Genomic DNA, 72,089 nt, shown 5'->3' with positions numbered 1-72,089 from the left:
GTGTGTGTGTGTGTTGGGGGGGCACTAGTGACCTTCCCTTCTCTTGCAATAACTTTTCCAGGCACTTTCCAGCCCTTCTCTTTTCTGAAACCGGGTTAGGAACCGTCCCTTGCGGAGTTCTGGTGCAGCCGTGCATAGGGCCAATGATTTCATCAGTTCTCCTCTCAGAGGTTCTCCATGGGCAGGAATGAAACGTGCGACCGTGCAGTGCGAAGTGCTGCCGACCGAGGCCTGAGCAGCACCGGCTGGGTCTCCTCTTCCCCGCGGCACGGCAGGGGCTTTCACTGCGCTCTCTCGCTGACCTTGGGCTGCAGTTTCAGACACTTCCCTGCTTCTTGGCCTGTTTGCCTAGACAGATTTCATTGGCATAGCTAATTTCAAAATACATAATGCATGATTTTGAAACCAATTTGTTATTGTAATAAAATAATTTTTTTTTTTTTTTTTTTAGGAATGCATGAAAGTGCTGCAGAGGAGAATGCTGAATTATACATTCATTCTGGCCAAGTGAATTCAATCGGCTTAGTCTGCAGGTGAATCTCCCTGTGACCTTGGTACTCACAGGGCAGGATAGAATGACAATCAAAGCCCGGATTGGAAATCCAACCATTTCCAAATATTAGCAGCTTCCTTCAAAACCAATGCTTATTTCAGCATTTATGTCAATAGATGCATCAATATCTCTTTCAGAAGCCAATGCCTTAATTAAATTAAAAGGTATGCTGTTTATTTTGAAAATGCTCCTTTGTTTTCTGCATTCTGGGCCCTGTGCTGGAAACACAGCTGCCCATTCAGTGTAAGCTGCCCATTCAGTGTAATTCTAGGAATGAATTGTGTATTTCTCCTCTTCTCCTGATAATCAATGTGAGAAGGTGAATCCAGTGGCTCTCTCTGTCCTTGAAAACCAGGGAGCCCAACTTTCAAACCCATCCGTGATACAACATTTACTCGCATAAGTGGACACATGGAAATTTATCCTAATATTTTATAAACAGTGAGGCGGGAGCTGTACAGTACACACAATACCATGTAGTTCTGCAGTGAATGTACACGCAAATATTTCCAGTGCAAGAAAGCGCATACGTTCTCTACATATGTTATAAACACATGCGCGGATACCTTAGGCGCAAAAAAAAAAAATTAAATGTACACCTCCTAAGTCAGATTTATACGTGAAGGCAGGTATTTTATAAAATATGCACATATACCCTCTTGAAAATACTCGCTCCTGAATTTGAAATCACCAGTTCGCTGATACCTTCTCCAGTTCTCCTAGACCCTCTAGCACTTCACGCTAAACCCTCCAGCAGATCTCCCAGGCCTCAGACAAGTCTGATTTCCCTTGTGCTAGAAAGTAGGTGTAAAATTGTACAAATAAGTTTGCTAATTTATTCACATATATCTCTTAAAATACAGAAACTTCCCCTAGACCGAGTCATGAAGGTTGGATGGAAGTTTGCACCAGTAAAATGTGAACACGAAACCGAAAATATATTTTTGATGTTTATAAAATAATATATGGGTGAATTCATGCTACTTGAGTGCATATTTTGAGGGGGCTTTCACTGAGATGTGCTGGGACCAGCATTGGATCAGATGAACTGATGGGGATGGGGAAGTCTGTTTTGCTCGGGGCAGGATCCTACTCCGGGAATCCGTTTTGCTTTCATGTTTCCCTTCTCCTGCTCAGGTGTCCCGAGCAGACCAGAACAGAGACAGTACTTTACCGTCATTTGCTTTCTGATAGATTTGGAAAATAACTCTTTTGGGGGGAAGGAAATTCTGTGCTGCTTGTTAGCGTCTCTGAGCCGTCTCCCTGAGCTCTCCATGTTCCAAACCTGCACCCTACTAGCAGAGAGGTAGATACTGCTGGAATAAAGGGGGACATTATTTTAATTTCCTCCTAAAAAGTGGAATTTCTTAAAAAATACACAAGTAATACTTGGCAGAGGGAAGTTCTGCAAAGGTCCCCTCGATAGTTCCTAAAATATAATATCACTGGCATGGCCAATGAATGGCTGTCAGCTTTAAGAGAGCTCAGTAAAAGAGCACAATTCCAGGCTGCTGTGGCAGTGAACCAGGTAACGCTTGGCTAGATGGGAGGCCGGGCGGCAGGAGTGCTGGAAGCTGCCAGACTTGTTAACTGATGCTGCAAGTTTTCAATGCTTGCAGTGAGCTGCACAAGGGGGCTGATGCAATATAGTGCGCTCAGCTGAGGGATAAATAGGCGCTAATCCGCCCCCTAATGCAATAGTGGGATTAGCGCCTATTTGACGCATGTCCGACGCAGAGTGAATGAGATAGCTCTCATCACATGCAAATGCATGTGAATGAGCCTATTAGTCATTCACTCCACATGCAAAAAGATAAATATGTGTCTCAGACGCACATTTATCGCTTAGATTTTAACGCCTGCCTGGAGCAGGCGTTAATAGCTGAGCACATTGAAAAGAAGTACAGAAAAGCAGAAAAAAACTGCTTTTCTGTATTTCTTTTTTAAAGTAAAAAAAAATAAAATAACTCGACAGACTGCCGAGTTATGAAGACCGACGCCGGTAAACTCAGTCTCGGTTTTCATAACCTGCCTGTCTGCCAGTAATGAAAACGGCTGCTGAGTTTATCGGCGGCCATTTTCATTACTGGCAGACGGCCGGTTATGAAAACCGAGACCGAGTTTACCGGCGTCGGTCTTCATAACTGGCAGCCACGGCGGGTCACGTTAGCAAGGAGGCGCTAAGGTCACGCGACCCCCTAATTTACATATTGCACGGCGCCCCCCCCCCCCTTGCGTGCATTAAGAAAGCAGGTGCTGAAAAGTCAGCGCCCGCTTTCCACGAACATTATTGCATCGGCCCCAAGGTAAGTAAAAGCTGAAAACATGCAGGCATTGAGCCAGGGTCCTGAGATTTAAGGAGAGACATGAGTCTGTTAAGTGGGGACAGCTGGGAGGAAGCTGTCTGTGCCTGCCATATTCAACATCGCTGTAGCACCTTTCCAAACTTGGGGCACACCTACATTAAAAAAAAAAAATTGTGATGCACACCAGCCTCCACGAAGCAGCCGGCACTGTGGACCATGGAGAGGACTCATGGCCAAAAGGAGAGCTAGGGAAGCACTGGAAGCCCCACCGGTCTCTCCTCCAAATTTTAAAACAAAGGAAGATACACATGACCCCGTCCTGACGGCCAAACTCCGGGGCGGGAGAAAGGAGAAGTTGGTGCGGTGTGCGTACAGTTACCTTGGCTGCTGCACCTGAATGCCGGAGCTCCTCCACTGCTGCTGCTCCCAACACGCGGAGCAGGTGCCTTCCAGTCCTCGATGCACACAGACTGGTGAGGACCGAAAGGAGGAGGCCCTGCGTGTGCTGCACCGAGCATGACCTGCGCTCTGGGGCTCATGCTGAGGGCAATATTCAAAGCCATTTAGATGGATAACTCACAAGTTAGCCACTTAAATTAATGTTTAGTTTTGAATATTGAACTCCATGTAACTAGTAAAGCAGCCCCTCCCTGCTTAAGAGCCACCGCTGGTGTCTCTTGTTGCTGCAAGATGCTGAGAGCAGAGCCCAGATTCTGGTCTGGATCGAGGGGAGGGGGCCAGATCCAGCAACGGCAGTGGTGGTTTAATCTTTGGTGGCACACCCGAGCAGGTCTGAAGCCCCACTGTCTCGGTAGGCTCCCTCTGTTTCTGAACAGATTATTTTTTTAAGCTTTTGCAGGGATCCTGGTTAAGATCCCTGCCTCTTGTCTGGAGGAGTGCCTTATTTCAGCTTGGTAGGTTGACTCTTTAGACTCATCTTGGTTTTTCTCACAGCTATAAGATCTCTTTCTTCAGCTAAGCTTGGAATTTGCTGCAGTGTCGGCAGGCAGTCCCTGGAGGTGGCTCCGGCTGTTGCTTCCTTTCCCCTGGCACTTTGGTGTTTCAGAGCTTTGGGAAGAGAAAGCTGAAGGGGGGGGGGGGGAAGACTGTGTTCATCCTTACAACTTTAAAGCATTAATTCTAAACCTGTTTCGCTAATTCAGTTGGCAGTTAAAGAGAATCAATGAGGTTTCCTCATTCCTGTGGAGATATCTCCTCCCTCACAGTGCAGGGGGAGCCATGGAAGCGTAACGCAGGAACTCGGGGGGGGGGTATGACCGGGCTGGAGCTGTTCTCAGTTCCCTCAAAGAGGCAGGAGCAGAAGCAGGAACGTGATATTCTGGAGAGTGCCTGGAATTGGTGCCGTAGAGGGGGCGCCGGGGGCTCCTGTGGGAAAAGGAGGGCTGGTTGACATTGAACATAACTTTACATGGCTAGGGGGGGCTGTGGGCTCAGATGTCAATACGTTCTGGGATTCTACTCACCAGAAAGGTTGAAGTGACTGATCAGTTTGGCTGTTCGGCAGATAAATTCCAGACACATGGAAGCTGCCTTTAGTGAGTCTGAATTTGTGAAAGGACTCTGCTCTGTTCTTTCATTCACATGCTTGCACCTTGCTGCAGTTTCCTGAGTGATAGCAGGGGATGGGGGTGGAGGGCTGTACACTTTTGGAGGGCCACTGGCTGAGAAGGCCAGTCGCACATTTTCAGAGGGCCGCTAGCTGGAGGGGTGGGGAGGGGTGGCCACACACTTTATGAGAACCACTGGCTGGGAAGGGGGATGCGCATTTTCCAAGAGCCGCTAGCAGGAAAACAGGGGGACTGTGCAGATTTTGAGGCCTGCTTGCTGAGGAGCAGGGCCACGCGCTTTCCGAGGATGGCTAGCTGGGGATGTGGGATGCGCGCTTTCCAAGGGCCGCGAGCTGGGCAGGATAGCTGTACATTTTTTTGAAGGCCGCTGGCTGGGGAAGAGGGCCGCACACACTTTCCGAGGGCCACTAGCTTGTCTTTGTGGGAAGGCTTTAGTAGTGCAGCAGCTTTGCTGGAGATGGAGATTCCTGATTGCCAGTTTGAGATTTCTTATGCCCTTAGTAAAATGTAGACCGTACTTCTCAGGATTCCCTTCCAAAATGTGAATGGAAGTAAGTGCATTTGACTAAAGTATTTCTCTCAATATTGTGAGACATCAGGAATCCATCAGTGGATTATCCAAATGTCTGAGGATACACGTCACTTAACTAACATACTTTCTCTACTTCAGCAAGTCGCATCTGGTTTATCCAAACAGTTTTCAAGTCACATAGTAGTGTTCATCCTTTAAGCGTCCTCTTTTTTCCCCACTGCAGATTTGAAAGGTCAGCCATACCTTCTCCAGCCTCATGAATTATGTGTCTGCTTTTGGGTATCTTGCATAGCCTTTATGTGTCTGTTTTGTCTATTCTGTGTAATTTGTGTGCATGTCTGGTCTCCGTGAGTAAGATTCTGCGTTCTTCTCTCTGGCAGTCTGTTTTTGAAGGGTAAGGCTGCCGTACCATACCACACCACAGCATGCAGGTCTGAGGTCTGCTGTCTGCCGCTGACCGCCTCTAGTATCCGAGAGATTCGAAAGAGGCAAACAGTGAGCGGCACAGAGCTCCTGAATCCCCCTCCCCAGTCCCTCACTCGCTCCTTGCATTCACAGAGGAGGAGCTGTTATCAAAGAGCGGTGCTGGAGGGAATTTTACAAACTTGCATTTCTTTAACCAATATGAGTAAATAGCGCTGTGGACCCTCTTGTACTGGGGGGGGGGGGGGGGAGGGAGGGGCTTTTTAAAAAACTTCTTTCAAGCTGTTTCAGGCTGTCACAGGTGCACGCTCAGTTACAAGCAACCCCCAGAATGGCTGAATTGTGCACTGCCTTTCCTTGTGAAAATAAACATCAAAGTAAATTTACAGGTCTCCAATTAACAGAGACTGGCAAATTGCCCTGTTACATTTTAGCTTGCTGTGGTTGTCTATCATACAACTTATGAAAATACTGAAAGTTGTGTTATGGGGCAATAACCATTCCCTTGTGCTTGCAAAAGGAAATCAGGCCACAAGAGTGATAAGCTCAACATTTTCTTGTAGTGGGGTGATTTAATTGAATTGGATTTTGGATTTCTGTTCTGCCTTTCGTGACTGGACAGGCACTTCTAAACGGATTACCTTCAGGTTAGAGACTGTCTGCAGTGGATTACAATAGATTTATAGTTGAGGATTGTATGTATAGATGCTAAAGGCTGAAACTTTGTGCATGATGTTGGAGTAGGAACAATGGGAATCAATACGTGTCCTGAGTGTATGTCGCATATGGCAGATGGCCAATGTTGGTTATCTGCTTGGGAGGTGTGGAAAGTCTGTGGCCTTGCTGGCTGAAGAGCCACATTTTGCCACCTAGACATTGGCAGGCTGCAAATGTAGGGGAGAGAGAGTTCAAGAGGTCAGGTGCCCCTCCACTGAAGTGGAGCCTATATCTGGTTTACTTTAATCAGAGGGTCTTGAGAAGTAGCTGACAGATGTTGCTTTTGACTTGATCGAAGGCTTCAAGAGGGATGATAATCACTCACTTTGTCAAATAGGTGGAGCCGATGCCCCCCATCACCTTGACTGTAATTTGATGTGCAGAGAGATTGGGATTTCAGTGTAGTGAGTTTGGAGGTCCACTCCCACTTTCTGTGGCCGGTGATGATTCAAGCAGCTTGGTTTTGGAGTGTTTTGATGATCACCTTCTGAGGTAGCCTCATGTAGACGACATTGCAGTACTCCAGGTCAGTAAGTACTACTGATTGCATAATGTTTGAAGCCAGTTGGTTGCAGAAAGGGGTGCACTTGATTCACAAAGGGGCAATGCCAAAAGACTTCTTATTTGTACTGCTGCTACTTGGCTTTTCGGGGTCAGGACAGAGCAGAGTACGACTCCTAGACTTTTGACCTTGCATTCAGGTTGTGTCGTGATGTCATTCAGAATAAGTGGGGGCAGGGGAGGATTGTCTGGTCATGGACAGTGACTCTGCTTTAACTTTGTTAGCTGAACTCCATTGTGGATCATCCAATTTGGTATTGCTATGAGGCAGACATTAAGGAGCACTGTTGTACTGTCTTAGGTGCCTGAGAGGGGGAGAAGGATTTGATTATTAGTAAACTTTGAGAGCAAAGCTTCTTAGGATGGCAGGGAGGGGTTGGAGGTAGACAGTGAAAAGGGAAAGTGGGGATCCTTGGGAAAGAGGGGGGCTGGGTATTGGAGAGTGCTTTCTTGCATGTTATTGTCTGGCATTTGCTAGACAGGAAGGAATTAAACCAGTTTTGTTTGTTGCCTCCATTACCCCAGTATGAAGAATTTGGTGATCGAGAAACGTCAGTGGAAAGCTGCCTTTTTTGAGTTCTCTTGGTTCATGCAGCTTCTAATAAGACAGAAACCCCAGTGTGTTGATTTTCTGGAGCCTTAACATGCAGTTCTGCTGCTAGCACCTTGTTGTGGGCTCCGAGTTGACAAGTTTGTAGATGCTGTGACTTGTTCTTTAATCAGAACCAGATGTGCTATTAAATTATGGTGCAGCTCTCTCCCTGACTGTCTGCACATCTGTTCCCAGAGCCAGGACACGCTAATGCTTCTGTCCCCCTTCCCTGTTCCGGTGGTCCCTCTCTGATTTGGAGACTGTGCCATGGCTCTAGTGTGGACACGGACGATTAATTCACCAGTCAGGCTAAGAGTCCTGCTTCCTTCATTTTGATCATCAGTTGGCTCTCGGAGAAGGGGCAGTATGTCACCTATGTTCTGAACATTACACAAAGCAGTCAGGTGATCGCTCATAACATTGAGCGATCACATCCAAGCTGCACAGTTCAAATCACCTACCAATTACGCCTTTCACTCCATTGGTGGACGAATCAAGCTGCCTTAAAAGCAGGTCTCCCTTTCCAGCAATCAATTCCACAAGTCATCTTAATGACAGATGCCTCCAATTTGGGATGGGGCGCACACATCAACAATCTTCAAATGAAAGGTTCGTGGACTATGCTCGAAATGAAGTGTCAGATAAACTTCTTAAAACTTCGAGCAATGCGTTATGCCTTTATGCCTCACCTCGACCAAAGACCGATCCTTCTCAACAGCAGGCCCAGCTATCTGGAACAACATCCCTTCAGACCTTAGGCTGGAACCCTGCCTCTTAACATTTAGGAAAAAACTTAAGACCTGGCTTTTCCGCCAAGCCTTCTCATATCCCCCTGATACACACTAGACGACCGAACATCCTTCATGAACAATGGATCTCTGTACTACCTTCAAGTACATAAGAGCCACCCCTGATTCATCAATTGTTTACACTCCTTGTTTACTGTGTTCTTAGGCCTCTCTTTCCAGCTGTCTATGCCTCCAAGTTTACCATCCTTGTTGAATGTAACTTTGTTCTTCCTGTTCAATCTATTGTTTTTGTTACAGTTCCCCAATTCGATGTAAACCGATCTGATATGGTCATTTAACCATGAAGGTCGGTATAGAAAATTGTTAAATAAATAAATAAATAAATAAATCTTTCTGGGGTTCAGACTCAGCACACCACAGGGTTTGCTTCACTATCAGCTGTAATATCAATTCAGTATTTTGCTTTTATTTCAAAGTTTGGAAAGGCAGCACGTGGGCTGTTTTGCAGTATATGACAGTACAAGAGAGTTTTGCTTGTGGGTTTGATGTTGTCATTTGACCTGCTGCTCTGTGGTTGTAAAGGACTGGTTGCATCTCTATAGTGCCGTTTCTAGCCTAATCTTGCATTTCTGGGATCCCCTCCCTATAAATAAGGCTTGACAGGAAATGTGTTCTCCATCTCATTGCCAAGTAACGGGCAGAGAAAGGACCCCAGATCTAGGCATGTCAGCGTGGAAACTCTCATTCCGTGTAAAAATTTTTAACAGATCAGACTTGGTCTGCTTTATTTCCTTCCCTCTCTGGAAGCGATAGAGCAGATCTGCAGTCAAAGCTGGAGGAATACATGAAAGGGCCTATAGGAAGTGCCCAGTATGTCCACAGCACTTAGTTTCCCCCCTCTCTTGCATTGTGCCTGGGTTTGGCATGCACCATCCCTGTCTTGCTCTTCCCTCATTTCTGTGCAGGTTTCCTATGCACACATCTTGCATACTTCCCCTCAGAGCAGGACATATCCCAGGGACCACTTTCTATTCCTTCTCTTGCTGCACATCTTTAAGGACATTTACATGATTGATCTCAAACATAAACACAAAGTAGATGACAGCAGAAAAAAAGATCAAATGATCTGTTCAGATAGTCCAGGTCTTCCTGTCAGCTAGAGTCTGACTGCTTGTAGGATCTCACTCCTTATCCAAGACGGTTTTTAATCATCTTCCTCAACCTTCCTGGGTAGCTAAGGGTCATGATCCCCAATCAGAAGCCCTCCCCTCACCTGTTCAACAACAAGGCTCCACACTAATCCAACAGCCACCAACACCCAAGCATGCAGCCGCCGCCCACATCCTCCTGGATGGAACCCTGCCACACGAGGAGCTTGTAGCCTGCCAGTCAGACCATGAGCGCCTGCAGTTCCACTAAGACTTTGACTTATCACTGTACATGCAACCTGCTGCTTGTTTCTTCTTCCTCTAGTTTCATGTTTTTGTAACTAAGGATCCCCTTTGCTGATCGCAGGCTTTCTGTTACTGGTTTAAGCCTCCACTTCCTGCTCTGGGAGGGCATTCTATGCATCCACAATCCTTTCCATGAACCAATATTTTCTGCTGTTACTCCAGAACCCTTGGAGCCTCAGTTAAAGAAAGATAAAGCAGAGGTCCGGTGCTGCAGGCCCTCCAGACAATCCTCCCCTTCCCCCACTTATTCTGAATGACATCGCACTGCAACCTGAATGTAAGGTCAAAAGTCTAGGAGTCATTCTCTGCTCCGTCCTGACCCTGGAGAGCCAAGTAGCAGCAGCCTAGTTCTAGAATGTGCTTTACTCTGAATTTTTTTTTTTTTTACTTGTGTGCTGTTTATACTTTTCAGGAATGTGAAGGTCTCTGGTCAGATCTCCCTTGTCTCATATCTCCCGTAAGGCAGACAGATCATCTCACGGGACTTCTGGAGCAGACCCTGCACCATTTTGGTAACTTTTCTCTGAACCACCTCCACTCTGTCTGCCCTGTTTCAGAGGACCCTGGGATACTCCACGGAAGGTCTTAGCAGTGACCCGTAAAACAGCATAACTGCCTCCTCTTTTCCATTAGTTATGCCTCTGCATATGCAGCATAGTCTTCCTCCGGCTCTGTACACTGCCCTGAAATCATCAGCTATAATATTTATGTATTATTTGGATCCATTGGTAGCACAAATTCAGGTACAGAAGCACTTACAATCTAAGGTCTATATTTACTAAAGGTTTTCCCTCCCCCCACTCTGTGTCTATGGGAAAAATACTCAGTAAATGAGGCTCTAAGTTTGTACTTGAGGCAATGGAGGGTGAAGTAACTTGCCCAAGGTCACAAGGGGCAGCAGCGGGATTTGAACCCTGAGCTTCCACTGCTCTAACCACTAGGCAATGCCTGACACTTTTGTACCTATTCATACTTTCCCCACAGATAACAGAGGACTGTATCCCTGGCATTTAATCAGCAGAGAATATGGGCGGATTCCTGTTTAGCTAGGAGAAAGGGCCCAATTGACAGCTGTGCACGGGCTGGGAACGGATTTGAACAGATTTGTACATATCAGTGGGAATCCTCGATGGCAGCTCACTTGGCATTACAGAGAGCCCTTAGGTCTGCACTCCTTTGCTCTTCCTTGGGTTGACAGGGCAGGTTTTGCATAGTGTTTTCGTTCTCATTCCTCCTCCTGGTAGCACTATAGGGAATTATGAAGAACAGCAGCAGTAATAATCAGGTGGCAGGCTAAGGACTCTGCCTGCCGCTGGTAAGATGAGGGTGGTCCTGGACCTCTTTGGTGTTCTTTATTATCCCTGGGGGAATTTTTCAAAGCAAGCCCTATCTTCCCTTTTGCCCGGGATCCTGGGAGCACATTTAAATTCTAGCCGGGAGGGTATCGTGAGATAAACTTCCTGCGGAATCTGTACGTTGTTTGGAATCCAGCGCTCCTCGCTCTGATTGGCTGGGCTGGCACGTGGATCCCACCCTGCTAGGAACTTGGGGATATAAATAAAGGACACCTCCATTACCCCCCCCCCCCCCCTCACCTATTTTATATTTCTCACTTGGTTTTCTCCTTTACCCTCCCTCCCGACCAGTTGGTTCCATGTCAGCTCCGACTGGAAGATTTTCCTTGCCTTGCTTTGTCACAGCCTGGCGGGGAACCCGAGCCCGGGTTGACTCTGGCGGGATTCTCCGGATATTGTTATGCGAGTAAATATTCTGGCAAAGGGGGAGGGCGTTTTAAAAGCCCAGAGTTGACATGGTGGCAGGCTCGCTGGCCATGTCGGAGTTTGCTGGGTCCTGGCTGGGAGGGTCTGAGGACCACCGGTGGGGGGAGCTGGAAAAGAGCTGGGCCACTTTGCAAACCGCTGGTCAGTGGCAGATCACCCCAAAGCTTGACCTGGTGAGTGGGGTGGGTTATTATAATTAAAGTTGCATTAATGTTGTGATAAGTTGTGAAATGGGCTCGGGCTTACGTGCCAAAAAAATTAACTGCGGCCATATTTAAGCCCAATCTGCTGTTATCTGTCTCATTTTGTAATGGGTGAGAGGTTTGGGGGATGGCCAGGGATTCTAACTTACCCATGTTCTTCTTCTGGTTTATTTCCCTTTAATGCAGTCATACTGGTTTCCTACATGACCAGCACATCTGCTGCCATCTACCAGCACCGTATGCAAGTAGCTGGAGAGTTCTCCTTGGCTCCATGTTGACCTCCTGTGCTCTCATTCAGCCTGCAACGTGACAGAAGAGGTCAGAGGAAATTCGGAAGCTCATCCTCCCCCGCTCAAATAATCTGAATGAAATCCTACTGGCTAAACGTCTTCCCCCAGTCGCTGCAAACATGGCTGGGCTTTTCTCAGGAGAACAATAGGGCAGAGGGAGGGAAGGATGAGGTCAAGGTGACAGTCTGTACAGTTTTCTTTTGAACCAAACAGATGGTGAAGGTTAAGTGACAGATCTGCAACTGCCTCTCTTGCAGTAATTGGAGATAATTTGTATTGTGAATCAGAACTTGCCCACTGTCAGAAGAGAGGAAGGTTAATAAGGAAACGATTTCACATCAGCCCCCTTCTTTCTTGTTTCTTTTCCCTTCAAATCCTTGTTCCTTTAATCCTTGCTCCAGGCTATTGGTGAGATTCATTTTAGGCTGCAGTTGTTATGAAAGCCAACAACAGCTTATTAAAGCCGGTGATAATCTCAGCTACTGATGCATTCTTGCTTTCCTGAGCTCCAATTAGGGTCGTGTGTTTGAGGGAGGCTCCTGGAAGCTGGGCCTTTTACTTAGAGCAGTTTGGAAACAAACAGAATTGTGGTTTCAGATGGAATGTAAATTGACTCTCTCTTGTTAGCTATTTGATATGTTAACACAGCTCTTCCCCCTTTTAAATTTGAAACAGGCATTTGGTGAGCGGGTTCAGAAACGCGGCATAAAACGCAGACGGTATCAGAAGTTGTTCTTAGGCAAAGAGGACAATGGTGACGGTGACGCGTTTGCCTGCCAAGACTGAAGTCGCTGACAAAGAGCAATGGGGGCCGTCCGCTTGCGCTGCCCCTGTGGGTAGTCCGAGGCCTGCCACCTCGTCGCCCGGTGGGTCTCCGCCATGTACTGAGTCCAGGGTCCAAGCCCAGCTCCACGAGGGGCAGTCTGGCTTCAGGTTCCGATGCAGAAAAAGGACCTGCGGAACGGGGCTCTGCCCGGGAGCGTGCTATTCCACTCATTTCTTTTGTTCGCTTTCTTTTTTTTTCGATGCATTTCGTTTTGTTTGTTTCGTTATTTTCGCATGTAAAGTCAGGCATAAAATTGATTCACACATATAAATTAACGAGAGGAAATAAAACGAATACATATCCCTACCCTACCCCTAGGTGAAAATATGGGGAGAGGTCCCCGTGTCTGCACTTTCGGAGAGCTTTGCATTTCTGTGCGTCCTTTCCCTGTCAAAATTAGTGCCAAATGCACAGGTAAAAGCACCGATTTTAAACTCCCCTCCCAAAATGTGCAGAGCAGCAGCGTTTCAGGGCTCAGCTGCTGCTACCTCTCTGGTTTTATAACAGGACAACATCAGCTAACAATTAAACGTATTTGAATCTGTAATTTGCAGGGCACAGACGTGCTGTTTGATTCCATATCCTGGATTAGGAAGCACAGTTTTTCACTAACTTGTGAAGAGGGAAAAGAGACTGCCTTTGTTATTTCTGTCGTTTCCCTTAGCAGACAGAGTACGAAATGCTTCCAAAACCTTTAGAAGCTTTGAAGTACCTCAGTGACTTTCATTAGATGCTCTCTCTCTCTCTACAAGGAAAAGCGAAACCTCCCTCATCTTTTTTATTTTTACTTGGCTTTAATCTTATTTGATGATGTCTCAACAGGCTGGGACATGCATCTTGGACGGCAATTTCAGCACGCCATATGTGTCTCTCGCAAGATAGCCGAGCGAAATGAGTCCTGGCAGGAAGCAAACTAAACACATCGACAAAGCAACAGAAAAATGATTTAGTTAACCCCCTGTTGCCTGCATACATTTTTTATCCTTAACACTGAGCCTGGCGCGGTGCCGAGGAGGGGAGCTTATTGCAAACAACTCTGCTGTGCCTTAGGCATTGCGGCACTTGGGTCATCCTCCCCCGACAGGGCCTTCATTCTAGAAACCTTTTCTCGAGCATTTCAGAGCAGAGAGGAGGAGGAAAGGATGCGAAAATTCGGTTGACATTTTTATGCCAGTGCAGACCCGAGAGCGTTGCCAAAATGGGTTTTTAATTTATTTGCACAAAAGCTACTTTGTTTACCAACCTCCATTCTGTGCTTTTGTAAAGGTGCTTTTCACCAAAGGCCAGCCTTGGGTCTCTCTCGCTCTGTTCTACCGGGCATCCACCATGCCAAGCAAATTCTGTTGATGGATGAACAAACATTTCTACCGAAGCTGATTTATTTTTCCAAGCTACACTGTTGAGAAAGTGTTATGATGGACATGGGTGGTTCTAGGAAGCAATCTCTCTCTCAATCCTGCTCATGTGCCTTCAGGCCAAGGTGAGCCGGTCTGCAGGCCAGAGTACACTTAGCACAGAGGGGAAGAGGGAGGAAAACTGAGGGAGCTTATCCTAGGGCCAAAACTCTGCCCACTTCTTGCTTTGCTCTACAAATATTCTCCTTGCTGGCTTTTCCCAGAATGACTTCAGAATTATTTGTGAGAGCTCTAGTGCTAGTACAATTATCTGTCAGGAGAGAAAGTAGATCCACATTTCACCTTGAGAGTCCTGCTGAATAAGTGTGCAAGTGTACAGGTTCTCATGGCTTTCAATTTAATAAACATTTTTATATCACTAAAAATATTTAATTAAATAAGAGAAAAATATCCAAAAGTGAGGCTGTTGGATATTAAATTCTAGTAAGAAAATGCATACTTTCTCTATTAATTTTATAAACATACATGCCTATATTTGTTGTGTGAAATAATTGTGACACTGCATGAATAAACACCCAGAATTAAACGTGGAAGCAGGTATTTTATAAAGCAGGCTCATATACCATTTTAAAAATACTTACGTGTGCATGTACTTGGAGTCACCAGTTTGCCAACACCACCACCAGTTCACCCAGTCCTTCTTCAGATCACCCAGACCCTCTACGTACCACTTCATCCTGAATTCTCAGCAGTTCACCCAGACCTTCCACCCAAAATTGGAGACAACAGACAATTTCACTTGTACCAGTCAATGAGCAGTTGTAAAAGGGTACAAATAAATTCAGTAATATAATTAGTTTATTTAACCTGATTAATTGCATGTCTTTTGTGAAAATCAGAGCAAGGTACAATACAAACATATTCAAATAAAAAGCAATACAGAAGAATGGGAATCTTTTAGGTCAAAAGTGACTTCATTATTTATTCACATGCATGATGGTGATGATGGCTGATATTGCAGAGCGGAGTTAATGTCTAAAAATGCCTAGGGACTATATTAGTTACCAATGTGATACTCTGTATTGTACTATGCAACACACATATGTTTAAACTGAGAACTGTTACGTTGGAGTCTTACTTGTTTTAAACTTGTAATTCATCTCATTTCATTTGAAACGTTATGATTTCATTATTTCATCTAAAACATGCTGTATTTGTAGTGAGAATACTTAGCAAGCATTTTAATACATTTTTGATAATCACACAGTTTTGTATATTTTGCAATATTGTTCGTTTGTTTTTTCTATATAAAATATAAATTGAATGCAAAATAAACATTTTCTTATAGTTTTTCATTAGTGTTCTTTGTTAGCACGTATTTGATATGTGTGTGTGTGTGCACGCACGTGTGTGTGTGTATGTTGAGAAATGGCCTGTTTGGACCTAATTCAGTCCAGGTTGTATTTCCTGAACCTCCATGATAGATCTGTTCTACCAATTCCACACACTGTTTACTAGCCTAATTATTGTGCTTTTCCTTTTACATAGAATTGAACTATTTTTTTGTTTGCTGACTTATTGTACTTACATACCATATCAATAAAGTATTCTTAAATTTACAAAAAATACAATAAGATAAAATAATAATAATACAAATAAAAAAACCTAAAATGACTAAAACTAGCTGTATACTTTCGTTTATTTAAATGAACAAAAGTAGACAGATCAAATCAATTCAAAACCGTTTATATAAAAACTAAAAGAAGTAAAATCCTCTTATGTATAAAATGCTTGCAAAACAGTAAAGTCTGAATTTATTAACAGCCCTCTCCAGGCATGAAGGGAAGGGCTAGGAGCCAGATAGGAGAATACCATTTCCCGAGATCTTTCAAACCTAATTTCCTTAAACGAGGGAACTTTTAATAACTTGTGCTGAGTAGATCGGAGAATATAGCCAGGAAGATATGGATTTAAGAGATTCAATGGGGCCCACCCCAGGGAAGCGCTTTGAAAATGAGGCATCCGACTTTTAACTGGATATGTAGAGAAACTGGTAGCCAGTGAAGCTGCCATAATAAAGGGGTAACGTGGTCAAATTTCTTCTTACTGAAAATGAGTTTAGCAGCAGTATTTTGCACTGATTAAATGTGAAGAAAGGCCTTGATAAAGAGCATCACAGAAATCCAAATGGTTTAACATGAGTGAATGAGTCAACAATTTCAAGTCACTAATATCTAAAAATAGTCTCAGTCACCGAATAGCGCGCAGGATATGAGCACTGAACAAGATTGGAAACCTGGGGAGCAAATTTAAATAAGGAATCAAGCTTAAATCCTAGTTGAATATGAAAGCCAGACATCAGTGCAGATGGAAGATTCATAACACCAGCATTCTATGTACACCACTTGGCTTTAGATTTATCCAGGTTCACTTTTCATTTAAATTCATAGAGCCAATTTGCAGCCTCAGTAAGACTGTGGTTAAAGTTTGCCAGGAGATCTTGAGATTTTAGTTCCAAACTGGCCACAATCTGGATGTCATTGGCATAGAAAATAGCAACCAAAGCCAAGGCTCTGGATTAAGGTAGCCGAGGAAAAAGGTGAAGGTTCAAAAGTGTGGGTGGCAGGATGGATCCCTGTGGGACTCCACAAGTGAGGTGTAGGAGCTGGTATAATGTTTAATTCCAATCCATGCTGTAAAATCTATTAGTAAGGAAAGATTTAAACCTGTTGAGTGGCAGATCACGTAACCCGACATCAGTTAGACATTTGACCATGAGATGATGATCTATAGTAATGAAAGCTGCATTCATGTCCAAAATGTCGAGGAGGATGGCTTTTCTATTATCTAACTGTAGACTAATATCATTTAGCAAGGCAGTTAGGGCTGTTCCCATACCAAAATCTTTATGGAACCCCAACTATTTTGGATGAAAACTAAAGGCTTGTCCAAGAAGGCCAAGATTTATAGTGAAACAAGATTTTCTATTATTGATAAAACAGGAAGGCTTCAAATAGGTCTATAGTTTTCATAAAGAACTGGGTCAGTTTTGTCTGTTTAATACAGGATGAATACTTGTAGTTAGTTTTGAGTACACCAGATAGAGAGCCCTGTTCAAGATTTCAATTGGCAATAGCAACTAGATATGGAAGTAGAACTGGACTGGGATGGGATCCAGGTGAGGAATAACCAGACCAGGCCCAGGTCTCCAGGAGGAAGGCAGCTCCTGTAATATAACACTGTCCAAACACTGAGCTGAGATGAAGCAATACAAACTGTGAGTAGAGAGAGAGTACACTGTCTGAAGATAAAGGCAGTCTATTGTAGAGATGTGAATCGTGTCCTCGATCGTCTTAACGATCGATTTCGGCTGGGAGGGGGAGGGAATCGTATTGTTGCCGTTTGGGTGTTTAAAATATCGTGAAAATCGTTAAAATCGTGAGCCGGCACACTAAAACCCCCTAAAACCCACCCCGACCCTTTAAATTAAATCCCCCACCCCAAATGCCTTAATACTTCATCAACTTTGGGAGGGAAGTACTTACTTGCCCTAAACCAATGGCAGGAAAACCGGCACACTAAAACCCCCTAAAACCCACCCCCGACCCTTTAAATTAAATCCCCCACCCTCCCGAACCCCCCCCCCAAATGCCTTAAATTACCTGGGGGTCCAGCGGCGGTCCGGAACGGGCTCCTGCAATTGAATTGTGTTGTCTTCAGCCGGCGCCATTTTGCAAAATGGCGGCCGAAAAATGGCGGCGGCCATAGACCAACACGATTCGACTGCAGGAGGTTGTTCCGGACCCCCGCTGGACTTTTGGCAAGTCTTGTGGGGGTCAGGAGGCCCCCCCAAGCTGGCCAAAAGTCCCCGGGGGTCCAGCGGGGGTCCGGGAGCGATCTCCTGCCACGAATCGTTTTCCGTACGAAAAATGGCGCCGGCAGGAGATCGACTGCAGGAGGTCGTTCAGCGGGGGGATTTAATTTAAAGGGTCGGGGGTGGGTTTTAGGGGGTTTTAGTGTGCCGGTTTTCCTGCCATTGGTTTAGGGCAAGTAAGTAAGTTCCTGCCCTCCCCCTTCCCCCGATTTACGATTTTTTAACGATAAATCGGGGGAATTGGTATTGTATCGTGGCCCTAACAATTTTTGACGATTTAAAATATATCGGATGATATTTTAAATCGTCAAAAAACGATTCACATCCCTAGTCTATTGTTGTGTATAAGTCTGAAGATGTGAATAAAGATTCACCGCTGGTTCCCACATGGGGTCATGTGAGAGGAAGATGAGGACTTCATTTGCTTCAAGATTAGCTGTAAGATGGTGATAGAAATCTTATTAAAAGCAGATAATTTGCCAGTAACAACTTTGGCATCATTAATCGGTGGAGATAGTTCTAGAATAGACCCTGAGTTGGAGAAGGATTTGCCAGACTGAAAAAAAACAAACCTGGTTATGGCTAGTTTTGGTCTCAAAGTCTAATGCAAAGCCATCAGCAGTGAGGCAAGGTGGTAAGGAGAATGTGTCTGATGACATATGAGAAAAACAAGACTAGATTGAAAAGGAGTTGTGGTCTGTTTTCTGCCTTCCTGAGTGCTTTCCCTCTTAACCCGCTTAACCTCGGGGAAAATAATGCTTTAGTTCTTAAATAAATAAATAAAAATATATTTAAAGTAGCGAGCCATTCTCTGCAGCTCTGCTCTTACATCATTTCTTTTCCAATTGCAGACTCAGTTGGTTTAAGGTTCTCAAGCCTGAATGGTACCATGCAAAATCACTGGTAGACCTGTGAGAGCAAAAAGTAAGGGGCACCACCTGCTGATAGGCTTCTTATAAAATAGTGACCACCGTGCATAATCCTGAATCCTGCCCTGGAATGCCTCTAGCCTGCCTCTCTTTTGGATCCAGTAAAATGTGCACAAATATGCCCCTCCTTGGGAGGTTAATAATAATATAGCATCTATGTGCATGTATACTACTTCCATGCTTTTATGCTACCTTTATGTGTGGAACCTCTTTCAAAATTTACTCCATGTTGCATTAGTATTTTTTACACCTTCATAAACAAGGTGAAATTCAAGGTGAACCTGCTGTTTGTTTGGCCTTGGGGTGCACAGTACATGTCGGTACCTTCTAGTAAAGCTTTCCTCTCTCCAGAGGAGGAAGAGCAGTTGTTACTTGCTGGTGCCCTCGGGCCTTTTCTGTCAGACGTGCAGCTCCAACCATGGGACATGAGGAAAGTGCACACACCTATCTCGTGTGAGAAAGCGTACAGTGATAAGGAGGAGAAGTGTGCACCAGTGGGCACGCTGCTGGCTTGAAACCCACAGTAGGGGGAAGAGAGAAGGGGATCCTGAAATATTTTGAAAAGTAGGGTGGCTGCTGACACACTTCCAGGCATCCACTTGATAAAAGCTGTTCCGAGCATAAACTATGTGGGCCTCCTGGTTGCATTTGTTATGGGGAGTGTATACTATGGAGACTTCTTTTATGATGATCCAAAAGAATGGGAACCTTTTAGGTCAAAAGTGACTTCATTATTTACTCACATGCATGTTGGTGGTGTTATAGTCTAAAAATGCCTAGGGACGATAGATATATAGATAGATAGATAGATAGATATAGATATCTATATATCTCTCTATGTAACAAGAAATGGCATATTTGGGCCTCAAAACATATTTGTACTTACCTGTATTATTCCTAATTCAATCCAGGTTTCATCTCTTTAAGTTCCATGATAGATCTGTTTTAACAGTTCCACACATATTTTTCTAGTCTAATTACTGTGTTTTAGCTTTTACATAGAATTGTCAGAGCCGTTTTATCCATTGGGCAAATGGGGCACTTGCCCAGGGCTCAAAGTCTTAGAGGGGCTCAGCTTGATCCCAAAACAAAATTAAAGAAAGAATGGTGAAAAAATCTGAAGAGAAGGTAAAATAAAGAAAGCTAGCTGACATAAGAACATAAAGATATGCCATACTGGGTCAGACCAAGGGTCCATCAAGCCCAGTATCTTGTTTCCAACAGTGGCTATTCCAAGCCACATGTACCTGGCAAGTGCCCAAACATTAGATGGATCACAAGCTACTATTGTTTATTAATTACCGTCATAGCAGTTTATGGATTTATTCTCTAGGAACTTCTCCAAACCTTTTTTAAACCCAGTTACACTAACTGCTGTAACCACATTCTCTGGCAATGAATTCCAGAGCTTAACTATGTGCTGAGTGAAAAATAATTTTCTTTGATTTGTTTTAAATGAGCTACTTGCTAATTTCATGGATTGCCCCCTGGTCCTATTATCTGAGAGATTATCTTTTCTAGGTCTTAATAAGGATCAGCTGAGTCCATGGTTCGTAAATTGCGCAAAACTTTTATATGGTGAGGAGTGGGGAGGGGCCCATTCTAGTGAGGTTTGCCCAGGGCCTCAGAGGCTGAAAATGGCTCTGAGAACTGCACTACTCTATGTTTCCTAACTTATTGTCCTTATATAGCATATCAATAAAGTATTGTTAAATTTGTAAAAAAAAAAAAAAAAAAAAAGAACTGCAAGGCACACAAGAGTCAGGCCTGACTTTTACCTCCATGGTAACTCAAACATATATTCAATTTCATATATTTGTGTTTCAATTTTACTGAAAAGTACAACATAAAAATCTTTGTCTTCAGCTGTCTATTACCACAAGGAGCCTCACCAATCCAGATACATCTTGAAGCAAGTAAACATCTTGTGGGGATGGATAGATGTACTGAATACCACTCACAACTTTAACACATAATTAAAAAGTCAAACTCAAACCCATTGTGATTGGGTCACCACGGATGGCTGTCCCAGCTCCCTGGAGCTTACCTGAAGCAAAGTTGCTGGCTAACCATGAACTTTTTCTGAGAGCTGGGGTGGTTTAAGAGCTGTGCAGGGGGTGCCACAGATGGACTGGTATCTGCTGTTTTCTTCCTTTGCTGGGAGCTGAGGATCAGAGAATGCTATTTCAGATAATCCCCGGCACCACAATGTGCTGATCGCATCTGTATACAGCACAGAGGCAGCTGCAGGAGCTGACTTTGCAAAGACCGCTGAGAAATTCCAGGAGTCAGGCTGTTGCCTGCAGTTTGTTGAGGAGAGAGCCAGCAGTGTGCTGGAGGCACCTGGCCAGCTTCTTTTTGAACAACTGAGGAGAAGAAATGACTGCTCTGTTTCCCCCTCCTCCATCCTCCAGCAGGCTCACTCCAATGCTCTGGCTCCCCATCCTCTCCCCTCTCTCTCTAGTCTCTACCCCGTGCTGCTAGCTGTTGGCTCTCTTTGGGGGCAGGCTCACCACCTCCATCAAGGTAAGACAGCCTGGGTGTCTTTTCTGGGGTAGTGGAGGTGGGGCGCGTGCAGCTGAAGGAATCACATTCACTTCTAGTTTTTGTTTTGGAGCACACTATAATACACTTTTCCCCATACTGATTCTCTCTATTGCTCGTAAAAGACAGGGTTCAATTACCTATCTGCCCTGTTTTTGTTTTTTTTCTACAGTTTTTCTGTGTGTGTGTGTGTGTGTGTGTGAGTGTAGTGAGTTTCCCCTAGCCAGTTGAATAAATATTTTATTTTCTCTCCCTTCCCTTACCCATTGACGGGTTGACTTCTGCTGATAGGTTAGATGTATCTGCCTTGTTAGAGAACTCTCAAGAGGATATTGTAACTCGAGAAATCTTGATTGTTAATTTTGCCTTGGAATTAGATAGACACTTATTATTGAAACTTTTTTTTTAGGAATAGGTCTTTCTTCTTTTTAGGAGAGAAGGTTGTTTTTCCTGATCTTGCTAAAAACACGCAAATGCAAAGGAAATATTTCTTCAGCTAAAATCCCAAGATTTGTGCTTGGGTGCATCTTTTTTCATAAATTTCCTTACAAGTATGTAGTGATATATCAAGGAAGTAAATTTATATTTTTTTATTCAAAGCAGTTACAAATATTTTTTGATGATAAGCCTACAGTGTAGATTTTAAGAGTGGGTCCATGTTTATATGGTGAAGTTGTTGACCAAAGATAGTTTAAATTTATGACTTGCTAATTGATATCATCTGTCTCTTCATTTATGGACTTTTGGTTTCTCATGAAATATAAATTTAATGCTTGATTTATTATTTGTTAAACTTTCCCTGCATGAGGAAGCTTTTCTATAACTAAAAAGTGAAAAAACAATAATATCAATCTTTACATACAGTTAAAACACTATTAAAATGACAATAAAAAATTAATCATCTAAACAAAACAAATTAAAAAACATGAACAGTTCAGCTATAAATCACAAACATCAATACAGCAACTATTCTATTCTAAAGGCAACAAGAAAGGCAAGCAAAATGGAGCAGACGTTGCCACTTTCCCACTTGTCAGCAAGGTCCTGAAGGATTGTGGATATTCAGTAAATGAGACACTATCTACACCCACCGCTCAATTTGCCACAAGACCAGGTTCACAACCCATCCACATACAATGGATTCCAACTCCCACAGTTCAAGCGGAACTTCAAACCCCTTCCACATTTGGACAAAATCAACTAATTACTCAACCTGGACCCAGCAGTCAACTAGCACAGAATCTGGCCACCATTCAACCGCAGTTACCACCTTCAGCAGATAAAAGGACTCAATATACCTTAGTGCCTGTAGGTATCCCTCAGGCACAAAGAAGATCAGCCAGAATAGCCCCATTATGGTTGTTCTCATGCCACCTTGAGAAGCACAAGCGAGGCAGGACTATCTAATGGTCACCCCGGGAGGAATCCATCAATCCAACAAACCCTGAGCAGCTCCGCACCAGCAGGGTGCATTGATATGGGAGGGATACATATAGGACAGGGAGGGATCCTCACCCTACCTAGCCTAAGCCAAAAGGGAACCCCACTTTCAACCTTGCGTTGCCCTGGGAGGGAACATGTTCTTGTCAGGCACTACTCTGCAGGGAACACAACCTGGCACCATGGAGGATGGGGCACAATCAGGGGTGGCTTTTATCACAGAGCATTTAGAAAGACATGGTTTAATAGAACACAGTCAGCATGGCTTTACCCAAGGGAAGTCTTGCCTCACAAATCTGCTTCATTTTTTTGAAGGATTAATAAACATGTGGATAAAGATGTAGTGTATTTGGATTTTCAGAAGGCTTTTGACAAAGTTCCTTATGAGAGGCTTCTAAGAAAACTAAAAAGTCAGGGGATAGGAGGCAATATCCTTTTGTGGATTACAAACTGGTTAAAAGACAGGAAACAGAGAGAAGGATGAAATGGTCAATTTTCTCAGTGGAAAAAGGGTATACAGTGGAGTGCCTCAGGGATCTGTACTTGGACCAGTGATTTTCAAAATATATATAAATGATCTGGAAAGGAATATGATGAGTAGGTAATCAAATTTGCAGATGTAGTGTATTTGGATTTTCAGAAGGCGTTTGACAAATAAAATTAAGGCTTCTAAGAAAATTAAAAAGTCAGGGGATAGGAAGCAATGTCCTTTTGTGGATTACAAATTGGTTAAAAGACAGGAAACAGAGAGAAGGATTAAATGGTCAATTTTCTCATGGAAAAAGGGTATACAGTGGCAGCGCTGACCATGCTGTTGATTTAGGCGAGGCTGTGCTGCTGAGGAGGAAGTGGAGCCTGCCCTGCAGGAAGTAATCCAGTGCCCCGTGGCTGGAAGTCATTCCCTTGGCGATGGTGGCGGAAGAAGAAGACTCTGCTTCTGCTGTTGCTGCTGCCTGCTAAGTCAAGGGAAGTGAATGAGAGAGAGCATGTGTGCTTGTGTGTGGGAGAATGAGAGTGTGAAAGAGCATGTGTACTTGTGTGTGGAAAAGTGAGGGACAGCATGTGTGTATGAGAGGGAGCATGTGGGTGCACAGCTACCCCATTTACTCTCTGCCTGATAATCCATGACTATTTCAGGGCACCTGGAAATCAAAAGTTCCCAGGTATGGAGAGCGTGTATTTTTAAAATCCTTTTTAGTTTTATTTTTCAGGTGTTATTTGCTGTGTCTGCTATTTTGAAATATTTATTGTATATGAGTTTTTAATTATTTGATCTTTTATTCATCAGTTTTTAAATAATATTATTAGTATATTTTTAGTATTATGAGTATGTATTTATTTTATTTCTTGATTTTATTGTTTGATGTTTGAGGAATGGTAATGATTCTGTTTTTTCATTGTTGCACTGCATAGAGAGAGTCTGGCTTCTTGCGGTTTCCAGTTCAGTTTTTATCTGCGCGTTTGTATTTCTACTTTATGGTTGCTCTATTCTGTATTTGGTGAGGGTCTGTTTATGTTCTGCATGTGTGACTGAGGAGAGGCATTTTCCTAATAGGAAGTGTATTAATGTATTTGGGCTTTCAGAGGGTCAAGCCCACACCCAGCACACATCACAATAGGCCTAATACATATGGGTTCCAAGTGTCTTTTTTGCAGGGATTTCTGGTTGGTTAGTATCACAGCAATGCGTGCAAATATAATGTAAGTGATATTTTTACCTCAGAATACTGTACTTTGATATTTTTCATTTATAATATAAATACATAACTCTTTAACTGTGTGTGTGGAATGGAGTGGGGGGGCGCGGTACAAGGGTAGGGCACCTAAAAACCCTGCACCAGCCATGAGTTCAGGGGGAGGGGGAGAATGGTGTCAGTTTTTATTTTAAAGTTTGTACCATTGAAGGGAGCTGGGTGGTTTTTTTTTGTGGTCCCAGAACAGAGAATGAATGAGTGTGTGTGTGTGTGTGTGTGTGTGTGTGTGTGTGTGTGTTGGGGGGGGGGGCAGCACAGTAATTGTTCTCACAGGGCAGCAAAAAAGCTAGCACCAACCCCGTGCCCAACATGCCCAATCATATGTCAGGTGATTGTGGAATCCCTACAGAAGGAGGGATTCCACAATCAAAAGGAAAGCAAAAAGCAAAACCAAACATTTATCCAATTCAAAGCTTGGAGGAGGATAAACTCCCCCAAGGACTAGGCAGCCACAGCCATGCCCAATCACCCCCAAGCCCACATATGCATTGGTGGCGGCTGGTGGCATCCCAGCTTCCCTCTTACAGATGAATGGCATAATTTTGAGTAGAGTGGCAGCAAATTTGAGCCATAAGCATGGAGTATGTAGCCCCATGCTCTGTAGTAAACAGCCTCAAGATTATACCACAGCCATGTCGAAGCTGGTGGGGGTACAGAACATCGTAGCCTGCGGCAAACTGTAGGGTAAGGCAGTTCTTTTTCTACCTTCCTTCCCTGGTAGCCACCCATCAGGTGCCCAATGAAGGGCTTGTGGTTAAAGGAGTTTTCCACCCTCTCGAACCATTGGATGGCCTGGGAACCTGGATCAACCTCTCCAATATTCTCCTCCCTCCTTCCTGCCCACACATGCCCTAGAGTTGCACCTTGTGTCTTGGGGGAGCTGATATCACCCATTTCGGTTTTCTACATGGGGCATAAGGACAGCGACTTACGCCAGGTTCAATCGTATAGGCAGGAGGTGATGATCCAGTTTCTTAGGGGCCAGGAGGAGGCTGAGGGGTGAATTACCATCCCTCATGATGGATTCATATTCCATGTGTACTGCTCGGTGGGAGAGGTGAGGTGCTACGTGGGTGGGGAGATCAGGTACACCTGGAAGAGGTGCCCAAAAGTGGCATTTAAGTTCAACATCACCAAGGTCGCTCCCCAAATAACAGTTGAGCACCTTGACCACAGTAACCTCCTCAGCACTTCCGCCAAAGACCTCCAGTGACATCTCCCATAAGTGCGGGCTGAAGAGGACATGGCTCATAAAGCCACCAGCCTTGGATCAACCAGAGAGTGCTCACAGCTAAAGAAGAAGGTGCCCCCCACCGATTCCACCTCTTTGGCCAAAAAAACAAATGACGAGGACTCAGAGGAGGGGGCAGCGGAATCCATAGGCTCTGAAGCCTCTGATGGCAAGAGCCCAAAAAACTATAACTGCAGGCAAGAGGAAGCAACCACCTATGGAACCAATAAAGACCACAGCCAATCTGGTTGCACATCCCTCTTTCAGAACATCTACCCATAATAGAAATGATAATGCTCTGGCTGGAGAAGCCCCACCCTCGCCTGACAAAATACCATCCCAAGAGATGGAAGTAGAAGAGGGAAAGGTGGGGGCAGAAGCCAAAGGTATTAAGAGGAAGAAGCCCAAGCGGCTACTAGCTCCTACCACAACCTGCCAGGTACCAGGACGGTCACCTGCCTTAAATATTCCCATACTCGACTAGCCAGAGTTGCGGGAGTATAAGGAGGAACAGACCTTAAAAAAGCGAAAGACCATATTTTTTGTACCAGAACAACTTGAGAGCTTCATACACTCTATACTGCAATCCAATAACTTGGAAATCATCCTATAATATCAGAGTAGTGCTTGTAAGCTAAGCCATTTCCTTTTTTTCCTTTTCTGATTTCCTTGTATCTCCTATTTTTGCTGATATCTCCCCCCCACCACCCCCCCTGGTATGTGGTCTAATGGGTATTATTTGTGGTTATCCTCTTGGCATTTTATTGTGTCTTATTTCAATACCATATTTCCTCGCAAAGTGGATGCTTTGTTTGATTGTTGTAAAATGAATAAACAATAAAGAAAAAAAAAAAAAGCGAAAGATCAATCACATGAAAGTGCTGGGCAGGTCACTAAAGGAGATACTGCTAAGCATAGGGGAGACAATGCCACTGTTGCTTCTTCCTCCAAGGTGCTGCCTTGGAGGAAGAAGGTCTCATGATGGAAGAACATCAACCAGGTGCAGAAGGAAAAGATCCTGTAGCAAGGACCTGCTCTCCAGGTGATGCATTGTCCTTTCGCACCGAGGATATCTCCCCAAGGCCTACTGCCCAGGAGGGAAGGGTTAGGTTGGCCTTCATAGTTTGTGATTCGATTATTAGGAATGTAGATAGCTGGGTGGCTGGTGGGCATGAGGATCGCCTGGTAACATGCCTACCTGGTGCGAAGGTGGCGGACCTCACGCGTCACCTAGATAGGATTTTAGACAGTGCTGGGGAGGAGCCGGCTGAAGTGGTACATGTGGGCACCAACGACATAGGAAAATGTGGGAGGGAGGTTCTGGAAGCCAAATTTAGGCTCTTAGGTAGAAAGCTTAAATCCAGAACCTCCAGGGTAGCATTCTCTGAAATGCTCCCTGTTCCACGCGCAGGTCACCAGAGGCAGGCAGAGCTCCGGAGTCTCAATGCATGGATGAGACGATGGTGCAAGGAAGAGGGATTCAGTTTTGTTAGGAACTGGGGAACCTTTTGGGGAAGGGGGAGTCTCTTCCGAAGGGATGGGCTCCACCTTAACCAGGGTGGAACCAGACTGCTGGCACTAACCTTTAAAAAGGAGATAGAGCAGCTTTTAAACTAGAACAAAGGGGAAAGCCAACAGTCGCTCAGCAGCGCATGGTTCGGAGAGAGATATCTTCAAAGGATACTAATGATGCATTAGAATTAGGGCATCCCAACAGTGAGGTTCCAATAATTAGAAAAATAGTCCAAGTGCCTGTAACTAAAAACTCACCTGAGCTAAAAAATTCTAACTTATCCCTATCAATTAAAAAGCAGAATGAAAATACAAACAAAAAACAAACTTTGAAATGTTTGTATGCTAATGCCAGAAGTCTAAGAAGTAAGATGGGAGAATTAGAATGTATAGCAGTGAATGATGACATAGACTTAATTGGCATCTCAGAGACATGGTGGAAAGAGGATAACCAATGGGACAGTGCTATACCGGGGGTACAAATTATATCGCAAAGACAGAGAGGAGCACCCTGGAGGAGGTGTGGCGCTTTATGTCTGGGATGGCATAGAGTCCAACAGGATAAACATCCTGCATGAGACTAAATACAAAATTGAATCTTTATGGGTAGAAATCCCTTGTATGTCGGGGAAGACTATGGTGATAGAAGTATACTACCGTCCACCTGGTCAAGATGGTGAGATGGACAGTGAAATGCTAAGAGAAATTAGGGAAGCTAACCAAATTGGTAGTGCAGTAATAATGGGAGACTTCAATTACCACAAAACAAATAATGAGCAAGGACTGCACTTCAAGCGAAATCGCAATGTACATATAGTGCAGGAGGATGTGTAATCCTGACAAAACTGATTCAAACAGTCTTATAAAACAGGATGTCTTTTATTTTTTCAATATGGCAACTCCACAAGGTTATACGAGCACTGGGGACGCCATTAAGCCGGTGCTCGTATAACCTTGTGGAGTTGCCATATTGAAAAAATAAAAGACATCCTGTTTTATAAGACTGTTTGAATCAGTTTTGTCAGGATTACACATCCTCCTGCACTATATGTACATTGAGACTTCAATTACCCCAATATTGACCGGGTAAATGTATCATCGGGACACGCTAGAGAGATAACATTCCTGGATGGAATAAATGATAGCTTTATGGAGCAATTGGTTCAGGAACCAACGAGAGAGGGAGCAATTTTAGATCTAATTCTCAGTGGAGCACAGGACTTGGTGAGAGAGGTAATGGTGGTGGGGCCGCTTGGCAATAGTGATCGTAATATGATCAAATTTTAATTAATTACTGGAAGAGGAACAATGTGCAAATCCAGGGCTCTCCTGCTAAACTTTCAAAAGGGAAACTTTGATAAAATGAGAAAAATTGTTAGAAAAAAGCTGAAAGGAGCAGCTACAAAAGTAAAAAATGTCCAAGAGGCGTGGTCATTGTTAAAAAATACCATTCTAGAAGCACAATCCAGATGTATTCCACACATTAAGAAAGGTGGAAAGAAGGCAAAACGATTACCGGCATGGTTAAAAGGGGAGGTGAAAGAAGCTATTTTAGCCAAAAGATCTTCATTCAAAAATTGGAAGAAGGATCCAACAGAAGAAAATAGGATAAAGCATAAACGTTGGCAAGTTAAATGTAAGACATTGATAAGACAGGCTAAGAGAGAATTTGAAAAGAAGTTGGCTGTAGAGGCAAAAACTCACAGTAAAAACGTTTTTAAATATATCTGAAGCAGAAAGCCTGTGAGGGAGTCAGTTGGACCATTAGATGATCGAGGGGTTAAAGGGGCACTTAGAGAAGATAAGGCCATCATGGAAAGATTAAATGATTTCTTTGCTTCGGTGTTTACTGAAGAGGATGTTGGGGAGGTACCCGTAATGGAGAAGGTTTTCATGGGTAATGATTCAGATGGACTGAATCAAATCACGGTGAACCCAGAAGATGTGGTAGACCTGATTGACAAACTGAAGAGTAGTAAATCACCTAGACCGGATGGTATAAACCCCAGAGTTCTGAAGGAACTAAAAAATATGAAATTTCAGACCTATTAGTAAAAATTTGTAACCTATCATTAAAATCATCCATTGTACTGAAGACTGGAGGATAGCAAATGTAACCCCAATATTTAAAAAGGGCTCCAGAGGCGATCCGGGAAACTACAGACCGGTTAGCCTGACTTCAGTGCCAGGAAAAATAGTGGAAAGTGTTCTAAACATCAAAATCACAGAACATATAGAAAGACATGGTTTAATGGAACAAAGTCAGCATGGCTTTACCCAAAGCAAGTCTTGCCTCACAAATCTGCTTCACTTTTTTGAAGGAGTTAATAAACATGTGGATAAAGGTGAACCGGTAGATGTAGTATACTTGGATTTTCAGAAGGTGTTTGACAAAGTTCCTCATGAGAGGCTTCTAGGAAAAGTAAAACGTCGTGGGATAGGTGGCGATGTCCTTTCATGGATTGCAAACTGGCTAAAAGACAGGAAACAGAGAGTAGGATTAAATGGGCAATTTTCTCAGTGGAAGGGAGTGGACAGTGGAGTGCCTCAGGGATCTGTATTGGGACCCTTACTTTTCAATATATTTATAAATGATCTGGAAAGAAATACGACGAGTGAGATAATCAAATTTGCAGATGACACAAAATTGTTCAGAGTAGTTAAATCACAAGCAGATTGTGATAAATTGCAGGAAGACCTTGTGAGACTGGAAAATTGGGCATTCAAATGGCAGATGAAATTTAATGTGGATAAGTGCAAGGTGATACATATAGGGAAAAATAACCCATACTATAATTACACAATGTTGGGTTCCATATTAGGTGCTACAACCCAAGAAAGAGATCTAGGTGTCATAGTGGATAACACATTGAAATCGTCGGTACAGTATGCTGCGGCAGTTAAAAAAGCAAACAGAATATTGGGAATTATAATTGTGATGGAGAAGGTACAGAGAAGGGCTTCCAAAATGATAAGGGGAATGGAACAGCTCCCCTATGAGGAAAGACTAAAGAGGTTAGGACTTTTCAGCTTAGAGAAGAAACGGCTGAGGGGGGATATGATAGAGATGTTTAAAATCATGAAAGGTCTAGAACGGGTAGATGTGAATTGGTTATTTACTCTTTCGGATAATAGAAAGACTAGGGGGCACTCCATGAAGTTAGCATGGGGCACATTTAAAACTAATCGGAGAAAGTTCTTTTTTACTCAACGCACAATTAAACTCTGGAATTTGTTGCCAGAAGATGTGGTTAGTGCAGTTAGTATAGCTGTGTTTAAAAAAGGATTGGATAAGTTCTTGGAGGAGAAGTCCATTACCTGCTATTAAGCTCACTTAGAGAATAGCCACTGCCATTAGCAATGGTAACATGGAATAGACTTAGTTTTTGGGTACTTGCCAGGTTCTTATGGCCTGGATTGGCCACTGTTGGAAACAGGATGCTGGACTTGATGGATCCTTGGTCTGACCCAGTATGTCATTTTCTTATGTTCTTATGTTCTTGCTTTATCCCCAAGACTAGAGGGAATAGAATGGGAGCAGCCACCATCCCCATCCAAGGTGTCCCATGACTGGGATGAGGATGAGGATTTCGGGCCCCCCCCCCCCCCCCACTACTACCATGTCTCAACCCAGGGAACCTTGAGCTGCCATCAGTGGAACCCTCGAGGGACTTCCGTCCGCTGCCTCTCCTGACATCATCAGCTGCAATACAAGTTATTATTAAGGCGACCGGGAGGAGTAGGGGACACCCTTGGCAGGTATGACTGGCAAAGTGGGGAGCCAGATGAAGTTCTGGGGACAAGCCCCAGAGCAGGGGCGGGAAAGAGGAGTGATAGAGGGGTTGAATGAGAGGAGACCAGCAGGCATACTGGAACAGGAAGCACAGCTACCAGCACAAAGAAAACACCTCCCCTGGAACAGCAAGTGACCTCTTGTTCGAAAGAACCACCAGACTAAACACTGATGCAACTGGACCCGGGGGGGGGGGGGAATGAGCAGAGGGAGCCCTCTAGTAGTATTCCTGAAGGATGCCTACCTTCTGGTGAACCCAGAGGCACTATCATCTCCTCCTCAGGCCACAGAGGTCCATCTTCCCCTATCCTTTACCAAGAATTGGACACCTTCCTCTGTGAGCCGAGAGGAAGGGCTAGTAGGGTAGACAGAGCTCTCAGGAGGTGGCCTGGAGTGGAGCATCTGTGCATCTCCACTTACATCTTCCTGGACTACCTTCTAAAGAGCAAGACCACAAGAACGGCAGACAAGCAACATGCTTGCAAGTTCTGTATTCTGCTGGAATCCCTCCTGTGAAGGATCCAGTTGAGCGGCAGATTAATCTCGACAGAGGATGGCTCTGACGATCAGCACCTTGAACACCCAGGCTGCAAGGATGGTCTCAGTAGGAGCTGGGTACTCCATAAATCTCCTGCAGGAGATCCACACTACTCCAGAACACAAAGTCAACTAGCTCCTGGAGTGGCGAGACAGGGCGTTTTTTAGCCATTCTGAATGTGTCAGGGGACCGGCCATCCTGCTCGCAGAATCTCTGCAGGCCAACATGCTGGATGTTTGATCTGTCATGTCTGGCCATTTGCTACACTTGCAGCTACCCAGCCAGGACTGCTTGATCAATTTAATTAATGTGTATGCCCTGGTCAAGGGAGCCATCAGTTTGACTTTGTTTCGCCGTTTGGACCTTGGATACTGATGAGAAGCTGGTGCTCAGGGGTGAGTTTAATTGCACCCTCAATGCCTGTGACCATCAAGGCTGGGACTGACACCCCTGCTCAGTGGTGTCCCAGGGGGGAGATGGTTAACCACTTCTCCCTGGCTGATATTTGGTGACTGCATCACTCGGCTGATTTCACCTCCTTCACTTGCATCCCAATGTGGGGGGACAAATCAACTGCTCTCAGATTGATCATCTATGTCAGTGGCTTCTTAAAGTCACAAGCCCTTTCAAGTGCTATTAGGATGGAAGTCTTCTTGGATCACCACCTGGTGTCTGTGAAGGTGAGGCTTGACTTAGCCAGGCCTCGAGCAACTCACTGTCATTTCAACAACTCCTTGCTAGAAGACGGGGTCTTCATAGTGGCGGTCTGGGATTTCTGGGTGGAATGTGCACCTTTGGGGTGGACTTTACCTCATGGAGCTAGTGGTAGTACATGGGAAAAGTCCGCCTCAAATGGCTCTGTTTGAATTATGCTGGGAGCATTAACAGGGGGTGTGGCTGAGAGATGGAGTGCCTACAGAGGGAGGTGCTGCATTTTGAAGTCCAAATCTCTGAAGTTACAAACCAGGCTCTGTGACATAAGTACATGGAGAAGAAGCATACTCTCCATCGCCTCATGAAACAGTGAGGAAGGGGGTCCTTCATGAGATCATGGATCCAGTTCCTTCGGGAAATGGATTGCAGCGCACACTTCTTCTACATGTTAGAGAAGAGGAGGGGCACCCAGAAACAGATAACATCCTTGTTGTCTGCCGACGGGTTGACCTCCATGGACCTGGAGATAATCTGGGTGTAGCTTGAGATTTTTACTCCTCTATTCTTTCCAGAGCCAGTAGATCCAATTTCCTGCCGGTTCTTGTGGGAGGGGCTTCCTGCCATCAGTCAGAACTGTAGAAAAAAGCTGGAAAACCTTTGGCTCTGGCCGAACTTTCTGAGGCTCTGAGCCAGATGCCCTGCAACAAAATATCAGGAATTGACAGCTTGATGGTCGAGTTTTTCTGCTAATTTTTTGATCTGCTTGGTCCCAATCTCCTGTGGGTCCTAGAGGAAGCCACGGGGACCACAGAATTACCACTGTCCTGTCATTATGCAGAGTTGACTCTGCTCCCCAAAAAAGAGGATCTACGCCACTTGTGGAACTGATGGCCAGACTTGCTACTCTGCATGGACTACAAAATCCTAGCTAAGGCACTTTCACTGAGAATAGGGTCCATGCTGGACCAGGTGATTCACTGAGTCCAATCCTACATGGTCCTAGGCTGCTTGATCTTTGATAACATCTTGTAATCCGATGTGATGTACCCCAACGAATGTCGGTATACAAAAGCAAGTAAATAAATAAATAAAAATAATCCAGGATCTGATCCATTATTGCTGTAGGAAGAACCTGTCAGTGGCCTTGTTGTCTTTGGACCAGGAGAAAGCCTTCAACAGAGTAGATCATGGGTATCTCATACAGACCCAGCAGGAGTTTGGCTTCAGCCCTTGATTTGTGGGTCTCCTCCACCTCCTGTATTCTTCTGCCAAGAACTTAGTCAAAGTCAACTGGTCCCTAACAGTGTCCATGGCTTTTAGGAGAGGAGTACGTCAGGGCTGTCCCTTATCTGGGCAACTGTACACCTTGGCCATTGAGCCATTCCTGTGCTTTCTGGGCTGACTGCAGGAACACGGACTCCAGGTCACTCTATCCATCTATGCTGATGATATGTTCCTCATGATCCAGGAGTCACATGATGTGGAGAGGATGTGAACCTGCCAGCAGGTGTACTCATCCACATCCTCTGCCAAGATCAACTGGGCAAAATGAACTGGGATTTTGATAAGATTGCAATGGGAGGACTTTCTCCTGAGTGATGTTAGCTTTTTTTGGAGCTGGGAAACCCTGAAATACCTGGGGCCCATCTTACCACAGAGGAAACTGTGGTCCCAGTGAACTAGCGAGAAATAGAAGAAAAGGTGGACGCTCACCTGGAGTCATGGTAGAGGCTGCTACATCTGGTGTCCTACCATGGGAGAGTCTTGATGGTGAATCAGCTGGAGGACAGCATGCTGTGGCATTGGCTGACCACCCTGAACCCTCCTGAGGAGTTCCTTACCTGCATCCAGAGGAAGCTGTTGGACTTCTGGACCAGGAAGAGGCACTGGGCTAAGCAGGAGCCCTGTCTCTTCCTGTGAAGGAGGTCAGACAAGGTCTTATATGCCTGAAGAGCCAGGTGAATGCCTTCCAGCTACAGGCCCTGCAGAGATTTCTGAACATGGAGCCCCCTCCTCTGTGGTGCCCCCTGGCTGCTTTTTATTTTCTCTAGGTGGGTGGGTTGCAATATGACTGGCACCTTTTTGTAATGAAACTGGAAGGGTATGCCGATTGCCTTCCAGTGCTGCCATCTTTCTATCAAGACCTTGTTAAGTCTTGGCATATGATTTCAGATTCAAGGAGGTCGGCAGTCCCCACGGATGACTACTGGGAATATCCTCTTCTCCACAACCCCGTTCTGGGCATGGAGATGTTGAAGTCCCCTGGGGTATGCAGTTGACTCACCTCGGCCAGAATCACCAAGGTTGGCCATCTTTTAATGTACTTCATGTGTGCAGCCTGCCGAACTGGCATGGCAAACTAGGGAAAAAAACCTAGCACCCCTGGCTGGGGCCATTCGGGTGATCACCAACTGGGCACCTGTGAAGCTGTCCACTCTTCAGAGAGGGGATCCTCAGGCTGGAGATCCCTGCCCGCCTTCCAACCTCCCACCTCTGGACCTGCAGATAGGCCCTATCCCTAGAGCCCCTTCCCTGTTCACCCCTTTCCCCCCATCCCTAAGCCTCAGCAGGCTTCATGAAATCCCCACTGTATCATTTGAGAGGATTTTGCATAAATTATTATATAACTTAGTGCTTCACATCATCCATTTTCTTGCCCTGGTCTCTTGTCTGGACACGGTCTGGCTCCCATGTTAGGAGACATGGCAGGACCAAGGTGGAAGGGTTTTATGGCACCCTGACACCTATAACATATGGGGAGCACTCATGGTGTATAGTACATGGGGCAATATGTATGGGGAGCATGTTAGAAGCCATCTCAGGAGCCCCACCTCTGTGCCCCTTCTGCGCAACACAAGAGTCAGTACACCACATCTACTGGAGCTGCCCCAGGTTAACTCCATTCCTCAACTTCCTAAAGAATTTGTTCCTGAAGTTCTGGCTTGCATTTTCACCTCACCTCTTCATCTAAGGACATCCCGTTGGAAAATCTCCAGCAGAAAAACAGTGACCATCTGGTGAACTTCCTCCTGGCCACCGTAAAGCAGACAATTAGATGCATGATGGAGGAAGAAAGAGTTGAAGGCAGAGCGAGTGACTGTGAGCCAGTCTTCAAAGCAGAAGTTAGGGCTAGAATTCAGAACGAGCACTACTGAGCAGTCACAAATAGCACCATCAAAGAATTCTCCCACATATGGGCAGTCCAGGATGTTCTGTGTTCCAACCCCCTTCCCCCTACTCGTCGGTTGCTGCTGCACATTTAGAAGAAGCAACCTTTTCCTGTGCACCAGCTCCGATGGATTACCCAGATGATGTTCCTTCAAGCAACTCGAAGACCAGTTGGACACTAAGCCTTTGTTAGTGAAAGACTCTGAAATATTTATATGGAAGAAGACCTCTAAATGCTCAGACACCATCCAGGGCAGTTTACTGATAAGCAGACAGTGCTTTTTCAGTGCAGCAATCCACTGGATGCGGGCCCAGAGGACATTGTAAAAAAAATAAAAACAACAACTGTTGTTCTGGCTGCAGCAAAACTGCCACAGCACTTGCCAATCAAACAGGTTTGCAAAGATTAAGCTGCCCTAAAATTGGCTAGAGGGTGTGTGACCTGTGATTCCAGTCAGGATCCGTTACTGAGAAGAAGGAACATCAGAGGTTTCAGCCTATGAGATTTGTGTTAACAAAGTGAGATTTTTTGGTTGCTGGCCTCAATTCCTTTTTCTTGCCTAGAGACAGAGCCAATTCTGGGGTTTTTGTGGTGTGTGTGTCTTCTGTTTTAGCAGAAGGGTAGACTGAGAGTGGAGACCAGTGTTGTTTGGAGATCCCAGGATCCAGGCTGTTTCCTGCAATAATCTCAGAACATAAAGAGTTTGGAGAGAAATCACAAGTGAAAGACGGAAGCCTTCAGCACTTCCCAGAGTGCAGTGTCCCTCCAGAAATCCCACTGCATGGATCCTCTGCTGCAAGGCTGAGAGCTAAGTACTTTATGAGTGTCTAACCTGCCTTTAAGAAGAGGCTTTCTTCCCACTGCCTTACTAGGAGGGAGTCTGCCCTTGTGAGGGGTTGCATCTCCCCAGAGATAATAGAGATGTGAATCGTGTCCTCGATCGTCTTAACGATCGATTTCGGCTGGGAGGGGGAGGGAATCGTATTGTTGCCGTTTGGGGGGGGTAAATATCGTGAAAAATCGTTAAATCGTGAGCCGGCACATTAAAACCTCCTAAAACCCACCCCCGACCCTTTAAATTAAATCTCCCACCCTCCCGAACCCCCCCCCAATGACTTAAATAACCTGGGTGTCCAGCGGCGGTCCGGAACGGCAGCGGTCCGGAACGGGCTCCTGCTATTGAATCTTGTTGTCTTCAGCCGGCGCCATTTTCCAAAATGGCGCCGAAAAATGGCGGCGGCCATAGAACAACACGATTCCACGGCAGGAGGTCCTTCCGGACCCCCGCTGGACTTTTGGCAAGTCTTGTGGGGGTCAGGAGGCCCCCCCCAAGCTGGCCAAAAGTTCCTGGAGGTCCAGCGGGGGTCAGGGAACGATTTCCCGCCGCGAATCGTTTCCCGTACGGAAAATGGCGCCGGCAGGAGATCGACTGCAGGAGGTCGTTCAGCGAGGGTTCCGGCGCCTCGCTGAACGACCTCCTGCAGTCGATCTCCTGCCGGCGCCATTTTCCGTACGGGAAACGATTCGCGGCGGGAAATCATTCCCTGACCCCCGCTGGACCTCCAGGAACTTTTGGCCAGCTTGGGGGGGGCCTCCTGACCCCCACAAGACTTGCCAAAAGTCCAGCGGGGGTCCGGAAGGACCTCCTGCCATGGAATCGTGTTGTTCTATGGCCGCCGCCATTTTTCGGCGCCATTTTGGAAAATGGCGCCGGCTGAAGACAACAAGATTCAATAGCAGGAGCCCGTTCCGGACCGCTGCCGTTCCGGACCGCCGCTGGACACCCAGGTTATTTAAGTCATTGGGGGGGGGGTTCGGGAGGGTGGGAGATTTAATTTAAAGGGTCGGGGGTGGGTTTTAGGGGGTTTTAGTGTGCCGGCTCACGATTCTAACGATTTATAACGATAAATCGTTAGAATCTCTATTGTATTGTGTTCCATAATGGTTTAAGACGATATTAAAATTATCGGACGATAATTTTAATCGTCGAAAAACGATTCACATCCCTAATAAACAATCCTCCTCCTCTGGACCCTACTCAGCCCCAGGGCCAATGCTGCAACTTCATCAGTTTCTACAAAGGCCCCAACCAGACGTAATTTTCTTTCTTAATTTTTATGGGACATTATATTGTTTTTGCTCCTTCTTGAATTCCCTGTTGAGGTGCACCCTTGGGTGAAGTGACTATTTAAATATTTGAGGTTGGGGTTCTTGTTGGAAATAGCCTGGCTAATGATAATGTAAGGGCTCCTCCCATAAATTATTTATATGTTGCCTAGTTCATCATATTATATTATGTTATCTGTTATATGTACGGGCACTGCCCAATGGTTTTTTGTTCACTGTACCCTCCATCCCTAAACATAGGGATGGGGGGGGGGGGGGGTTTTTTACAAAATTGCAACAAAGACATTTACATTTCTTTTGTGATAATTTCAGTTTTTCAGTACTGAAATAGCTGTGAACTGCAGTCTCTTTATCAGGTGCAAATATCAACAAGACAGGGAGCAAAACTGAAATGGTGTTGGTCACCACAGATTAAAATCATCGCCTGCATGAATGACCCTGATGAATTTCTTGGTCCCTGTGGGAGCTGGTTATTCTCAAAAAGACCAAGAGGAGTCATACATGCCATGTGGCACAGATGTGAGCCCTTTGGGCTTTGGCATAGTTGGCAAGGTCTGGCAGGTGAGCCTACTAGGGACATGCTGACAGCAAGTGGACTCCCTCTTACTGGGACTGGTACTAGGACTTCACTTATACCAGCCCCGTTCCCCGCAGGTTGAGCTATTTGGTTCCAGGGGCTGGCAGGTGAGTGTCCCGTAAGAAGCAGTCAGAGGAAGTCATGTAGCGGGCAGTAATTGAGGCAGGCAGCAAGCAGATGGTGTCGAGTTCCAAGCTGACATCAGGGGTCAGAAGCAGGAATCAGAGACAGACAGACGGGACAGATGCAAGACACTGAGGGACCAGAGCCTGGATGGACCAGCAGGGCACGGTAGGGCAAGGTAGGGCAGGACCGGGTAACAGCAAAACAGGGTAACAAGGAGGCACGACAAGGCACAGACAGGCATGGAGAAGCAGCAACATGCACTGCAAGGCAGGAGGGCCTGTTGCTGAGGCATTGAAGATGAGGACGGCTGGGCCTTTAAGGGGAAGCCTCCTGTGATGTCATCAAGCAGCTCCATCTGGGCTTTCCCGCCATGTTGCCTTCTTCAATAGGAGTGAACGCGCGTGTGCCTGTGTCTATGTGTGCATGCAGACACGGCAGCATTCAGCCGTGAGCAGGAGAGCTTGGTGTCGAGGTGGGTCGGCGGCATCCGGAGGTGAGTGTGACTGGTTGTGAGGTCATCCCACGGCTGACCAAACATTGCACTGCATACTTTATGTCCTCTTCATGAAGTGGGATGTAAAGGAAGGTCAATATTCAACTAAGTTTGGGCCTTAGTCAGACAAACCACAGGCTTTCAAAATGCATTGCACCCTTGTGGTTTGGATTACTATTCACTATGTGGATCACTTTGCACTTTTCCACCTTAAATTTCACTTGCCATTCAGATGCCCAGGACCCCAGGCTCACAAGGTCTTTCTGCAGTTTCTAGCAGTTTGCTTGTCTGTTTTTGGGATTTTTTTTACATTTTGGTTCCTTTATTTTATTTTTTTTGTATTTGCAAGAGCAGTTTGTGGCAGTGACTGATTTTTAGTGTAAAATGAGTCAGCGCCGATCTGAAAGTGAATTACAAAAGCCACCTCCTTGGGCTGGGTACTGGGGCAATGGGTTTCTACAACAAGATCAGCCTTTAAACTCAAAGGAGCTTCCAGAAAGAGCCGCGAGGCCATAATGCCTGTGTGAACCTCCACTTCCTGGCTGCTCCAAGCCCTTCCCGCCAGGGTTGACTTAGGTCTGAAAGACCCTGTAACCGGCTTCAAATTATTCACATCTGCTACATTTCTTCAGACCGAAAGCAATTTGCCCACTCTTGGTTTCCAAAACGTTTTGAGTATCATTTTCTGTGATTTCACCAAATTCTGCACACTCGCACATCTGCCTGTCACGCCATCAACTCCATCCCGTGTTTGTGACTGGTGGTGGAGTCCCCTCCCCCCCGCTCTGGATCCCAAATTTCTCGACCTCGAACGCCTCTCCTTGGCATTTTGGAGTTTGCTTAATGCGCGGGCTTTTTCCCAGCATACGCAGAGTTTAGTGCCGAATCAGGGAATTCTCAAGGGCGAAAGAAACACAGTTGTTTAAAAAAAAACAAAAAAAAACCCGGGTAGCAGCAAATCTGCGCTGTCAAACTTCAAGGCGCGTTTCCCGTTTGGGAAATGAAGACGCTCTTACTGGTGACAATTTCTGTACCAGGAGAGAGAAATAAATCGAATTTGTTTAAATCGAAGCAATAGGAATTACGAATTCCCCTGTCCTTAAAATCCTCGCTCACAGGGGAAAGTTTCCCATAATGATTTAATCTTTTGTACTCCGGGGAGAAAAATGCAGGTGGCTTCTGTGTCGGCGGAGCATCCCTGCTTCAAAGAAGAGCTCTTAAAATGCTGCCAGCTGTGGGCACCCAGCACCTAAGGCTTTGAACACGACTGCTTTCTTTCCAGTGTGGAATAAACCATTGCTTACAGCCCCCTCAGCGCTGCATACGAGTCGCACTTACATTTAAAAGATGAGTGAGTGCTCTTGTGTGTGTGGGGGGGGGGGGGGATTTTGAAAGTGCGCGGGTAATTTTTCCCTGTGGACTCGCACAGGCGGTACTCGTGCCTCCTTTAATCGATGGATACTTTTTGCTTGAAAAGGCTTCACAAAGACTTGAGAATGGCGTGGACGTGCGACCTTTTCCTGCCCCGACCCAAACGCCCTCCCCCCTCCCCCCGTGAGTGCGGTTAAAGTCCGTGTGATGTGGAAGCAACCCGATTAATACACCCGCCTTCATCACTTTGGAAATTAAGGAGGGTTTATTTTCTGCTTCGTTTTAATGTAAAATATTGCATTTCATTTGTTGACGGCCGCTTGGACGGTATGCATGAAATTGCAATCTATCAAGCACATAAATAAACGAATTGTCCTTTGAAAGACGCACGTGTGTTTTACAACGGCTAGCCCATAATCCGTCCTGCCTAGCCAAGTAGTCTTGCCTACCAATTAGCCAAAGAAGGTTTTGAATGATCTTGCTCCGCAGCAGGTTGCATCTCTGCAGCTGATCGGAGTCCGCCGGACGTTTTCCTGCACGGGAGCGTTGCCGGAGCTTTAAGCATCTGAAGGCCGGCAAACTCTGCAAAGCCTGACCTAACTGCTTGTAGAGAAGTTTAACCCTACTCCCTTTTTAGAGATTTGTTTAGGCTTTCATCTTTTGATTTACTGGTTAAACTTCTTTTGCTGTATTTTATGATCATTCTGCTAATTTATTCTATGCCAGACATGTGTAAGTCTTTATATATTTTCTTGCTGTTACCATGTGTCATCATGTAGTTTTTTGTTTTTTTTTTGCAGCCAGGGAAGATAACTTTCAAACTGCATGTGGGGGCATATACACATGTATGTGGCCACACATATATTTGCTATAGTATTTTGCAATAGGTGCATATGATATGTGCCCGTTTTATAAATTACGTGTGATCCTACCAAGCAACAGACATAGGTACCTAGGTAGGCTTGAATGCAAATGTGAAAAGTAAACACTGAAAGTAAACTAGGAATTGCTTCCATAAATCCCAATTTACAGGTGTAAATTCGCCATTTTTAAAAAATGTGTGCGCTGAGGAAAATGAATTAGTTTACTGTTTAGTCCACCAGTTTGCCCAGTCCTTATCCAGGTCATTGAGACCATCCTGGTTCTGTAGCCTAAACTCCCCTTCCCAGTTCATTCAAACCTCCCACCCAGTCATTACTACACAATAAACACATAGCAGGTGTAAAAATATGCAAGGAAGTTGGAAAATGTATGCATGTCTTTTAAAATAGCAAATTAGCCCTGCCCCAGAATGTCCCTTTATACCAGCCTATACTGCACGTGAAACTGAATATCCAGCATAGGTTCCACTTATAAAATATGGAATAGCTAGCAGAGGCTAATATTACTTAGGCAACAATTTGAAAATGTACCTTTAAAAGTATATTTTTGTTTGTTTTATTGACTTTTGGTGTACTCCGCTCTGTAGACTATTTGGGAGGGTAGTTTAGAAATACCAGCCAGCTGCACACATGGACTTTCATAATGTGCAAGACACAAACTCTTCCAGGGGGGCATTTGGGAGATGTGGCTGGAAACTTGCATACACAGGTAATATTACAAGTATATATACAGAGATGCTCATGCGCTTCATTGTTTAAGATGCTGTAACAAGCAGATATTCAAAGATATTGCGCAGGTCTGCATGTTGACTGGAATTATGTAGGAGCGCAGAGTGCCAGAGAGGCCACCCTACTGAAAGTGAGCCCCTCCATGCAAATATCCAATGTTTTGAAGGCTGGGACAGACAGACACAAACACACACACACACACACACTCCCCAGAGCATTTTGCAGTCTGTCCACTCCATGAAAGGGTCTATTGGTCAGCAGAGGGGTTAGATTTCTCCCCAGTGACCTGACATTAACAGAGTGGACTTGTTTAAGTGTTGTGAAGGCTGTTGCAGAATGACTGGGATGTCAATACATGCTCCTCTCATTTGGATCATAGCTCAGTGCAGTGTGGCAGTGACATGGCCAAGCCCCAGAGGGCTCCTGGGGGAAGTGGCCTCACCTCTGAGACCAGCAGACAGAAGGAACTGATCAATGTCCTCTAACAACAGTGCAACCCCTCATCCCAGCCTCTCCCGCCCTCCCTCCCTCCACCAAGCCAGCAAGTGATTTTATCTGCCTACAGAGCCCAAGATTAGAAAGTAGAAGGGGTACACGTGTCTTTTCTCCTCATTCCTATTTGCATGTTTTAAAGCTGAACTTTAGATGGCTAATTCAGATCTAAACTAATGCACAGGAAAACATGTCAAATGATTTCCTGCAGATGTGAGCTGGGCACACTCACAGTAACTATTGTGTGTATTTGTGGCAGGGAGAGAGTGAGGGGGATGCTGTGTTTGTGGGGGGCAGTATGAGGGTTGTGTATGTGGGGGCGGGTATAATGAGGGGGTTGCACTGAATTTGGGGGCAGTGTGAGGTGTGCTGTGTATATGGGGCAGTGAGGGGGAATGCTGTATATGTGGGTGCAGTGAGAGGGATACTACGTATATATGGAGTGCAGGAGATGCTGTGTAAATGTTGGAGTAGTGAGGGGGATGTTGTGTATATGGTGGCAGTGCAGGAAATGTGTATATGTTAGGGGTAATGAGGGGGATGCAGTGTACATGGGGCAGTGAGGGGATACTGTTGTATATATGTGGGGGGGGGCAGTGAGGGGGATGCTGTGTATGTGGATACTGTGTATATGTGGGGGCAGTGAAGGGTAATGCTGTGTATGTGGGGAGGCAGTAAGGGAGATGCTGTGTATATTTAGTGGCAGTAAGGGATGCAGTGTGTATGGGGCAGTGAGGGGGAATGCTGTATGTATATGGGGGTATTGAGGAAGTTGCTGTGTATATGGGGGGGGGGGGGAGCAGTGAGGGCAATGAGAAAGGATGCTATGTTTAGAGGCAGTGAGGAAGATGCAGTGTATATGTGGAGGGGCAGTGAGGGGGATGTAGTATACATGGGGCAATGAGGGGGAATGTTGTGTATATGGGGGCAGGATGCTGTCTATGTGGGGGGGGCAGTGAGGGGGATACTGTGTAATTTAGAGAGCAATGAGGAGGGTGTTGTGTATATGGGGGCAGTAAAGGAGATGCTATGTGTTGGGCAGTGAGAAAGGATGTTGTGTATATTTAGGGGCAATGAGGGGGATACAGTGTATATGTGGGGGGAGGGGTAGTGAGGGGCATGCTATATATATAAGGTTAGGAGTGAGGGGAAAGCTGCTTGTGCTATTTATCATTTTAATACACTGTCACTTTTTTGACCTATGCAGCCTTGTACAGATGCACATGAGAGACAGAATTTAATTTCCTCATTACATGTCAATATAGGAGATACAATTATTTATTTTAAAATATATATCACCCATTTGAGATTTGCTTTTTTGAGTTTTAAAATAACCTTTTAAAAATACATTTTTTGGTTTTTCTACTTTCTGGTATCTCCACCTTTGTTAGAAATCTAAAGTGTGCTGAGCATCAGAAAAGCCATTCCCTTAAAAGGAGTAATACAGACTGCAAAAAACAGAGATACATTTCATGGAAAGGTATGAGCCCTTAACCAACGGAACAAAAATACGATTTCAGTCCAGATTGTGAGAGCTGTTAGCGGAATCGATCTTTGCTGTTTTATCCCCAGCAACATCAAACAAGGTGGTGCTTCCTCACGGCTGCAGGGGTTTGCGGGCGTCCCGGTGGCTCTCAGGTTGGAAATGCCCCTCTGGCACCCTGCTAGACTGCTTCCCGAGAGCTACCAAGATTACTTCTGTTCTCTCACAAAAAACAGAAACAGCAGGAAAAGCCAGCAGCCTGTTAGTACTCCAGTGCCAGAAACAAAGATGCCAGGACCTTCGTCCCCCACCTCAGGCGTTTTCCCGACTCTGGACCTGCCGAGTGCTGGCCAGAAAAATGTTTCCTGCTTCCCCTGCTAGGACATAACGATTACCCTAATTTATATGTATCATGCTGAAAAGGCAACAATTAAACAGGTGGACTTTAGCTTCTATTGTACAATCGTAATAAAATAGTACTATTCGTTTAAAACAATTTATGAGAATTGTTTCAATCTGATATAAAATTTACAGACTCTAGAAACCTGTAGAAATATGTATTTAAACTACAGAAAATGGAAGCCAGATTTGACATTTTCTATTTAGATTTTCTCAGATAATTATTTTCTTAAAAGTTGCTGGATATTTATGTAATGAGCCAATGGTTTAATATTTTATTTGCAGATGCTGGCTGCGTTAGGTTTGGAGATACAGCTCCCCTGTCACCCGTGAATTTGCACACCTCAAAATGCTCAAATCTCCTTGTCATTTAAAAGCACGGAATGTGTTTAAATACCAGTCTGTGTTTTGCTGAAGATAACTTTACGTTTACCACGTAGTCATCATTTTGTGGTTTAAAGTATAAGAAGTGAAATGAAAAACCCTCAAATCTTTTATTATTTTTTCTATTGTACATTTCCTAAAGATTATGTTTAAAAAAATGCACACAGTTCTACCGATTATATTTAACGAAAAATGAAGTGCATTCTATACTTAATACACCAAGACGAAGAGGTGATTAACAGCTTCCTTCTTGGGAACACAAATATTTATTATGTGATTGCACCTTAGAAAAGATTTAAGCCTTGAAAGTGTCAAAAGTCAAGCTCAACAAATGTACGAACCCTGAAACCCATCCCAGATAGACACAAAGACCCTTTTCTGAATCCATTGAAAGGCTGACCAAGAATTAAAGAGGAGAGGGTCCCAGCCGCTGCCTCTTCTAAACTCTAGATTATATCAAACAACCCCTTCCCGAGGTGGGGGAAGGGGAGGGGGAAACATTTTTTACCTTTTTTTTTTTTAATATGCAAGAGATTTAATGCACAATTAATTTCTATAAAATGCATTTAAAACGTTTCACTTGTTTTTAATACTCATTCTGTGTGTTCAAGCACCGTTTGTCTGTATGGCTTAAGGTGAATTTGGAATTTTCTTGCAGCATCTATATATGTATGTGTATACAGACACAGACACATTGGAGGGGATTTTCAAAGGAGTTAGGTGTGTAAATGTAATGTAATATCGAAGCAATTTTCAAAAACCCATCTATCCGCCTTAAGGGCACTTATGCAGATAAAAGTGATGGACAATTCAGTGGCAGGTATGGTAGCAATTTTCAAAAGCCCAATTGCGTGGGTAAAGTGCATTAACAGGGTGAAACCCAATTTTAAATGTGTAAATGCTTTAGAAAAGTATCCCCCTTTGGAAGAAATGCAGATCCTGGTGCATTGACAGTAGATGAGACAGTGCAGACATTTCTCTAAGATTACATACTAAAGCCGTTTGCTAATGTGTGAAACAATAGCATTACACATTTTCTGGATGTAAAATGTAGGTGAGAGGCCCTGCTCCCCTTTACCTCTGCTGTGCCAGTCAGTTATTTTCTGTGTACCTGGTTAGCCTGTATCTATGTTTCCTTTCTGGCTGTTTACTTTTTAATTGCTATCCTACTTTAATCCCGCACAGGCTGTGGTTGCTGTTTAGTCCCTGGGATGAAGATCAGATCCTACACTCTGTATAATTATCAGGGAAGTCCAGAAAGCGTCGGGCTTGGTTATTGGACATAAAACATTTTGCCCTGTTTTAGTTTTTGTATCATTTTAATTACCTTTAGACTATTTACAATACGGCGGAATATCCAAATGTCCTCAAATCATTATTTTACATCTATAAGTTTAAGACAATATAATATATAAAATCTCATTTTAAATGCAAAAATCAATAGCAGACAACCAGAAGACTACCAGAATTTGTGTGAGTGTATTTTTGTTCGTAATTCAGGAGGAGACGGTTGGCCACATATATCATAATAATAATAAAGAGGACAAATCTTTGGGGTACAGTTAAGAGGGGAAATGGTGTTGTAACAGGGTGCACTGGCTACAACCTGCACCCAGCCGCAATGAAATCAGTAAGGGGGGGGGGGGGGGGAGAGAGACTGGGCCCGGGGGCAGATTACATATGGAAAAAAAACAACCCTCCTCATTTCAACAGAAAGACGCGCTCTGTTTTCCTCCTATTTGTGGTTTTGCACTGCACTCCTCCTGTTTTGGGGATGCTGGAGGTGCTATGGAGCGCCGTCTCCTGCATTAACAATAAGGAGAGGGCTGCGACGGGTCACAGGGGTCTGAAATGACAGAATGGAATGACCGTGACTTTGAACAAATAAATAAAACATGAACTGCAGTCTGACTGCTGCCCCCAGCTGGGATTACATTTTCTGTGGTCATTTCCCAAATGTCTACGCGACAAAAAGCAGCCCCCCGCCCCCCCCCCTCTTTCCTCCTAGCCAGGGTCCGTCCTGTGGCTAGCAATTTCCAATCCTGCCAATCACGTGCGCTTCCACGGAGCCGCGCGCCGCCTTCATTAGCCGGAATGCCTCCCCTCCCCGCCCCCCACTCACCAAAAAATAAGAAAAAAAAATAAAAAGAATGCAAGCCCTAACAGTCCAGCGCCTTCCCTCGCCCCTTCCCCCTTCCTTAAACCGTTTGCCGGGCCGCAGAACAAAGCGTCTCCATTTTAATAACACTTTAAAGAAATGAATTGTGCTCTGCGCCGGCGCGCGGCGGGAGCAGACGAAGGTGAGCGCGTGCTGGGGGTGGGGGAGGGGAGGATGCAATCTCGCAGGAGATAATGACGGTTACCTTCATATCCGGGATTTGCAATGCACGACGAGCACGTTTTGGGGGTTCCTTTTTTTTTTTTTAGCGCAATTTATAATTAAAGATTTTAATCTGGCATCCCATCGAGTTAATAAGCCCTTTGATTGATTGGGAGTCATAAAATTGCCTTTCCCCCGACTGTTGCTTTGTGGGTGCGGGGTTAAGGCATTGTTCGGGCTGAGCCGAGCGCTCCTCTCCAGCCCGCCAGTGCAGATGGACTCTGCCCTTTTCATTTTTAAACAAGTTTTTTTTTTTTGGGGGTGGGGGGAGGAAGGTTGTTTCGTTTTGGCAGGTGTTCTATTCAGTGCTTGCGCTCTGCTGAGAGAAGAAAGAGACCCATAATACAAACCGCAGCAATAAAAACCTCCAGAAACACCCAGAGAAGACTAACACCAGAAATCAGCTTTCCTCTGTTAAATTGTTTTCACGTTCTCTTTTACTGATGAGGCTTCTTTTTTTAAATAATTTATTTGGACTGGCACTCAAAACCCTTGTAGCAAATCTCTGATGATGGGATCCTCGTATACCCTGAAACCCCAGAGCTTTTTATCAATATAAGGTGCAAATATTCCGAATCTATCCTGTAGACAGCGTGCATTAACTCCAAACAGGAAATTACCGATGGTAGGCGCAGCCAGCGAGCTGTAGCAGGCACTGGGTGCCGTCCTCTTGGCCTCCCTTCTGTATTTCTGGTGTTTCTAAGCAGGGGCCTCTCTGCTCGGACTGAATAAAGGAACTGCTCTTTGTATATGCACGGCCATTGTGCAGCGCTCCGGACAGAGAGCATTCAAAATGGTCCAGGCTCCATCCTGGCTCGGAGCTGTCACTACTTAGTGTTTCTGCAAATTCAGACATCTGAGAGAGAGCGCGAAGCCCAAAGGGTCGGCTGAACCCTGGGCAAGAGCAGTAGCCCACGCTGTCAGTCGGCAGCGTCTGACTATCCATTTGAATTTCTGAGAAATCTAGACCGCTACATTGCTGCTTTTTGCAAACTTTCATATGATTTATTCTGTCGCAAACATTTTATCTAGAATGCCTATTCAATTTAAAAATCACCGAACGATCAGCTCTCCTCTGTACAGCTCATCAGCCACCACCACCTCCACAAACCCCCACCTGTCACAGATGTGAAATTTTAAATGCAGGGATAGAGCACACATTTTGTTTTAACATGAGCAAAAAAAAGTCACCGGCAATCAACAGCAATTACATGCACATTTCCAACAGAGAACAAGGACTATCACCTTGAGCATGGCTTCCAGGAGTGCATCAATACGCTATAATATACGCTTTCCTTGTGGTAATCTTATATATTCCATTCTGCTCTAACAATTATTTTATTTTCTGTTAAAATCAGGTAAGAAATCACTCCCACTGCAGCATTTTCCAGCAGTTAAAGGTACCTGAGAAGGACTGGCAGGTTGTTTCTACCTTAGTGCTGACCGATCAATGCTTCGTTAGACCAAGTTGTCTTTTGCCCATGCAACCTTGAACAGAGTCCCTCTAATTACCTGCAAAGATGTCGGGGACCCTCTCTCTCTCTCTCTCTCTCTCTCTTCTGTCTTTCTCCCTCTCATTCTCCAGCAGAAGGCTCAGGGAAGTGGGGTGGATGGATGGGGGGGTCACTTACATTTATTCAGTCAGCCTGAGCCTGAGAACATCTGTGTGCTGGATAGAAGAAAGGCACAAGAGAGTGGGGGCAGGGAGTTAGGGAAAAAAAAATATCAGACCCTGAGGTGAGAGGGCAAGGTTCAAGTCCAGACTACAGATCTATTGAAGAGGCTGCAGACAGGCAGGCCTCCACTTGACTTTTCTCATCAGCCTGACTCTAGGTCCTTCAGCTGTTTCCTTTCCTCTCTGTCTTTCATGGTGTTAATTACCTCTGCCTGTAAAATAGCACAAGCAAGGCCCAGCAGCGCCAGGGAGCTGTACAGGGCGCTGCAGTGAGCAGCAGCTTGACAGGATGACCAGCAAATCCTCCACAATGCAATCTATGGAATATTAGAGAGTGGTGTCAAGCAATGCTCCCTCCAAGGACTGACTAGGTGCCTGCAAATTTTTTTCGCACAAGCAACAGTTTTTTTGAAACCAACAATTTTTGAGTGCCAGTATTAGCGTTGCATTTCTGTATGTAGCACAGAGAGAAAATAAGCATGTGAGCGACCATGTAAAACCTGTGAGTGATGCCCTGAAATGTATGAGCGATCGCTCATGCACTCAGCCTAGAGGGAACCATGGTGGCAAGGTAGAATGTAGATTCCCAGGAATAGCATCCCATGGCAGTGCAAGTCCTGCCATGGGATGTGAGACCAGCATGAAAACCAAAAGCTGCTGGCCAGGATAGGAGGTCCTGAGAGTCCAAGGAAAGCTGAGTCCTGGAGAAAAAAAAAATATTTCAGTGAACTTAATTCATCCTGCACTATTAAGTGATTTGGGAAGATTTGAAATTCCCTTCTCGGCTTGTCCTGCATAAGAGAGCATGTTTCTGTCCTGTGCAGCATCTCTGAAGCCTGCTAAGCAGGAATAAACTGCTGCAGGAGTGCATTTTACTCACACACTGAAAGACCCTCTGAAGTCTAAGAAACTCCCCGAGCACACAGCTGCTCAAAGAACAAAACCAAACTGTCCCAGAAAGAAAAAAGGAGACTGAACACGAGCCGTGAAGGAAGCCGCTGAGTTCTTTTCAATAAGGATACTTTCTGTAGGCACAGAATGGGAAACGACTGGCCTGAATAAGACCTGTTGAGTACTAAAACAACACATTTCTTATAAGGTTGGAAGTCCTGCAAATACATGCTGACGACAGAGTAAAATGAATGGCTGGCTCTTGTGTTATTTCTTTGTGCTCGTTTGTATTGTAATCCACCTAGAACTGCTTTGGATTGGTGGAATATGCATCTTTATTTATGAATGAAATTATAAATACAAGCATTTTTGTGTACTGGGCATCTCAGTAAAATGTCAGAGTCTCCAGATTTGGTCATGGTTGAGTCAGGAACCGCACTGAGGCAGCTCAGAGGCCGAGCCGCTTTATCAGCGCTACACAGGCAGTGACAGTGCCATGTCCGAGTCCCGACTTGTGATTAACTTTTAAACTCATTGAATTGCCTCTCACCTATGGGTGTCGTGTTGTCATCATGTGGCAATGATGCTGGTGTAATTGTATCATTGCTATGTGGAGTTATTCTGTGGCTTTGATCTTGTGATAGGGGGTGCCACCTCACCCCAAGTCAGCTGAACAGGCTGATCCAGTCTTGCTTTTATCCCATGGCATGCATGGATTTCTAGTTCAGATTTTCTTAGGGAAATCAATGGGAAATGCATGCCCTGGGGGAAACCAGGATTGGATCAACCTATTCAGTTGACCTGAGGTGAGGTAAAGCAAATGTTGCTTACCTGATGTAACAGGTGTTCTCACAGGACAGCAGGATGTTAGTCCTCACAAATGGGTGACATCGAGGATGGAGCCCTGTACGGAAAACTTTTCTGTCAAAGTTTCAACAAGCTTTGACTGACACTAGCACACTGGGTGCACTGAGCATGCCCAGCCTGCAATTATCCCTGTGAGCCACAGGTGTCTCCCTCAGTCTCGTCTTATAGCTAAAAAGCGCAAGTGAAACTAAAATAAAAGTATACAGACCCAACTCCGCGGGGTGGCGGGCGGGTTTCGTGAGGACTAACATCCTGCTGTCCTGTGAGAACACCTGTTACATCAGGTAAGCAACATTTGCTTTCTCACAGGACAAGCAGGATGGTAGTCCTCACAAATGGGTGAGTACCGAGCTGAGGATGCCCGGGAATGCACCAGATACACCGTAGATGCGCAAAGGCGTAACGACTGAGGTGGAAATGGGAACGGAGGGCATCCGCAACACCATAATGGGTTCGTGGAAGGATGTTGGGTAGTGAATTGAAAAAAGTAAGAGTAGGCGGACTGGCCAAACATGGAGCATGCCGGCTAGTGAAATGTAAGCAATAATAGGCTGCGAAGGTATGGAGAGGACTCCAGGCTGCAACCTGATAAAAAAGTACAAGCAGCAGTAACCAAAGGGAAGCTGTTAAGGCTAAGACGGACACAACAGTATGTGGATACCCACAGTGTTGTAGTGAAATGTCTGCTTGTTGGTAGGAAAGGAAATATAGACCACTTAATCAGAAGGATTAGGTCTGTGTGGCCACTGGAAGTAGCAGCTTGACCCTTGCATGAAGGAAAGAGTCAAGTGGAATTCACATGGAATGCAGTGCAATGTAGATAGAATGTAAGCGCAGCATTACTGTCCAGGAATGTGGAAAACCCAGTCTCTCCCTAGGGCGAGAGAGAGAGGTTAGGAAAAATTAATAGAGTATTTCCTGAGGAAAGGAGATACAACATCTACCTGAAAAGGATAGAAAGTTGAATGCGTAGAACTACTCAGTGGCAGAGGAACGGAGTCAGGTGAGTATGGAAAGAGTGCATAACTCACGGACCCTGCTGGCAGGAATGACATTAAGAGGGAAAGAAGTTCCCTTGCCAAACTGTGGAAGAGAGGAATGGAAAGGCTCAAACGTAGAATGTATGAGACTTATAAGGAGAATATATATGTTCATTCCGTGATTAGAGAAATAGAGGCGGCTTGATCAGTGGATAATCCATGGTAAGCCGACTCAGAGAGGATTACCGAAAACGGGAACCCAACTCCCAAAACGATACACCTCCTAAGAGAAAGGTGTATCTATGTGGAGGATGTCTGGAGAACAGAATCCGAGGGAGTAAGAAAAAATGGTGGAAAAGTAAAAGGGGTAATACCTCTTTTTTTTTTTTTTTTTTTTTTAGCGTCAGGAGGTAAAGCCTGCCATATTAAACGGCAAGATTTATGTTTAGAAGGTTATGTGACGCTACCAGAACCTAAGAACATCAGTAAGTCTATGATTTGGGACTGACTGGTGAGAGAATAAAAGGTTACTGATATGATGGATTGAGAAGTATGGGAAAGCATACTGATCTCAGTCAGGGAGTGGGGAAAAGAATACTGAACCCCATCCCAGTTCAACATTAGAAGAATGCTGGCTACGAGAGGCAGCAGAAGAGATATATTGAAGAGGCCTTTGATGGAAGAAAAGGCATCTAAGGGAACGCATAGGAAACATGTGCAGGGAGCAGAACCTGTGCATCGTATGGAATGATGCAGACGCCGAGGAAAGTTTAGTTAAACTCAGCGTTAAAAGATTTGCCCTGTACACATGTAATTGAGACCATTCGAAAGGATAGAACCTACGTGGAGAAGGTCTGATAGAGCGTTCATTAAATCTCTTAGATATGTGGCCCAAGGACGCATGAAGTGAACAAGGGCCAAGGGTAGAGCTGCGCAGCTGTCTAGCAGAGCAGCTAAGAGGTAATGCGTGCTTATGAGTTGGAAAGCACATTGTCCCTATGCTGTCTGTCTGTATGCACAAAGAATTGTTGCAAAAGCAGTATTGGAAGGCATAAGGGCATAACTCATGGGTGCAACGTCCAGGAAGTTTATGAGAAACTATGCTGGAGTGCAATAGATGCATAATGGGTTGACAGCTTTCAGGAGAAACTTTATAACCCTAAGGAATTGCGAGCATGAGTCGAAGGAGACTAGGTCCTAGTTCGAACTGGGATAAGAATCAGGGACGAAAGCAATGAAACCACTTAGGTCCATTGAGTATAGAATGTCACTGAATATAACCCATAGCAGTTTTGAATTATGAGAAAAATGCATAGTGGGAAGAAATCCCATAGCCCAACCATGAAAAGTTGAAAGGCTGAGGTTATGGAAAATATGCGCAGGGACATATAACAATGTATCAGAATGTCTGTGCGCATGCTGGACAAGAGGGTCTTAAGACTGTGGTGTCCAGAAGTGTTACAGAAGGGATTTATGGCAGTGACAGTAATCCCAGTTAGTAAATGTATAGTGAGTCCTGAAAAAAGTGAGAGCTCCTTGCATGTACTGAAAGTGGTTAGCAGTAGTCTATGCAAGGAATGTGAATGATGTTACACTCCGCAGAGAAAACAGCATTCACCAACAGTGATGCAAGAGACAGTTCACTTACCGAAGCTGGTGCCAGCGGCAGAGCTTGGGGTTGTAATGTTGACTCACCATAAAGCACATAGAAACATTAAAATAATGTACTTACTGCAGTATGGAGTGATGGTAACCAAAGATACCATTGTACCTGTGACGTCTAAAGAAAGTTGGATTTTCTTAGGTCCAGGATGTGCGGAGAGTAACTATTTTCTGTTAAAAGAAAGAATAGTGCAATTAAAACTCCCCAACCCCCATCCCTTCTCCCCTCTGCACTTCGTAGCGCCTGGGGGAGTGTACCGGGACTTTGGTACAAGGTGGGGTGGCCGCTCTGATATCTGACCAGATGGGAGACCAGGAGGTGTCCCAATGGAGGATATCATGTAGGCTCCTGCAGGTGTGTAAGCGGTAAGTGGTACCCGCATTTCTGTATGCTGTACAAGGAGACACTGAGACCTGTGGCCAGGCCTCAAGGTGGACTTGTACATGGGGCAATGGTTGCTGAAACTCATGTTTAGCAGATCAGCCAATGCAGCTGGACCTTGGTTGGGAGGGAACCAAGAGTCAGAGCATTGGTCGGCACAGGGACTTGTTACTGACAAGAGAAGAAGCCCTGCTGCAATCCCAAGAAGATAGAGGGGTTCTCCTGATATTGTGGCTAACATAGCTAACATAGCGATATGTGACACTAATACAGTTCTAAAAGGCACATGACCCAGAACTTTTCGAACCACGGTCCGAATGGGAGAACACAACTCTATGGGAATGCCGCCGAAGCGGGTACTTACCATCCGACGTGGATCGCCGCAAGACGAGCCGGTGAAGATTGTTGACTCCGACGGTCTCCGGAGTCCTCGAGGGTAAGGCCGGGGACGTAAACGTCCATCTCGCTCTGAAACCCGGTATGGTGGCACAGGTACAGAGGAGACAGGCCAGGCGTGAGTGGCGTTTAGACTGCTAAGTGTAACAGATGGCCATAGTCCCACACCACTTGACGGTGGGGCACGCCAGGAACAGAGGAGCCCTAACGGAACTCATGTTCCCTTCCCTCGTCACAGCGGCTCGATGTGTCGTGACGCCAATGCAGAAGCTGTCGGACCTGGATCCGGAAGTTCTGGATCACCAAGGACTGCCAAAACTGTAGGAACAGTGCTGATGGCAGTGGTGATGTCGCTCTGCCCGAGCGTTGTCCAGCCTGGAGAAGGATGGCACCGATGTGCTGGATGGCGTCAGCGGCGGACGATCACGATTGTCGGCGATGATGGGTGCCACGGTGCTCGGCCCGGTCTTTCCCCAGCGCCGAGATGGAAGCCCTCGTCGTCCTGGAAGGCGATCGATGACGAACTGTCAGCACGCCTGCTCTGCTCCTGACACAATGGAGTGTCTTAAGCTAATACGGGGCTTAAAAAAGAACCCAAAGCGTGGAGCAATGTGAGGAGGCGAGGGTATTATGTGGCGGTGCTATGTCGGTATTGACGATATTGAAGGCAACCTAAGGGGCTTCGAGGATATCATCAAAATGGGTATGAAAAATCGTCGATGACTGGCCAGGAGAATGATGACAGTGACGGGCACTGACAGCAGTGGCATAGGTATCTTTGAAACGATGTGGAATCGAATAATCGAAAAACATTGCCGTTATTGAAAAAGATACCGGCATCGACTGAGTCGAAGTCGAATCAATAGGGCGTCAAGGACACCGAAGGAAAACGGAGGTGTCGAGGGCATCGATGCATGGAGGCGGGCATTTATGCCGTTTGTGGCATGGCCACGGGCATCAACTATAGGGCCACAGACGTTGACGGTATCGATTTGGACAGACTCAGATTTCCAAGTGTACATGGCATCGGTGCCCCAGACACGTGTGTCGGTGGCATCGATATGGACACGTATGGAATCGATGGCATGGATCTCCCAGTCGATGAATTCCATCCCGGCATCAAAGCCAGTCCTGGAATCGGCATGGGCATCGATGCCAGCCATAAGGCTGGCATTGGCATCAACGCCCATCCACGGAATCGAGCCGGCATGGATACCCACCGATGGGACCCACCTGGGCATCGAATTTCACCGATGGGAGCAGCCTGGCATCGACTGCCCTCGATGGATGCATTCTAACATAGATGCCCATGGATGAAACACCTGGGCATCGGTGTCCATCGATGCAAAAGGACCTGGCACCGATGCCATCGACGGACGGCCATCCGGCACCAATGCCATCGACGGACAAGCCATCCGGCACCGATGTCCATCGATGGGGACCATCCGGCACCGATGTCCACCGATGGGGACCATCCGGCATCGATGCCCACCGACGAATCGATGTGGCACCGATGCCCACCGATGGAAAAGGGCTGGACATCGGTGGGGAGGATGGGGCATCGATGGCATCCCCAAAAGGGGGGGTGGCATCGATGAAGTGACCCTGGGATCGTTAAAAAGTGTCTCGGGCAGCGGTGGCGGCGACCCGAGTATGCATGGCAGTGACTAACAGCGTGTGCGTCAATGGCATGCATCCGGGTAGGAACGGCACCGAGGAAGCCCAAGGAAAAAAACAGTGCGTAGGAGGAAAAAGCCTGGTAGCACTGAAAAGCAAAAAACATGGATAAAGGCATCAGGGCACCGTGGGGGGAGGGGCGCTGATGACATATAAAAGCCCAGGGCGGTTTAGGAGGGTCCCGGTGTAGCGATAGGGTATCGACTGCGTGAGGGTACCAGGGAACGAAGGACTTGAAGCTACAGAGGTCCTAAAGTTAAGGAAAAAATCCCTACCCCACTAGCATAAGCAAGCAGAGTGTCACAGAGATACTCGCAAGCTGTTTAAAGCTAACTGAAAAATGGGGGAAGGGAAGGCTTCAGTCAGTTAACAGCCTTAAGATAGTGACAGGAACCGACCGAAAAATAAGAATTAGTACTCACCGAGCGTCGTAAAAACGTACGCGGAGGGAGACCTGTGCAGGGAAAAGTGTTTTTTGAAGTGAAAAGTTAAGTGTTTCCATGAGGTAATTAGTTAAAAAATCCTCACAGAGCTCCAACCGCTATGCTGACTGCAGAGCGGAAAAAAGAAGACTGAGGGAGACACCTGTGGCTCACAGGGATAATTGCAGGCTGGGCATGCTCAGTGCACCCAGTGTGCTAGTGTCAGTCAAAGCTTGTTGAAACTTTGACAGAAAAGTTTTCCGTACAGGGCTCCATCCTCGATGTCACCCATTTGTGAGGACTACCATCCTGCTTGTCCTGTGAGAAGACTTCTAACCTTGACTGAGGTTTTCTGTTTATGTCTCGTGCTAATTACTTACTGCTGAATTACTTTACAGATACTGCTGAATTACTTTACAGATAATTACATTAGAAAAAATGTGTAATGTAGACTGTTAAAGAAAGTTATAACAGTATGCTAAAACTGAGGAAAGCCATTACATAACAGGAAAACTAGTCCTATAGCCTTTTCTCTGTACCCTGGAGGCTGAAAGATGAGATGCCACCTTGCCAGGAGCAATCTCATTCCAAGCTAACCCATAAAGCTGCTGGTCCAACCCCTGACAGCACATGCATTCCCGTTTAGCTCTCCTTTTGCCTAACACTCACACCAAGAGGTTATCAGCACGTTACAGCCATGCAACATAGCCCCAGAAGGGTGCACATGAGTGATCGCCAGCCCCCCCCCCCCCCCCCCCCCCCCCCCCCCCCCCGCCGCCCCCGTCTCATATAATCACATAAAGTTAAAGTATGTAGCAAATATCAAGAGGCTTGGGCTGGTACCATGCATGGAGCGTGCAGCTCCCCCTGACAGATCATGAGCCTGGCTTCAGTATCTGGATAGTTCGGAGGCCCTCTGCCCAAATAAATATGATGATGTGCAGAGCTTTCCATATTCCTGAACAGGATGCGAGTTTTCTAGCAAGTATGTTAAATGAACAGCTGTGTTGCTGCAAGAAATTTCAGTATACTTCACCATATGTCCTGATGGAGATGAGGTTAGCACCTTTACCAGCTTTTTTTAAATTTTTTTTTTACTTGTTTGTATAGCAAATATCCAGATTTGCTAAATGTTTTGTTAATCTACTTAATTTATATTTTCTGTACATATGGATAAAGTATTTATAGAGACAGGTTAGGTGCACAAATGTGTAAATATATATCAGTATCTCTGTGCATATATAAATATACCCTTTGTGCATGAGTAGTTTAATTTTAACAGTTTTATACATATAGGGCCTGATTTTCAGTAAGATTTAAATGTGTAAATGAGCTTATGAAAATTGCCTGGAGGCTTTGCATGTAAAATTATGTGCCTAACTAACATGCATTCTGGTGGAAGGGCCGGATTTGAGGTGGGGAAATAATTTACTTGTATGCTTTCCTTTTTCAGAAGTATACATATAAATGTGTGCTTCAGAGCAGGTGCAAATGTAAGTAAGACCACTCTGAAAGTCTGGTTGGCTTCTGTGAGTACCTTCTACATGCAGATTTTAGCTCTATGCACACAGTTATAAAATTTCTCTCTGAGAGAGTAATTTTGAAAGCAATTCCACCACTATTTCCAATGCAACATGGACGATCTCGGGCTCACACACAGGCCGATTCAGTAAAGTCCGCGGGAGAGTGGGCGAACGCGTGCTCTCCCGGCGCGCACACAGGCCACTCTCCTGTGCGTGCAATTCTGTATTCATATGAGGCCCGGTGGTAAAAACGGGCAAAAGGAGGCACTAGGGACACTAGCGCATCCCTAGTGCCTCCTTTTGGACCGGAGCGGCGGCGGCTGTCAGCGGGTTTGACAGCAGACGCTCAATTTTGCCGGCGTCGGTTCTCGAGCCCGCTGACAGCCACGGGCTCGGAAACCGCATGCCGGCAAAATTGAGCATCCTGTTTTCGACCGGACAGCCACCTGCCGACTTCACATTTTTTTTTTCTTTTGGAAAGTTTCGGGACCTCCGACTTAATATCGCCATGATATTAAGTCGGAGAGTGCATAGAAAATCAGTTTTTACTGCTTTTCTGTGCACTTTCCCGGTGCCCAAAGAAATTAGCGCCTACCTTTGGGTCGGCGCTAATTTCTGAAAGTAAAATGTGCGGCTTGGCTCATCGGAGCGCACTGTACTGTATCGGCCTGATTGATAAAGTTCCCACACCCATAAGGGTGGTCATGCCCTAGACTTGATATTCAACTCCCCCAGTGTGGATATAGACCCCAGATCAATAGAGGTAAATCCAGTCTTCTAGTACAATCAAACCCTGCTAGCACATGCACCTAAACTACCCACCCGAAACTTCTCCTTGGTCACTACTGATAGACTAATTGAGCTGCTCAACAAGCTCCCACTGATTCACAACCAGCAGAATTGCCTGTATAACAAGGGAACAATGAATTCAGCTCAGTCTTTGAGACACTAGCACCCCCCCCCCCCCGGACTCAATCCTACCAGACCCCCCAAAACCTCTCCCTGGTTTTATAAAGGTCTTCTCCTACTTAAGCAACAAGCTCATCAATTCAAGAACTGGAGGAAATGAATAACTGAAACTAATCTACAAATCTGCAAAGAACACTCAAAAAAAATATAAAGTAGTTATTTGACACTACATCTCCAAGCAGCTTGAAATATCATAAAATCACACAAGGAAGCTTTTTCAACTGGTGTGAAAACTCTCAAAGCTTGAACCTCAAACACTAACTGCCACCTCTAATGACTCTTCAGCTGAATTCTTCCTAAAAAAATTAACTCCTCCTTCACTATATCCTTCTGTCTCCTGTGGCCACCTCTAGCCCAAATGTTTCCTTTATCCCAAACTCCCCCTCTACCTCATCCACCCTTCACATGACCCCTACCAGATTAATCAAGCCCCATTCTGATAACATACCAGTGGCCAAATTCAAAGCAGTTTTCCCAAGAAAGTAAAAAAATATCCTCTAGCTCCCCATCAGACCCCAAACCACCCAAATATATCTGCAACTTAAAATAAAGCATATTTCCTGGCTTGCTACCATATTAAATGCCATGTTAACCTAAGGCTCCCTATCTCCCTCACTAAAAAAGCCATAATCAAACCCATCTTGACAAAAACAGGCTCGGACTTTAAAATAGTTGACAACCATCAACCAGTCTCCATCCTTCCTATGAAAAATAGTGAAAAATGCTGTCTAGTGTCTACTTCCAATTTGTAGACTGCCAGGAAGAGTACAAAATCCTATGTCCTTACTAATCAAGATTCTAAAAAGGCCACAGAACAGAATCCATCCTACTAACCATAAAAAACAGCATCCACATGAATGCCGATCAAAGTGGTAACTACCTTCTAGCCCTAGTGGATCTATCTGCTGCCTTCAACACCATCAATCATCAACAACTGCTACAATGACAAAAGGACATTGGCATTGAAGGCACAGACCTCAAATGGTTCCAGTCTTGCTTCATCAACAGAACCCAAACCATATCCTGAGCAAACAAAACATCCTTATCCAAAAAGACCTCACCTGTGGAGTGCCCCAGGGTTCAGTGCTTTCCCCTATGCTCTTCATTCAGTACTTCAACATTGAATGCCACATGATCAATGACTAAAAATTAAGACCCAAAAATATAGCAAGAAAAAATCAATATCAATATATATGAGACTTGCTAGATGAAATTTCTCTATTGGTCAGCTAATCAACCTTCATACGATACAAAAAAAAATGGTTATCGTGCTGATAAGCTCTTATGATTCAAGGGCTTTGTAAATCATTAGGTGACTATATGTTGTGCTGTTTCAGTCCAGGAAAATTAATCCTTGGATATAGTACTCTTAGTACTTATCTTTAAATCCACTTGCAATGATAGTTGTTGCCATCCGACATCGTGAGGTTTCGGGGTGATTAACCCCTTCTTCAAGGACCCAACATTAAGTGAGATGGTCAGTGGATATAAAGTTTACATGAGGCGATGCAAAATGCTATCGCTGAGATTTTCCAAGTGGATTTCCAAGTGCCTGCACAACATAAAATATAGAGAAGTTTTAAACTGTTAACATGATCAATGACAGCATCCAGTTCTAGATAATAATAGGATCAGATCAATCTTACCCACTGTCTTACAGCAGTAGCACAAGGGCTCCACAATTACAAATGCAAACTCAAACCATCTACATCTAAGCTCCTCTGGCTAAGCCAACAAGGGCACGCTTAATATCCCTGCCCTCCCTATCAGGAACTCCCCTACAATCTCAGTAAGAAGTCTGAGTGTTCACCTTATTTGCAACCTTACAATGGAAACTCACATTGCAAAGGTCTTATGGGTTTTCTTTATGCACCTGTGCCAGATCTGCCAGCTCTGTAATTACTTTGACATAGACAACCTTGCCACCATGATCCATGCACTAATAACCAGCTGCTTGGACTACTGTAACTCAAAGGCCTCCAACTCTTACAAAGTACAGCTGCAAGAATTCTGGTAGGGGCCAAAGCAACTGAGCACATGACACCAATCTTAAAACAATTGCACTGGTTCCCTGTCAAATACTGGATGCAATTTAAAAGTCTTTGCATTGTCTTCAAATGGCCCCCAATTACCTCCCCCTACTTCTGCTGTCTTACACTCCATCTCGAAAACTTTGTTCTTCACAATTGACCCCCCCCCCCTTTCCCTCTCCCCCTAAGCTTTTGGAAGATTAACTTGCACCAGATTTCGCATATTCTGCCGCTCTGCCCCAAAACTTTGGAATAAGATGCCAGTATTTCTCTATCTTGACACTTCTTACCGTAACTTCATAAAAAAAAAAAAGCAAGGCTGGGCTGTTCAACCAAGCCTTTCCTTAATCTTACTTCAAAGACTGTAGCAACTGTGTCCAGGCAGCAACAAAGACTCTTTTAGTGACTCGACTACTGGAACTTATTCGATAACTGTATCCTCCACCTCCTGGACATCTCATTCCCCTGCACTAGGTCCCTGCCTTTTTCACCAATGCACCCTTCCCAGTGCATCTCCCATCACTCTGGTCCCTGCCTGCAGTCCTGACCTTCTTACTCCTTTAGTTGACCACTCCAGACCTCATCTACCCCTACCACTCTTTACACCCATTCCTGAAATTTTCCTTGTGTGCTTACGTAAATGCCAGTGTATAAGAATTCTACTATAGATTGGTTATAATCTGCCTTGAGACCAGCTTGGTCAAGGTAAAATATCAAATGCTTAGAAATAAATAAACTAGCATATCCTCAAGTAAATGCCTCTTATGAGTGAATATGCTATTTTTGAAAATGTACTCCATTATGTACAGGCATTCTACATTCTATACACTTGAACATTATACAATCAATATAAACCGAAGACAGACTGCGCGTAGTATGCAAATACATGCAAGATGAGTGCTGTGCACAAATGTGTACATCATAACAAGAAAAATATGTGAACCCCACATGTGTGATTGATTTATCATGCTGTATGAGGATAGCACCAGTTACAGGTAAGCACCTTTGCTTTACTTATTAACCTGCTTTTTAGTTTTACTTATTAACCTGCTTTTTAGTTATTAACTGGTTAACCATATTATATACTTTGCTTTACTTATTAACCTGCTTTTTAGTTTTACTTATTAACCTGCTTTTTAGTTATTAACTGGTTAACCATATTATATACTTTTTCTCAAATTAACTATTTTATGTTTATTTATGTTTATTTATGTTTTATTATGTTTTCTCAAATTAACTATGTTCAATGTAAACCGCTAAATGTTCAATGTAAACCACTAAATGTTCAATGTAAACCGCTAAATGAAGCGATAGTTACGGTTCCTTAGCGATAGTTATGGTTCCTTGTAAACCGGGGTGATATGTATACTATACAGGAACCCCGGTATATAAAATAGCGGCAACAGCAGCATCGGCCCCCGAGCAATTGAAGCAGCCGGTAATCGGGAAAGGAGTCAGCAGCATGAGCCTCCCGCGGCCGATGGGAGTCTTCCTTCTTGGCCTGCGGGGGCTGGAGGAGGAGGCTGCTGCAGCTACCATTTGTGCTGGGGGGGCGGGGGGAGGAAGTGAGTGAGAGAAAGAGAGAGAAGCAGCCAGCCTGCCTGTGTGTGATTGAGAGAATGTATGTGTGATTGAGAGCCTGTGTGTAAGTGAGAGAATGTATTTGATCGAGAGCATGTGTGTGTGATTGAGAGAAACTGGTCAGAGAGCTGATGTATGTGTATATGTGAGAGACAATGAAAGTGACTGCTCAAGGAGATGACTGATGTGTGAGAGTGTGAGACAGTCAGGGATGTGACTGATGTGTGTGTGTGTGTGTGTGTGTGTGTGTGTGTGTGTGTGAAAGAGAGAAAAAGCATGGAAGTGAGAACTCTGGGTATGTGAGAAAGCATGGGAGTAAGAAGCCTGGTGTTGTGGGGGTGTATGTGAAAGAAAGCATTGGAGTGAGAAGCCTGATTATGTGAGAGAGAGCATGGGAGTGGGAAGCCTGTGTGTGTGTGTGCATGTATGAGAGAGAGACTGGTTGATAAGGTGACGGTGTGACTGGTGTGTATGTGAATGTGAGAGAGAGAGAATGTGATTCAGGGAATGAGAAGCCTGTGCACCTGGAGAGCGAGCATGGAAATGAGAGAGAGACTGGTGTATGTGTGTGTGTGTGTGTGTAACAGAGAGAAAGTGATTATGGGAATGAGAAGTCTGTGCATGTGAAGAAAGTGAGCATGGGAATGAGAACCTGTGTGTGTGTGAGACACAGCATGGGAGGGAGAAGCCTGTATATGTAAGACAGAACAGGTGACTGGTGTGTGTTTGTGTGTATGTGAGAGAGAGAAAGAAAGTGATTATGGGAATGAGAAGCCTGTGCATGTGAAGAGTGAGCATGGGAGTGAGAAAGCTGGGAGTGTGTGAGATACAGCATGGGAGTGAGAAGCCTGTATATCTGAAAGAGAACATGGGAGTGGGAAGCCTGTGTGTGTGTATGCAAGAGAGAGATCAGGTGACTGGTGTGTGTGTTTGTGTGTGAGAGAAAGAAAGTGATTATGGGAATGAGAAGCCTGTGCATGTGGAGAGAACAAGCATGAGAGTGAGAGACTGGTGAGTGTGTGTGAGAAAGAGAAAGTGATTATGAGAGTGAGAAGCCCATATATGTAAGTGGAACATGGGAGTGGGAAGCCTGTGTGTGTATGGCATGAGAGAAACTGTTCAGGAAGGTGACTGGTGTGTTTGTCAAAGACTGTTTGGGAGATGATTGGTGTGTGAGAGACAGAAACTGGTCATGGGGGCATGTATGACTGATATGGTGTGTGTGTGAGAGACATGGGCCTTAAGGAAGAGGACCATGAGTAAAGAGCTTAGCCACTACTGCTGCTTCTGGTGTGTGCCACGGCCTGCAGGGAAGAGGAGTAAGAGAGCTGCTGGAGGGGGTAAGTAAAGATGGCTTTTTAAGTTTATTTTTCTTGATTGACTGCCATTTTAATTATTTAATATTATGTGATGTGTCTGCTTTTTTTGTTTGAGCAACAAGTATAGCTTTGGTTTATGTTTATGTTTATTTTATTTATTTTTATTTATTTATTTATAAAAGTTTCTATACCGTCGATAAGACAAATCATCTCAATGGTTTACATGGCATAAAAATGTCAAATAAGTGTTCTGTTATAAATACAGACTTCGTTATTTTCATTAATGCACAATGTAAGTTAATTGTGTGTGGAGGCGGGGGGGGGGGGGGGCGGCATAGCTGACGTTTCGCCTAGGGCGCCTAATACCCTTGCACCGGTCCTGCTCCCTACCCCACCAATATGCCCTTCTTACCCCTTATCCCCCCCCCAGCTACCTACCAGGCAAACTATGCCTAACCCTGCCCCCCCCCCCCCCCCCCCCCGTAATGCATACAAAGTGCACATTGTTGATGTAAGCTGTAATTTTACTTGTAATAGAGGATGGGCAATAGTCAAATATCCCATATGCTTTTCATTATTGCTCTTCCTTTTACTATGTTACATCAGTCTCAAAACTCAAAGAACAATTGTCATAAAAGCAAATGCACAAGAGATAGTAACAGTAGAAAATATTAATCACAGCCTATAAAAATCTATTTGAAATATGCAAGAAAAGCCAGCAGAGATGTCCATTAGCACTTTGTGCCCTGTCCACAGACCCATTCAGTTCACTAAGGCTTATTCAGCAGAATATATCTGCACTTTTATTCATTTCCAGCAGCCCTTGGACATGCAGACATTATTGCATACTCCAGCACAAGGTAGGAGTAAGCCTGGGCCACAGCACTGCTGTACATGTTCTGTTAATCTTATGGGAGCCATTTTTATGTTTTAAAAACTGGAAAGTCTAGCTAGCCCTCTTGGATTACTCTATCAGATAACACTCCTATAAAAAATGTTCGCACCTTTCTCCCTGTTTGTAAGCACTGAAAAGGCCAGCGCCATGTGGCATTTTGGGGATTGAGGCACTGGCTTTCACTTGCCTTAACACCTACGGTAGCCTATGTAATATTTCTGTTACTTTTCCGATTCCATTCTAAACCTCTTTCATTTCATTAGCAACCTTACACCCTCTCTCACATCCATTCTGTCACACCTTACACATGGTTGCACACCACACACTTTGTACATGCAAGGAAATCAAATGATACAGACATTACTATTCTACAGCAATACTATATTAGCAAGCATGAACCACTCACACTGAATACTTATAGCACTAAAGCATGCAATTAATTCTCTATCGCACAAACTAATGTACACATATATCACTCAGAACCCTTCTTCAAGCTACATTGTTCCAGTATTCCCAGGCTATTTTTGTGGACCTTAGCCAATACCACAAGAACAGCACAGGAGTGCAAGCTTTGCCTGGCTCAGCTTTCGAGCCAAATGGAGCCAAGCAAGTACTGCATTCTTTATCCTGACTTTTATCACACTTGTTTTCATTCTATGTATAATTCATACTACTTCGTATAAATGTTTGTACCTATTGTTTCTGAGTTCTAATCCCTCATGTCCCTCATATTTTAATTAGTCTTCTTCTTAAATTACAGAATTTGAACATGCCCTTCAGCTAGCCTGTACTCGCTAGTTCTATCTCTTCCACCACTCTACCTTTTCAACCTGGGTTACATTGTATACAGAACACATTTTCCAGGTCTGCTGCTGCTGCTGATAATAGAGCAGGCTGTGTGGGGTAGGGGAAGAGGGAAGTGTGTCTGATTTATATTAATACAAGAATCACAAACATTTGTTTGTTTCTTGGTAGTTCCATTTATAATTGTGGGCTTGTTGAAGCTAGAGAGCCACTGAGATCTGTGTCTATGTAGCGAGAAGCTTACATTTTGATGTACAGGAGAATACTGAAGATTAGAGACGAGAAAGGAAGTCTTTAGTGTATTTTGGATTTTTAGCCTTTTTTTTTTAACTATAGTTCTATTATGTTGTAATTATGTTTATTATATATTTATTGCTATGTGTGTTATGTTATGCTGTTCTGGTTTTGTTGTAACTTACCTGGCATATTTAAGTGAGACACAAATATAAATAAATAAATTCTTTGCAGGAAATTCTGAGGTCTTACTTACAGAAGGAACGAGACATCGAGGAGAGCAGAACAGCATGCTTTGGCCTACCAGCATTTGCATAAATGTACATTGTTATTCCTTTCTGATAAATTACAGCTTTATAATTCAAATGAGAAGTTAATAAGTTGGCATTCTTTGATTAATTGATCCTTCTACTTCCCAGAGGAAGGGCACAAGCTTAGGCATAGGTTGCTTACAAGAAAACTGCACATACCATATACTGTAGCATTCAACAATATGCCTGGCATGTATTAGGACTGCCCAGGCGTAGTTTTCTTTTTAGTTGTTTACATTTGAAATTCCTTGAGGAAGAGATAGGGTCTAAGGCTAAGAGCTTTCCACCGTAAGTGATTTTGAGAATGGAATTTAAGGTTCTGCTCTGTGACTTTGGGCCCTGTGCCTCCGCTCTCGCACCACTTTGTCTCAACTTGCTGGAGCAGATGTATTCAACGTTTGTGCCACTGTGTAAAAACTGCTTTGGATTTATGGCTGAAAATAATTTGGTAATTTTCGCCAGGCAAATTTGGAAGAAGGTTCTTGTTATGATTCCTCCCATAGTTGGAGCTACGGGAGGTCTCTCACCTTTTTCTGGAGGCCGCTCCAAAGCCAGGGTCTCACCTGATCTGGTTGCTCAGCTTTTGCTCCATGGCCTGGGAGGCCTTCGACGTCCTCGGAGCCTGCCTGAAGCCTGCTTCAGTCTTTGCCTGGACTTCCTGGTTTGGGCCCCACCCTTCTCCCTACCCCAGCCCACAGCTCTTCTCTCCAGTTATAGGGTCAGCCAGTTGTGGCTCATCTGAACTCCTCCCAGGGAGTTGCTTGTTCCTGTCCTATAAAAGGACTTCCTCTGCACTCAGTCCTTGCTCTGGCAATGGTGCTAGTCTACCTAGGCTATGTCTCCCTTGGACTTCCTGATGTTCCTGCTTGTTCCAGTCCTGATGTTCCTGCTTGCTCCTGATGTTCCACCCATGCCTCCGAGAGTTCCTGCTTCTGTTCCAAGTTCCTAGACTTGCTTCTGATTCCTAGTTCCAACTCTGGAGGACCCGAGGGGTTTCCACTACCCTGTGCTGAGTGACATCCCGAGCTTCTCCCGCTCTTCTCATAGTCCGCAACCAGCCACCTGGCTGTGTAGGGCGTGAAAGAGAGTGTGGTCCGCGACTGTCCATTGGGGCCACCTGTTGGCAATGGATTGGTAGGGCTCCTGAGCAGGGGCGGATTGACCTATCGGGGGATCGGGCATCCCCCGGTGGGCCGGTCTACCTTGTCACATGGTCTCGACCGCGTGGCTCTTCCTCAGCCCAGCCTCAGCGCCTTCCAGTCAGCCCCTGCCGGAGGCCAAGCCGGCAGGGGCCAAAGAAATACAAATCGAGGCCGGCGGGGACCGAAGAAAAGAAGATCAGCCAGCGCGGGCCGAAGAAATGAAGATGGGAACCTCCCAGCCAGCCCCCGCCGGAGAAATTAAAATCGAGGCCGGCGGTGGCCGAAGAAAAGAAGATCAGCCAGCGCGGGCCGAAGAAATGAAGATGGGAACCTCCCAGCCAGCCCCCGCCGGAGAAATTAAAATCGAGGCCGGCGGTGGCCGAAGAAAAGAAGATGGGTGCCTCCCAGCCAGCCTCAAGCGGGGGCTGGCTGGGCGGCACCCATCTTCTTTTCTTCGGCCTCCGCCGGCCTCGATTTTAACTTCTTCGGCCCCCGCCAGAGACAGCCGGCCCCCGAAGGCCGGCGGGAGCCGAATAAATTAAAATTGAGGCCGGCGGCGGCGGAGGCTGAAGCAAAGAAGATGGGCGCCTCCCAGCCAGCCTCAAGCGGGGGCTGGCTGGGCAGCGCCTATCTTCTTTTCTTTGGCCTCCGCCGGCCTCAATTTTAATTTCTTTGGCCCCCGCCGGAGACCAAGAGGGCCGAAGAAATTAAAACTGAGGCCGGCGGGGGCCAAAGAAATTAAAATCAAGGCCAGCGGTCTCCAGCGGGGAGCCAAAGAAATTAAAATCGAGGCCGGCGGGGGCCGAAGAAGTGAACCGCCGCCGGAGACCAGCTGTTAAGCCTTGGATCGGAAGGGTGCTTCTGTGTGTATGTGAGAAAGGAATGGTGCTTGTGTGTGTGTATGTGAGAAAGGAATGGCGCTTGTGTGTGTGTGTGTGTGTGTGTGTGTATGAGAATAGTGCAACTTTTGAAAAGTTGGATGAAAGATTAAATTACTGAATGTTAAGCATCCCTCTTCTAGAAAATAAAATGTAGCAAAGTGGGTAGAGACAAATACTAAAGCAATAAAAAAAAATTAAACTATTTAAAATGTTCATCTCAGCAAAATCACAAATTTAAGATACTGATGCCAGGTGGGTTGTTTTTCTTTTTTTAGCATAATTTAAGCATGAAGACTAGAATAGTTCCAATCTGAAATGGTTTTGCTATTTTTTAAGCCTTTAGAAAATGTATATTTTTAAATGACTAAGACTGGAATCTTCCCATTTAAAAGGGAAGTTGACTAAGGATGTTTTTCGGTTCCATATCTCCCACATGAATAATCATATGACTGATAGTTTGAAGAAAGACACTTGCTTTATTGCCTGAAAGCGCAAAACAAGAGAAGCTGTACGGTGTGGGTGGCTGTCCCTTGGGAGGACAGAACCTGAAGGAAGGGTGTAATTTCGCCTTCTGATAGGAATGTGGTTTTCTTATTTAATGGTTGGGATCATCACTTTCACTTTTAGTAAAAGTGAAAAATGCAAGTCTGAAAGCAAGGTGCTTCTGTGAGTGTAATGTGTATGTGAGACAGGGAGGGTGCTTCTGTGTGTCAGTGTGTGTGTGTGTGCAAGAGATATGGAGCATGTTTTTGGCTGGCTTGTGGCTGTAAGATAGAACATGTGTGCAATTGAGAGCTTGTGGGTAAGTGAAATAGAGAGAGCATGTGTATGATTGAAAGCCTTTGTGTAAGTAAGAGAGAGCGAGAGCATTGTGTGATTGAGAGAGAGACTGGCCAGAGAGGTGACATGTGTATGTGTGAGACTGATCAGGGAGATGACTGGTATGTGTGTGCTCGTGTGTGAGTGAGAGAGAGAGAGACTGGTTGGGGAGATGATTGGTGTGTGAGAGACAGAAACTGGTCTTGAGGGTATGACGGGTGTGTGTGTGAGTGAGAGAGAGAAGAGATTGGTTGTGGTCCCTAAGGAAGAGGACCATGAGGACAGCTTCAGCAGCTACTGCTGCTTCTGGTGTCGCCTGCAAGGGAAAGGAGTAGGAGAACTGCTGGAGAGGGTAAGTAAAGGTGGCTTTTTAAGTTCATTTTTCTTGATTACCATTTTAATTATTGGGTAGTATGTGATGTGTCTGCTGTTTGAAATATTTTATTGGTGTTTGGTAAAGGTTTCAAAATTTCCTTGAGTCTTTAATTATTGGATATTCTATTCATCAGCTGTTTTGAAATTATTTTATTAGTATGATTTTATAATTATGAGTCATGATTTATATATCTTGATTTTATTGATTGTTTCATGAGGAATGGTGACATTTTTGTTTTTCCATTGTTGCACTGTATAGAGTCTGGCATGATACGTTTTACAGTTTAGTTTATGTCTGCACATTTCTATTTATACTTTATGTGGCTTTATTCTGTATTTGGTGAGAGTTTGTGTTCTGCATGCAAAGACTGAGAGGAAGCATTCTTTTAGCATGTGGTTTCTCTGTAGGGATCTGTAGTAGCTTGGCCTGTTCTGTTTTCCTGATAGGAGGTGTATTGATATTTTAGATTCTGGTGTAATATTTGTGGTATTCTTTTTCATAGGTGGGGTTGTTATTCTTTGAGTTTTGGCAAATAGTACTGTGTTGATACAGGAGTAGCATGCTGAAATATAGGGGTGTGTACATATATATGTAAATTAAATATGTAAATTAAATATGTAAATTATATTGTATATGTAATTGGGTACCCATGGGTCAGTATGGAGAAAAATCCCCCGGGCCACTATTTTCCCTCAATCCGCCCCTGCTCCTGAGGGTCCTGCTCATCCCTCTTGTTCCTGTCTTTGTCCTGAACTCCTCTGTGCTTTGCTCCAAGTTCCAAGGCCTTGTTTTCTCCACTTCAGTCCTGTGCCAACCTGACTTCCATCCGGCCTGCCGCCTCTGCTGCTCCCTGCAGCAGGTCCGAAAGGGCTGGGAACAGTCGGAGGTCTGTTCAGAGACCACCATAATAGTTTGGTCTCCCAGGGAATGTAGGTCGGCGGAGTGGCCGGGACCTGGACCATCTTCACCACTGCAAGGGCACACCTCACTTCTCTTCCACCTAGAAAGCCTTGGTATGCCAAGCCTCAAGTGCTTGCTCGAGCCTGATGCTAGCCATAACAGTTCTGGAGCAAACCTTGATAAAATCTGCTCTTCTGTGTGATTCATACTATCTTTTGCGAACATTTCAGGCAATAGCAGAATTCAAGAGAGCCTGCATGAGCGTAAGGGCTCCTCGTTTGCAAAGAAGTTTGGGGTTTGTGGCACTGCAAACTAATGCAAATTAGACAGAGAGTAGATGAGCCTCAGGGTTTCTATCTGCCATCACATTGTATCTTTCAATCTGGATGAAGGCCAGTCAGTCTAGTGACACAGTGTAGCAATCTTGTGATTTGCCAAATGTACAAGACAATTATTTCCTTTATTAGACAATCATTGTGATAATGTTATAACAGCCTAAGATTTCTAATTGCATTAGAAGGTAAGATTCCAGTCTTAGTGATGACTAGACCCTGTTCAGTTGATGGTTCGTGACTTTGCTCTTCAGGCTGGCAGGGACTGGGGATATTATGGAATCAGGATTCACAGTCCCTGGAGGTACGAGGAGAGGAGGGGTTTCATGGCTGGAGTCTCAATGGTGATACCGACTGGCTGACAGAAGCAACATTAGGTACTTAAGAGATTCTGAATTCTTATTCTTCCCCCCACCAAAAGTGATCTTGATGCTCCTCCACTCAGCGTCTCTCCTCCCTCCCACTAGCAGAAGAAGAGCAATGCTTCTTGCCAGCCTCTGCCAACTTCAGGTGAAATCTGAACGTGCTAAATCGGAAATGTTCTGAAAAGCTATGGAGATCTCATTCGTTCAGACTTCACACTGAAGTTGGCAGAGGAGGTAAGCAGATAAGTAACACTGTGTTGCGTCGGAGGTGGACACTTGGGCCGAGGTGGGGTTGATGCAACCCGTAGGTAAGGACCTACGGGTCCCCACCATCGGCAGGTGGAGTAGGCTGAAAGACAGAGGCCGCTGGAACTTCACCTATACCAGCCCTCATTCCCCGCAGGCTGGCAGGACTTAGGTTGGCCTCTGTGTATAGTTGCAGGAGAAGTGGGTTCAGCCCAGAGACAGCAGGCGAGAGATGGTACAGTTCTACTCTGGACTGGATAATGTCCTAGAAACTCGGGTGCCAATGGAACAAAGGCAGACAGAGGGTGCTCGAGCAAAGGTAGGCCGAAGCCTGATGAATCCACGTCCAGGGAGTAGACAGAGGTGTCCAATGGCAGGCTTGGGTCAGGGCTGGCGGCAATCCAGAGGCAATGGCAAGCAAGGCTGAGGTCTGATCACGGAGATAGTCAATAGCATAGTCAAGCAAAGCTGAGGTCTGATCACAGAGATAGTCAATGGTGTAGTCGGATGAAGCAAAGTTCTGGGCTGGAGATAGGCTTTATCGTAGTCAGGCGAAGCAGAGGTCTGGGTCTGGAGGTAGGCTGTAGCATAGTCAGGCGAAGCAGAGGTCTGGGTCTGGAGATAGGATGTAGCGTGGTCAGGCGATGCGAAGGTCTGGGTCTGGAGATAGGCTGGAACATAGTCAGGCAAAGGAGAGGTCTGGGACTGGAGATAGGCTGTAGTGTAGTCAAAGTCCGTGTAGTCAATCCGAAGCATAAGCAGAACAGGAACAAGGAAACAGGAATCAGGAACAACTAGGAGCAGGAGCGCAGGGAAGAAACAAATCTCTTAGTAGCAGCGAGTACTCAACCAGCGAGGAGACCTGTTGCAAAGGCAACACTATGGAGTGGAGCCTGAGCTTAAATACTATGAATAGTTTAACGTCATCATCCAGGGCTGTGGCTAGGTTCCCGCCGTGGTCCCTACATAAGGATCAGCGATGCGCGTGCAGGCATGCCTAGGGAGGGAAACAGTGCGAGTGGTGGCGCCTCTTCACGGGCCACGTCGAGAGGCCCACCGAGCAGTGGCATCAGGACCAGGAACGCCGGGGACTGTGGCAGGCTGGAGGCACCGGGGGAGGTCAGAGAACGGAGCTGGAGGCCCACCGCCAGCAGCGAGGAGTAACCAGAGGCTGGAGTCCTTGTGGAAAGGTGAGAGGGCTGTGCCACGGGTCTGCCGCGGACAACACATGTAACAGTACCCCCCTTTATGCCCCCCTCTTGGAGGTTGGGGTTTGCTCGGATGGGCATGATGGTATTTCAGGAGGAAGGTTTTGTCTAGGATGTTCTGAGCTGGTTCCCAAGAATTTTCTTTGGGTCCATAACCCTCCCAAGAAAGGAGGTATTCCCACCAGCGGCCCCTACAGCGGATGTTGAGAACTTCTTGTACCTTGTGCGTTGTGTTGGTTTTAGCCACAAGTGAGGGTGGTTCGGGAGCCTTTCAGGCAGGCCAGGATAGGATCACAGGTTTTAAGAGAGATACATGAAATGTATTATGTATTCCCAGCATAGGAGGCAGTCGAAGCTGGTATGTAACGGGACCAATACGTTGGCTGACCGT

This window comes from Rhinatrema bivittatum, chromosome 7 (genome assembly GCF_901001135.1).
Source record: "Rhinatrema bivittatum chromosome 7, aRhiBiv1.1, whole genome shotgun sequence".
Lineage (NCBI taxonomy): Eukaryota > Metazoa > Chordata > Amphibia > Gymnophiona > Rhinatrematidae > Rhinatrema > Rhinatrema bivittatum.
Note: the sequence above shows the minus strand (reverse complement) of the source record.